At 38.9% G+C, this 60948-nt stretch overlaps 1 protein-coding gene, 1 long non-coding RNA gene and 1 other non-coding gene across 4 annotated transcripts; 2 read left to right on the forward strand and 1 right to left on the reverse strand.

Moving 5' to 3' along the window:
- Positions 1 to 10128: 10128 nt before the first annotated feature.
- USP46 (ubiquitin specific peptidase 46) lies at positions 10129 to 35607 on the reverse strand. Of its 2 annotated transcripts, none has more exons than XM_059817592.1 (9): positions 35532 to 35607; positions 24300 to 24380; positions 23292 to 23505; positions 20809 to 21038; positions 17282 to 17358; positions 12897 to 12980; positions 12404 to 12601; positions 11490 to 11568; positions 10129 to 10656 (listed from the first exon to the last, which is right to left on the reverse strand). In XM_059817592.1, the coding sequence occupies exons 1-9, from the start codon at positions 35565 to 35567 to the stop codon at positions 10555 to 10557; spliced, it is 1101 nt and encodes a 366-aa protein (XP_059673575.1). In that variant the 5' UTR covers positions 35568 to 35607; the 3' UTR covers positions 10129 to 10554. The 2 variants fall into 2 exon arrangements, with proteins under 2 accessions (XP_059673575.1, XP_059673574.1); XM_059817591.1 differs by lacking the exon at positions 35532 to 35607 and adding an exon at positions 34397 to 34477.
- A 9622-nt stretch (positions 35608 to 45229) lies between these two features.
- On the forward strand, positions 45230 to 46578 carry LOC132317121 (uncharacterized). Its single transcript, XR_009484012.1, has 3 exons — positions 45230 to 45695; positions 45772 to 45855; positions 46298 to 46578. It is a non-coding gene; the product is annotated as an uncharacterized LOC132317121 (long non-coding RNA).
- Positions 45510 to 45627, forward strand: LOC132317169 (small nucleolar RNA SNORA26). Its single transcript, XR_009484022.1, has one exon. It is a non-coding gene; the product is annotated as a small nucleolar RNA SNORA26 (small nucleolar RNA).
- Positions 46579 to 60948: the final 14370 nt, after the last annotated feature.

Raw genomic sequence — 60948 nt, forward strand, 5'->3', positions numbered from 1 at the left:
TTTCACAGAGTTTCAAGAGGAAAAATGTTTTGCCTGGGGGATATGGCTCATTTTCATATTGCAGGGATTTTGTGTAAAATACCTTTGGATAGATAAAGTTCACTTGTATACAGAGCATGGTGAATGGAGTGGTTTGTTTTCAGCTCAGTATCTGGAGGCTGGGACTTACCGCACAAGAGCGAGAGCAAGAGATTCAGTGTATTAAGGAAACACATTCACTAGGTACATCTCTTCTACAAGTGTCATGACAACTAAACGGACCTACTAAACAGCGAGTGTTTATTCACTGCTGTTACCACACTGAATGCTGGCAGTGCATGGTCTGTATTCTGCAGTACTGCTTTACGATAAACTGATTGTCCTTCCTCATTCTCTGTAACTGCATTTGGGAACAATAAATGAGTATGAATGTGTAACATTGCCATAAAGTAAAGCTTTTAGATTTCATGCACCACCTTTTCTAAGCCACGGTAAAAATACAGTTTAATATAAATATTGAACATTACTCTGAGACATGTTATTGCAAAAGTGTGGTTAATTCAATTTTGGTTGAAACCACTTTGCAGCATAGTGATGCAATACGCCCAGAAATATCCCCATATATGTCAACAGTAGAATTAGCAACCTGTGCTTAAAAATATTGTAATTGTAAAGGTTAGGGGGAAGAATTCTGCTTTCCTTTTGGGGTTTTTTTGTCCTCAAGGCCAGCTTCTGAAGGGCAACTGAGTGCCGTTCTGGAGTCTTAGCCAACACTGCTCTCTTCCCGAACTACTCATCTTGGAGAATTAAAACAGTCAAAACTTCAATGACCTTGCCTCAGAATACTTTTGTTCATCTGAAAATGGAACTAGAACTATCCAGAATGGCTTTACCTAATATTTCATGCTAGTGTATAATAATTAACAATTACTAGGGGGCATCCATTCCTTGGAAAGTAAAGCGCTGTTACGACAAACTTCCCGAGTAACCTCAGCTGTCCCAGTGCATTCCAGGCAAGACAAGCTGTTTGGGAGATAGCAAGGGATCAGGTTATACTGGAGTGATGTGCTGCAAGACCTGCACTTTGAACTGCATCCAGAAGTGAATAGATCATCAAGGCAGCTGCAGAGGAGCCAGTGAAAATGTTCCTACTAGTTAAACTGGTCTAGCTGAGGGGTGGTCAGGTTTAGCTCAAGTTGTAGTTACTTAAAATATGTAGGGATTTTGGTACGCATTACCCAATTCCTACAATTTTCACCAAATTAGGACTTGGAAAGTTATTAAGATATCTGGTAAACTATTTTGAGGATGAAAAATGCTTCATAAATGACAGTGAGAATTGTATGATTAGTGACTAGATAAAGTGTAAGATTTTGTTTGCGCTCCTGAACCGTGCTTTCAAAGAGCAGAGGTAATCCCACTTGTAGTTTTTCTCCAGTGCTTACAGTGTTCCACACATAAATATGTCTTACAGCTTCACAGAAAACACAGCTCTGCACACCAAAAGTTTTATGAGCATGTTGTAAGAAACTTCATTCCAGTTTCTGTTATTACTAATCCCACTGTAAAACTGCAAACCTGTCTGGAGCTTCTTTACATCTACGCTGAAGTGATTGATGGTAGAATTTGGTCTCCAACAGGTAGTCTCTTGGTTGATGCCTAAGCATTTGTGATGTCTGGTTTGCAACATTGGGTGAAATCTGTATCTTCTGTTTCAATGGTTTTGCTGTTCTGGAACATGACTTGAATATTTTTCCTCATATGTGTGTGAGATGAAATCCAAAGGATAATGTTTCACTCTGGCTTATTCCAAACTTCATTCCAGCATTGACCTCTTTGTTTTACCCTTGCAGTGATTTGGCAAGAAATGTCTATCGGTCTCCACCTCTTGAATTCTGTTTGATCCTGGTATGTCTCTCTGAGCATCCTGGGGCAACCTGCAAATTCCAGGTTGTTGACTCCTCTGCTGTTTCTGTATTTGCAGTGAGATGAAACGCACTGTTAGCACCAGGGGAAGTGTTTGTGGCTGATTAAACCGATACAGGCAAAGAGTATGTTCACTTTGATAATGATGATCACTCTTTTCAGCAATGAATGCCACCAATGGCCTCTTTCACAGCAAGCCCATCCTTCACATCCAAACCCTAACATTGTGCTCAGAGTATGAGACAGCTGCTGTGACAAGGTGGACTGAGATTGCCTCCCCCCAGCCATTTAAGAATATGCAGAAGGGAAAGACAGGGGAAAAAAAGGGAAAAGTAGTTATGGCTCAGAAAGGTCTTGGACTGATTCATTAAAGGAATCTTCTCAGGTTCAGACCACATAAGCAAGCTGAAGCAGGAGAGTACATACAGTTGTTTATCTTTTTTCTAGATCTGCTAATGTGCTTTCCTACGTAAAGCAGTGATTCTGTACCGGAAATAATTCAAAACTTGTGCACTATATATTCTTGGAAAGATGAGCTTGGGGAAAATGTGTATTAAAGCTGCTTAGGTGTGGAGAGGAGAGAGCCATCACTGGTCTGGTGTGCCCTGGGAGAAAGGATCCAGGAAGATCCAGGTCTTCAGAGGGTTGCTGGCCCCACAGCCTGTGCCACAGAAGTCTCCCAGAGACAGCAAGGACACGTGGCTACAATGTCTTTAGATTGAGGAAAGCTTGAAGCTCTTAGGTCACAGTAGAGCAGCCAAATGAGTCATGCAGTGAGGGTGAGTGAACTTTAACAAGGTGATGGAGTAATATTCTACTATCCGATATAAAATTAATAAGTGAAGAGGAACATTTTTCAGAACAGGTAATTGAAATGTTCTGTTACTATATATATATTTTTATATGTCTTGAAAATGGTTGTCCTATTTTTCTTCTTCAAAAATTTTTACTTGGTTTTTAAATTGCATACAGACATTCAAGGAAATTAACATCTCCAGAAACATGGCCTTCCATGTCATATATTTAGTCATGTCTAATAAATGTTGTTTCAAGTCTGCTGAGTGTATTTAAATGAGGAATCTTATAATTTTCTCCTACCGTACCTGAGTTTTCAAATTATATTTTTAGCATTTCTCTGTTTATCTGGTACACAGAACAAAACCCAATGTAATCTAAAATGATCAATCTAACTCATACCAAAAAATAAGGAACAGAGGCATAGGGAAGCATTATGCAGCTTCTGGGAAAATGCAGTTCTGAAGTTGAGAGCAATTCTAGTGGAGCCTACATACAGTGAACCCTGCTCTTAGAAACCTTTTCTTGGTTTCTTTCTATGTACACTATAAATTTTATTTCTTTAAAATGTTTTAAAAGTATGAATTTGTGATTTATTTATTTCAGTCATCTCCTGTGTTTTAAATTTGTGTCTCCATCCTGCAGTTAAAAGCTTATGTTCTAGTAACCTAGGAATAAATTTGAAGGTGCTTCCAGGTTTTTAATTTGAGAGGAAATCTGTACTGTGTGTTTTTCAACCCGGTCCTTTGATAGTCTGATATGCCATAAATCTTATAGCGTGTTAGCTATAAATTTAACATGCAGTTTGACAGCTATGTTTGATTTTAGTTCTCTAAATGATTCTCAAGGAATAACAAGAATCCATTTAGACAAGAGCAAGAAACTCCAGACTTTTATTTACCTCACTTTTGAGAAAGTAAACTCTGCTAAGGAATAACTTCAGGAAAATGAGCAGACTACAGGAACTTTTCAATTCTCTGACAAATTTTAGACCTTATTAGCAAAACTCTTTCCCACTCCGGTAGTCACAGGTAAAATTCCAGGCTAAAGGGCTTGAGATTCTTGTTGCGGCCTGATGCAAAAGGTAGTTCAATTATGGCTGGTCTTTATTCTGTTCAGTTTTAGCTGTTCTCAGTAACATTGGCAAGGTCAGTGATGTGCTTTAACTAGGTACAGCTCGGTCACGCAAATGCACGTATATTCCACCAAGGCGGCTTACGAACTGCATGCAAATTTTGTTCCCTTAAGACACTTCAGAGGCAGTTAGCCCAGGTGGTGAAATATTCTCTGAAGTCACTTAAAATGCAATGACTCCATTAAATGAAATAAAAAGCGAGCATCAGCAGTCTTGACATCTCTAAGAATACAGATATCTGACATTCAGAAGCATGTTGTGTAACAACCAACATCAATGTTCAGCCTTAGTCTGGCTCCAGCTGAATTCAAAGCAAGTTGAATGGAAGCAAGATCAGCTAGGGAGTTTATTTTATGTAAAATATAAACATGTCAACAGGAGAAAATACTGTTTTCTTATGTTACAACCTTAATAACCAATATGAGATTTATCTTACAGTTCTGCAGGTAGTGCAGGGTCTAATTACATGTACATGATTAAAAAAAGCAGGTACTCAGCTGTACACATACACCGTGTATTGTATGCTTTACTAGAAATTCAGTATTCTTGTGTCCCCAATTGTGTGCCTAATAATTTTACTACCTCTTACTCCATTTGAAAAACTAGCACAAAATATTTAAGTAGTTTTATTATGATTGCATCATTTTGACAAGGTAGAGAGGGGCAATATATTTACAAACAGACATTATATTCAAAGCCTCTGAAAAACCAGCCCTTTCCATGCTTCCTCCTCTTTTTCTTCTTCCCCCTACCCTCCACTCATATTCATACAGCATTTGGTGACTTTACTCCTAAAGAGTCATGGATAAGTTATGGAGCTTGTTCTAGGTCGTCTTTAACAAAAGCCACTGAAGCTAGAAAATTATCTGAAGGAAAAGCACTTGAACCTGTAACATGGCTGCCCTGATGTTGCTCTTGCTGTTAGAATGAGAGTTGAGAGAGGACTAGGAAACAATTTAGTATGTGACCACAATCTGTCTTGGGACATTTGCAAATATGAACACCATTGCAAATATAAAGTTGATGTTTAAGCTCAGCCTCTTCAAGGAATGTATACCTAGTAATGAGGTTTTGGGGAGCGGGGAGAGAGGGGTTGCAAATATTCATTATTTATCTACTGTGGCAAGCAAGATGTTTTGACGAACTGCAAGGTGTCTTCGCAAAGGGTTTGCTCCTGCCACTTTGGAACCCCTAGGAGAAGGGTTAGGGTTATCTAGAGGATGGAGCACCAACTTCAGCTGGGTACAAGCTGAAGGTCAGGATGCTGCATGCCAGCCCGGCTCCTCCTAAAGACCTACCGTGCTATCACAGAAAAGTCACTTACTCTTTAATATTCTTACATATAGTGAAGTTGCCACCTGCAATAGCCTTCATCAGAAGCATTAGGGTGTTAAATTGACCACTGCACATACAAATTATTTTACATTGTGCAATAGTCCCAGTCTTGATAACAAAATAAAGCAGAATTATTAAAGAATTATAGCAACTCTGAGACCAATAATAAAGGGAGTTATGTCCCGTTTCATATTAAATCATTCAGGCAAAGCCAGCAAGCAAACATCCTAGGGGGTAAAGAAACATCAGTGTGTATAAAGGTGTGGGCTTAGCCCAGGTGGTCCCATCAGGTGGGCACGTACCTCCTGATAGCTGTTATTTGACCTTGTATGCAAAAAGAGTGTGTTAATCTGAATAAGTTTTGTGGACAGGTTCAAGCAATCTCTTTGAAGTAATGCATGTTAACTGGAAAGAAATTTAAAGGGTGTCTGTCGAGGCTTCCCAAAGGCTATTTAAATATTAAGTGCCATGTTAAATTGAGAAGAAACACCGCAGCAACAGAACTGATGCAACAGGAAAAAGCCCTGGTCTTTTCATTGATAAATGATACAATGTCTGAAAAACTAGGAATAACCCTTGCATTAACAACACAGAAAGTCAGTGACTTTCTGATATGGATACCACAGATGCTGGCCTCTAAGAAACATCCAGTGTCTTTGATAGGTGGTGTGGGTTTTTTTACATCAGTGTTTATCCTGCTTTATTATCTCTTCCCTTTATATGAGCCCAAGTGGAGAGAAGGAACATGCAAAAAGATTGTTCTCCTTGCTAGCACTCACACAAGGGCCCAGAATAAACGTGGCTTTTAAGATTAGTTGTACTTGAGACTTTACAGAGCACAGATAAAATGCCCAAGAGAGCAATACCTGTATCATCAACTGATTGACAGCTAACTCTCTGTTCTGTGAGATGTGGAGCTTGTCAAATTATAGTCATTGACAACTATGCCACAAATTAAAGTGTTACAGTCTTTCTCAGATGGGTTAGCAGGTAGAGTGCAAAAAAGGCTGCGAAATGTGCACTGTGAGTGCAACTCATCAGGTACATACTGCTGTGTGAAGCGGACACATAGTAAATACTGCATTCTTGTTATGTATGAACAGATATGTATGAACAAATTTAGGCTTCCCAAATTTACAACCCAACTAGGACTACAAGCCTAAAAATGGAAATTGGGTTGTAACTAGAGATGTTGGATCACAAGCAAACAGCTGCAAAAGCAAAAAGACAAAGGCAGAATTTCAATCTGATTGGAATTTTACACGGTTGATATTGTTGCTTAAAGTGCATAAAAATTAAAACAGAAAACTAATAATATTAACTACATAAGTTATTATACAAATACAGTAACAGACCAACAAAAGAGAAATAAATTAAAACAAACACTGATAAAAGGTACTAGCAAAGAACAGGTACACAGCCAAAACTTCTTAAAATTTCTAGTACACATTCAGCTGTAAAATACTGCTCACACTTGTCAGCCACAAGCAGCACAAAAGAGACGAAACAAGAAGGGTCTGCTGCTGAGAGGCATCGAATCACTGGCAGCTGCAAGTTGTCAGCTCAGGTCCCAAGTACATGATGCTGTAACAGATGGGTGAATGAAATGTAACGTCTGAAGATAAAAGACAGGTTGTGGTAGCACTTTAGGACCCACCATGTAACATGAATTTCAGTTTCAGCATAGGTCTTTAATATCTTTACTAAAGCTAATGTTAAGGAAACATCTGCTGCTTTATTTTCTTTACTCCAACTGCTAAAGGAGCAAGACTTTTAAGATGTAATCTACTGCTCTGAGGTAGCTGTAAATTATTAAAATAAAAGGGTCAGGAGTAATTTTGGGCCTTAATTTCAACAAGGTGTTCTGCTTCACTAGTATGGTTTCTCCATCATTCCCCTCTTCTGCCTCTCTCTGCTATGTCCCAAAAATAGAAAGTACATAAAATCCTGACAGCCTGTTCTGCGAAACATAAAAGTTGGGGCCTGAGCTCATTCTTTCAGATAACTAACTGATTTATCAGCACTGCAGTGCTTCATTGGGTTCAGTGGAAAAACAACACAGGACAAAAATGTTCTTTTTTTTAAGTAAGAACATAGTAATAAGATTTATAAATGTACAATGCATGTCAGCAAAAGTGTGTGAAACAAGTAGAAAACTTTGGATCTCATTAAGCCTAATATACTCAGAACCTGACACCATAAAAATAGTCATTTTAGGGAAGCACAGAATACTGTTAGAGATCTGTGCTACAATTTTGTTTTCTAGCTGCTGGCTGAAAAGCTTTTATTGTCCTGGATGTTTTTCCATTCTTTCATAAGGGACTGGAAATCTATACATAAGCATAAGAGAAAAAGGATTATGTTTTATTTAATCAACTAAAATACTTTACATAATATGATTGCTCCTGTGAGGATCCCAATCCTGCAAAACCAATGTGAATGTGCTTTATTTGACATAGAAGAGAAGTTCTGCTGCCTAGACTGGCACTATTCATACAGCCGTGAAGGACAGCTTTTGCTGGACTGAAGTCAAGACATTCAGCACACTGTAGACTGGATATAATTTACAGAATTGTGACTGCAATTTTTTTTTTTTAATCAAATGAAAATGCTCCTTAGTTTAGCTGGTGTTAGCATAAAGTGACTATTCCACAATTTTTCAGCATTGATGTCAGACCACTGATGTTGGACTGGTGTGATACCAGTGCTGTGATCTTTTCATGGTCTAGCATGAATTTTAAATGGTTTTTCGTACTTTATGGCAAGGCTTATTCTAGTAATTTTACTCTCAATAACATACTGCAATTATCTATATGTTTTACAACCTAGAGCTGTCTTGCAGCTGGAGAAAACCAAAGATTAGTATCCTGTACTTTAGCATTTAAATACGAATACATATTATTAACATTAAAAAAATCAGTCTTCAGATAAGTCAGTTGAAATATGGAAAACATTTCCTAAAATTGAACTGATTTAAAAATTATTTTTATGAAAAATTACTCTTCATATAAACATGACCCCTAAATATTCAAATGATACCTTAAGAATATCTTTTTTGTTGCTTGTTTTAAAATGGAAGAATTATCTAAGTAGGGTCAGCAGTAAACTGTGAATTACAGACCTTTGGACCAGCACTGGTTACTGCTGATCTAGAAAGTGCCTTCATTCACAACAAGGAAACCTTACCCATTTTAAAAGGCAAGTGATTATTACATTTTTATATGGAAATTCTGAATGCTTATAAATAAATCCATTAAAGAGGTATTTGAAAGTTTAGCTTTTCAGTGGAAAAACTCCTGGGCCTCAGTGAGAGTTGGTCTCCCGTGAGATGTCTGTCTTCTGTGTTAGAGACAGAACATTCCATTCTAACATCAATAAAAGAACTAGAGCTGCACCCCAATTATGCTTGTCTTGAGCCTGCGTACCAGCCTTCATTCGTGTGAGTGATTTCTTATTATTCACCTAAGTAGTCAAAGGTTACATTCTATGTGTGTTTTCTTCTATTGGTGTTACAACATGATAAAATCACAAATAATGTTAGATGAAAAGTCCACTTCTGTTTCTCATTCAATGTAAAGTGCTACATTTCCTTCGTATACACAATGGCCATTGGTAAATCAAACTGAACTTCAGTTGATGTTACAGTAGAAGCTAGTACTTCATTTTCACCATTATTTAACAAAAGGTATTTCACATTCACAGTAGATGATAGCAATGAAGAAAAGTTATTCTCTTTCCTGCAGAAGACTAAAATATAAGATTTAGCTGCACTTCAAAAGCCATTTCTTGAAATGGAGTGTCAGACATAAAGTGGCAGGCAGGCTTCTTAAAGAAAACAGGACCAAAAGCAACATTTCCTGATAAATACTTAACAAGAGTGAATGAAATATAACAGGTAGAAATAAATTTTGAGAGATGAGAATACTTCCTTCTAAATACTAGAACCAACCGTCAGTCCCCCCTAAGGACAACAAGAGTGTTTTGGAATAGGAATTTGGCTACTGAAGTTCAAGAATTGTATAATGGAGTGAAAGTATCACACCAAGCAAGGTAGTTACCCAGTGTTACCACTGCCTCAACCTGCTATCGATCCCTTCTCTTAGCCTATTGATACTTTCTTCTACATTCATTCTTCACCAAATTCCGGTCTGTGAATTCAGCAACTTTATTAGCCAGTGCATGACTAGTGCCAGCCAAATTCACCCAGTAAAATCACAAACTAAGCCTTTTGCACTAAGCCTCTTGATGTTTTTAAAATCAGACACGCCAGAGCCTGATCTGTTTCTGTGATGACCCAAATGCTGTCAAACATGGCCAAAATGTTAGAGATGATATATACATGACAGTGTGTGTAAGCTAATGGTTGTTATGTATTATGTTACATTGCTAAGAAATGGACTCTGTCTTGAGAAATGAAAATGGGACCTACAGATATGCAGAAAATTGCAGGATCAAGCCGTGTCTTATGTATTGTACGAACAATACTTATTTAAATCGACTGTGTAATTTCAGTCCTGATGGATATGTTATACATGAGCAGTGTTGCAATCTCTGCAAACTCAATTACATAAACAACCTATTATATAGTTTTAACAGAAAGATAAGCTCAATCTCTATAAATGTAACTTATCTGTGTCATATGTGCCATCTTACTCCCTTTATTCCAGTGCTCTGTAAGTTCTGAAATCTCACCTCATCTGTACTATCTCATGATAAACAAAGTGACTGGACATACAGAATTACTTATTTCCACTGTAATTTAAATCCCTCTATGTGAATTTTAGGCCTGAGGTTATGCACTGAAAGTTTTTAACAACCCAAAACCTAAATGATTTTGGAAGAATATCTTTTTTGCAGCAGAGAGTAACACGTAAAAAAATCCCCTAGACAATTACAATTCCAATCATCAGGAAACAGATTTTTTTCCTTACACTTAAAATAGGTAAGTATATGTCAGGATGTATTTAAAGGAATGCTTTATAAATCATCACATCCCAAAACCATTTAGAAAGTTTTAAACAATTTTGCCCTAAATGCAGTGAACACTTCCATATAAAATACTACTCCAGCTGGATTGAGTTTAACAGTTGACATCCAAATCTTATTATCTGTAAATGTTAGTCCATATAAATTCCACTAAAATCTGACTGCAATTAACTCTTCGATCAGACTTAAAAACTACAAACAACCCCCCTCCCCAAAACAAAGTTCCGCATGTCAAAAATGGACGGTTATAGTCAATATCACATAGACCATTTAATAGGAGACAGAATGTATCGTTGTTCAACCATACAAGATGTGGTCTGTGTAAAAGTCAGTTAAGGGGGGCCATCACCTTCTTTTGTGTGCAGCATCGTTGTGCGCAATTGTCACAGTTTGCCAAGTCACTCTCTTGACTGATAGAATAAAATATAGCCAGACTCTGAATTTTTTGATATATCAGAGGTCAGACCATAGAATTCTTCAATAGCTTGAGCATCTATTTTCTGCAAAATAAATACAAAATTTTAATGTGCTGTTAAGTAAAAGAAATACCAAACATGGATTAAATGACTGTATAAACACAAAAGACAAATTCAGTTATTTGTTTCAGGGTAGTAATTAGCAAATTCTGTTTGCAATTTAAGCAGTGAAAGGGTAATGTTCAGGGGCTGAGCCCTACTGGTCTCACTCATGGAAGTCAACAGGAATGTTTGTCTCAGTGAACCTAACTGAATTAGGCTTTTTCCAATAACAGAGAGACTCCTTGGAATGCAGTAGTGAGCAATGTTAAAACACATAAATCCATAAATCCATGTTAAAACACACAATCCATAGCTGTGGGCCAGATCCTGCTCTAATTTATATTCAGACAAACCCAGATCGACTACAGAATCCAGACTTTCTCGTAACTTCCCTATTGTTCAAAAATCAAAACTCTACAGCAATGCTAGCTTTACCCAGTCCAATTTTGCCAAGTGATATTGCCAAGGATTGCAACATAGTTCCTGGATATTTTAGGTTTTAATGAATTATCTTGATGTTATTAGATATAGAAAATATTCCAAATTAAACCCTTGAAGTCTGGTATTATAAACATTTGATGTTGCTCTGAAAAAAACCCCAAAAAACTCTGACATTGACAGAGTAAGAACTACAGAATTAATAATTTTGTTTGCAGTTTTACTTCCTCACAGAGTTGAGCTAAATGTCACATTACAATCAAACTGTGGCTTTGCACACTAGTAATCTGTACCCAGATCTGGATCAGAATTTTAACCCCCAATAGAAAAGAGAACATAAACACAAAAATTGTGCTGATGACCTTCAGCATACTGACCTCTACAATGTCATCATCAAACAAGAGCCAAAATCCATGACTTTTCACAATAGTAATATAATGCCCCCGATTTGGTCCACTAGAAAGCAAAACAAAAATACAAACACCAAAATATTAGAAGATACTACTAGGTTCATGTTGATAAGTCACATTTCCATATGCAAGCAGACTGAATTATAACTAAATGTTATGAAGAACATAGTAAACCCGCCCCTGGTGGTACAGTAGACATTTACTCCCTTCACCTTTTTACTGACTTGTTGCAAAGACTTCATCAACTGAAAGCTAAGTGTGTTGTTTTCATCTGTGCCACAACCATTTGTAAATTAATCTATAGAACCCTTAACAATTTGCTTGTGGCATCAACTATCGCAAGTATTTTAAAAATATTATGAACTAAATTTAAGGGAGAAAATTGTATGGTATCAACCATGAATATTTAGTTACATACAGTCTTTGAGAAGAGGGAGAACAACTCATATTCCTAGAGCCCCAAGGATTTTTCTGTTTGCTTCATATTTGACAATACCCCATATGGGAGAAGCTTTATTAAAGCTATCATTTGCATTGCCTTGATGGGAGACTGAGGTGATCTGTTGTAGGGCCTGCATGCTAGCAGCATCTGGCCCTCACAGAGTCCTGGCTCCCAAGCTAAGTGGGCTGATGAGGAAGGAGACAGCCCCATTAATTTAAGCCAATCTTGCGACTTTTGGAGGTCTGCGACATTATTTTTTAAACAAGTACAGATTTACTGTGAGGGAGGGCAACTAAGAGGTTCAGGCCAAGACACAGGCAAGCTGGTGCAGCAGCAGGGTTTATGTCCTCCCTCCCACCCTCCCCACGTTCTCTCGGGCATGCCTCTGCCCCTGGCAAACGTCTGGCAATAGCTCGAGATATACATGAAAGTATCTTACCTTCCACAGTGAACAACAACAGCAACCAAGTCGTACATCCGATCTAAGTTGACAGCATCACCAGATGTGTTGAAGAGACGTAACTCCAGAGGAAATACTACACGATAAGACAGCTTAGTATACCTGTGCAATTGCTCCATATACTTGAATCTCTTGAGGTGTAAGGCAAGAATCATTGGCAGTTTTTTTACTCTCATCCTGTGAAACCATTAGAGTGCATATGATAAAGGCCTGATCAGTTCAAAGCCACTCTGTCTTTCCTTAATGAGTAAGCATTTGCATTATAAAAGCACTTTGTAAGTAACTGTAGTCAACTAGCAGTAGCTTCTAGACTAAGCTATTACAGCTTTGAATCTGTCTGTAGGTTCTCTGGCCCACACAAAGAATACAGTTGTGGTGTATGGCTTCTAAGTATCTAAACACAATAAATATCAAGGAGGAGGTTTGTCAAAGCCCAGGAGGGACATGGTGAAATAGCCTGCTCTTCCCTTACCTTTTCTGTGCCTCTTGTTTACTGCAGCAAGTTTCACAGTAGTATTTCTGTTCACTACATAACGTCTCTGTGTTACTGAAGTCTCTGTAAACAAATACAATTATCAGTTCTTAAAGGATCTTAACAATTTTGCCCCACCTGGGCTGATGAACAGGAACTCTAAAAAGACAGACAGGATGAAATCCTCTCTCCACTGAGTCCAGTTTTCTAAAACGTCTAAAGCAACTGTACTGGGATTTGCAAAGGGACTTAAAGTATCTGGCTGCTATGACAGCCCTGTATTAGGAGCTGAGGCCCTCCATACAATACAGGTGGAGGGTCAGGTATCTCAAAATGGGACTTATATCCTGGTCTCTTACATGTCAAGGGGCTGCTTAGATTTGGGTGTAGTCACTCAATCCATCCAGTCTCTTTTAAAAATTATTTGCAGAATGTAACATCTTCAAGTGCACTTCTGTCATCCCCAAATAGCTCACATTTTATGGTGTTCTTCTGTAAGATAGGTTTGAATCCTCTTACACGGAAGAAATAAATTGTACTCAGTTTTCTGCATCCTCTAACCTCTTGAACTGTCATCCAGAAGTTACTTGATTATACCTTCTTGTTATCTAAAAAAGAAAATGTCAGCTAGTATAGAAGATTTTGTAAATCCTGATCAAGTAAATACGCTTGGAAATGTTTCTGGATTGAGCTTTTAAAGTGAGAGAGGCAGAGGAAGACTGGTTTGGTAGCATCTCTCTGCTCACAGAAAAGATTTGTCGGAAGTCACAGGGCTGGTACGGTCTGGAGCAGAATTTTAGGTACCTAAAAAAACTGAACTGTAAAAAAAATGACAGTAATTTTTTGTCACCTCTAGTGTTACATTGCAGCTGAGCAGGTGTTTTGAGAGCTGTAAATGCAGACATAAGCACCTATCTTCCACTTTAAGCATACAGGTTTTCTTGTGATTTTGGGCCTTAAACAGATATATCTGAAGTACACAACTGTTCTGTTGATTGCACCTACATTGTACCTAATAGACTTCTGAACTCCAGACAAATTCAGACCCATTCAGACCCAACAAACTCCATTCTACCATTGCAGTTCACATGCATGGAGGCTGAAGCCATGCTGTCTGCAAGTTCAGCCTGCTCTCAGAATAGGCAGCACCAGAATCATCTTACAAAGGCAAAGGGAAGATTCTGGATGATTATTTCTTCCTGGCATCATCACCACAGGGGTAGATGGGAGAGCTGAAGACTATGTAGACTGCCAGGGCATAGGCATTAGACGTTATTTACATAAGTTCATAAAAGGGGATGATTTTCCATTTTCAAGTTTTAAGTTCTTTAAGGTTGACAGAGCATGACAGAGAAGCACTTCATATGACTGAATAATATTTAGACTAACTGAAAATGCTTTTACTATGCTTTTTCTTTATATGGTCTTAAACAATTTGATCAGAAAGTGCTGAAATTTAGGACAAAATACATCTCTTGAAAGATAAGTTGCAACAAAACTTTGATCATAAGTATAAATTTTTATCTAAAAGAAAAATAAAGCATGATCACTGGAAAATATTTGTTTCAGTGGTAAACATTGATCTCGAATATCTGATTTCACATTTGAATGTAAAGACAGAATTAACTGAATTCAGCCATTTCCTCTGAAAAACATGGTAACCTTTCAGGGAATTGTAAGTGAAGAGATGAAACTTTAGAGAAGATTAGAGATGGGTTATATGTGTGGGGAACACAATACTGCAAGATTCAGTAGAATGTTCTTGTGTAAGTTTTAGGTCTTCTGTTAAGGAAAGAGTCTGATGTTTATTTTCAAAGCCTAAAGTCTCAATTTAAAAAAAACAAACAAACTAACTTGTGGAATTATTAGTTTCCTTCCCACCTCAAAGTGAAGCAGTGGTAATAATATTTTTCTAACATAAAGAAACATGTACAGAGTGTAGAAATTTGATAGATACCAGTTTGTTCTATGCCAAGCCTCCCATGAAAATGAATTAAACTCAAAGAGTTTCTGAATTCCTTTTAAAATGTATTAGTTATTCTGAAACCAATAATATCTAACATTTTAAATGATTAGTTGACTGTTATGGGAATTACATCTGTTAAAGCCGGAGAAGTATGCAAATACTTGATGAACTGAGGCACATTCCCTTACACGTCCCTTAGCATTTGTTTTTTTGCTCCTTTGTCTTCTACTTCCACCTGACAGACTGTTACCCTATTCCATCAAAGCAGGTGAGGCACAGTCATGGAATTTTGAGGCACTACTAATTCACTTATTCAGCACATATTAATTCCTTTTTCTGTACCAGGAACAAAACTGGTGGAATATTTACAAGCAATAAGTCTTTCCTTGGGGGAAGGGGGATGTGCAGGTGAGAATTAGATGGTTTTGCTGCCCTTTACAACTGCAACTTCAGTAGCTGTTTCATCAATCAAGAATGTTCAGTGTGGCACTTCTAATAGATGTTGAACAGTTAAAAACAACAGATCATTGACTGGAGTTCACGCAAAGTCTGCATGTACAAGAACTATAGGCTTGAGAAACTTTTCTTTATACCTGCAGGGCTAGTTTCAAGACATTTCTAACTCTTTCCTATTCCATTACCAGGCCAAAGTGCATTCTGTTTATATGGTATTTTAACAGGAGAAAGGAAATTTTAAATACACGCGCTCAAGATATACTAATTTATCATTGACCTCATGTGCTTCCACAGTCTGTCTCTCTACAGCCTCTATGCTACAGTGTGAAAGATGCTTTCTATTGTTTATATGCATAAATAATACAGATTTTCTGTTTTAAGAGACGAAAGAATTCTTAGCGGAATAAAAATATCACAGGCAGACTAGTTAAAAGTCAGGATCAAATGGACTGGTAAACTTTATAACTCCTAGTGGAAATAAAAATAATGGATATGTACTATATTTGTTATTAGACTTCTATTGCTTCAGGCCCATTTGTCTACCCTGTGGAGTTAGACTATGCCAGAGGCTTGTATTCTTTGGACCTCTTACGTGCAGAAGGACCTTTTCAATCTGAAAAGCTACAGAAATAACTAAAAAGAACATTCATCTGTAGTGGCAAAGAAATTCATTCTACTTAAATGTTATCTTGGACAGTTCTTTGATTTACTTTTTCAATGCCGCAGCACTTAAAGCTGTAAAGACACAGCAAAGTAGTTGTTAAAAAAAAGGAAACAGCAAAGTTTCCAAAAAGAGTAATAACTTGGCTTTTCCTATTAGCAGAAACCACAAAAGCACTCACACTTCATTTAATAATGCATAACACCATAGAGCAATGAAAGGAAATCCATATTCTAACTGAATATATGTTTTCTAAATAGAGGTAGACATGCTGCTAGCGTAAAAGACAATCAGACGACAGGTGATGACTCTCCTCTGGTTTAATCTGTAAATAGCAACCTGCACCTCCCACCCCAAGAAAGGAAAAACTGGGATTTTGCTTCCCTTTAAAAGATAACAGAAGTTATTTAGTACAGTTGTGGTATCCATAGAGAAATCACTGCTTTCTGTCTCAGGAAATGGTTAGTACCTCATATGCTTTCTCTTTCTGTAACTCTCGGCTTGAGGTGAGATGCCAGGCAACACTTCCTAGGCATTCCAGAATCACTGTTAAATGCAATTTCAAACTTGGTAGCAATTTTGGAGCTTGAAAGAGTAATTTGAACAATTGATAATCACTACCTTAGAGCAGCAACATATTGTCTTAAATCTAGGTATCTGTTTATTGTATCAATGCCAAAACTCTGGATATTTTAAATCTCTCAGCATAATCATCTATGCAAGCGTGAAAATTGTTTTGATCTCTGAAGTATTTGTTTTATAGTTAAAAGTGTACTAGGAGCAGAACTGAAACTTAGAATAAAAGATTTCTCCCCGTAATTTTAGGATGAGACACAGAATAAGAAACTTATATGGCAGAAAAGTAGACTTTTGAAACCTTTTGCCCTCTAGGGACTCTAGCACTCATTCTGCAAAGCACACACTTAACTTTTAGTATGCACAGAAGTCCTAATCAACAAAGGACTTGAGTAGAAGCTTAAAGATAAGCACACTTGAATCCCTTTGAAGCCAATTATTATTCTGCAGCAATTCTTCCAGATGACAAGGTAATCAATTATTTTCCCCAAGACATTATTTTTTTCTCTTTCAAACACATACATTGAAAGTGAAAGTGAGTAGAACAAAATATGTTATTGTATATTTTTTGTCATTAGAGGAAACATCCAGTTTACAGTCTTTTTCTCCTGCTTAGGAAAAGCTCAAAACTCAATGTTATTCTACTTTTCCTTTCTGTACCTACTAGACTTGGAAAATTTAGCGAAGTCAGACAGAACTATCTGCCGAAGAGATGCATTCATTTACCTTAGACAGTGTGTAATTGATGTGTTCTGCTCCACATCAACAGAAAGGTCAAGAAAATCTTCATCTTTGCTACTAACCTGTTGCAAAAAATATACATGTAAAACAGAGACTTAGTAAAATGCCATACATCTAAATGTTGTTTATATCTATGTGCAAATGCTAAAGATAGAGCAATTTCTGCAGAAATAAATTACACAAAAATAATTCATTTCAATTCTTTTAATTTTTTTTTCTAGTTCAGCATAACTATATTTATTAGTAACTCTACCAGTCCAGCTTTCATATAATTTACCTTCTGTCTGCTGCACTTATCCAAGCCCACCAATCAGTGATCGCAGTCTACTGTTCATCATCCCCTATATTAGCTGTGACTGGTGCATTACATATGTTCCCTTATTATGCAACACAGCCTAGTTTCTTATTTTACTGGAATTTTATTTACCTTTTGTATAATATATTACACTATATAATCATAGTTTATGCCCTACATGATTATTTCCACTATTAAGGATGCAATGAAGATATTTTCCAAATAAGCATCTGTTAAGAAATGTCATATTTAACCATGTTATATTTTCTCTCCAGTGAGCATTCAAAAGGCTGGGTTTACATTTCTGGCTGACACAGCTGCATTTTCCCATTGAATATTGTTCCTGGTCAATAATTTTGATTAAAAAATGAAAAGATTAAAGGTAAAAATAGCAAAGGGATAATATTTTGCAGAATCATTTTGATTTTGCCAACTTTTTTTAGAAGGAACAAGAGGAGAAAAATTCTAATAAAGAATTTTTATTTAAAAAGAGTAACCCCAAACATTTTCAGAATGACAGATATTGATTTTTGCTTTGAAAATGATTTTTCACTTAGAGTGTTTAATCTTGAAGATGCAGTAATGTAAAAAAAAATAAATCATCCAAACAGATAATTGTTGTAACACTTCAACTGAGTCAAAAAGACTGCAGAATTACTTACTGCACATGAATTTAGTCATATTCATAACAACCAATTCTGTTTATAAAATGCTGCATGAACACTCTATATTTTGCCTCCTATGACTGCATTTCCTTAGAATAACTAAATCAGATGATAGGATAGTGAAGTTCAAATAAAGAACTTCAGAGAGGGGTTGAATCCATTGTTCTGATGCAAGTCCCTCATGCTCACATTTCTGCAATTTTATGGATGTGGAAGTTATATACCACTTTCAGCTCATCTTTGCATTATGTCAGGGATCCTATAAATATGGTGAATGCAGCCCATATCAGTCCTGAATGCAGAGGAACACTTTTAGCAGGATGCATTTTGGAATTTTGGTATTATCAAAGATGTACAGAGGTGTAACGCGCACCCAATTAAAATGAACAGTGGTTCTTCAAACAAAAATCCTCCCTGAGACAAGATTTAGCCCACAGGGAACACAAAACCACAAAACTGGCAGCAATCAACTGCAGTATAAACATACAGCTAGAATTTGAAGGATAGAGCAACAAAGCTTCAGAGAACATTTTGTCTCTATGGCTGGACCTAGAGTTCTGTCAGACACACTGCATATCAAGAAAGAGGTTAAATACTTGGAAAAGTCTTTGGCAAGTATAGTGTTTCATCCAAATATCACAAAGAAGCTAGGAATTTTTTTATTGATTTCAGCACATCACATATTTACTGAAAGGGAAAGATGAGCTAGTTGGAGCTAGAATAATACAGACCAAAACTAAAGGTAGCTGGAAACCCAGATTCAAACTGCACTCTTTGTAAGTGAGAATAAGAACTGCTGGAATCTTAATGATTCTTTATGCACTACATATGAATATTTTAGCAAAGGAACGTCTTTTCATCCATTTTACTATTTCCCAAAAATTTCAAGATACAATAATAAACAAGAAAAACAAACTGGAAAAGTATCCTGAGTAGTATTTCTGCAGTCACAGGAAGCTACAGACAAGCCTTCCTACAGCAGCAATACCTAGCGCTATTTTTTCCATAAAGCTTCGTCACTTGAATTATAAGTAGGGTATTGTGCAGTTTCACTGTTACCCAAGCACACATTCTGACTTCAGTACAGTTTGTCTGAGTAAACATTGGATATTAATTTAGAATTAGGCCACAACCGTTTAAAGAAACTTGTCAGTTAAAAAATAATTCTACCCTTTCACTTATTTTAACTTGCTATTATTACTTGGGGTTTTATAATTGAAATAGATTAAAGAATTAATTTTCAATATCTCTTTCATATTTTCACTTATACAAGCTTGTTCCAAACTTGGTCCAACCCCTTTTTCCACGTTGACTATCACTGTATCTCTTTCTCCCTCCTCTCCGACCCTCATAATTCCTTGGAGTACAGAGCTATTTTTTATGATTAGAAATATCAGAATATGTTCTTTTACACATCTTGTAGGACCTGGGTAGGGTTCATCTCACCTAACTTCAGCTGTCTAAGGTTAGATATTTAACCTCAGCTTGCTGTCTGAAGATACCTTCTTTGGGCACCTTCTCCCATCTTAATTCAGATAATCTGAAGTTGCATTTTCTTTAGAGGAAGTCCTTGGTAGCAGTACTGGTCTGAGTTAAAAACACATAATTCATAGGCCAGATCAGTTTGCTGGCCCAGTTCACAACATTGCTGCACCAACAACTGCAACAGCTCGGTAACACCATGGAGTCAGGACAAGCTGTATGGAGCAGAATACCTGATACTGCTAGAAACTTTCTGTTTCATGAAACAGCCTAAAGACAGATGGAGAGAGTTTCCTACAGGAGCTCTTTTGCAATCTCGGTCATCTACAGAAGGAGCTGAGAAAACTAGTTCATCCTTGACACCTACTTTTTACAAAGCAAAGGTTAGGTGAGGTTAATTCCCAACGTTTTGGAAAGTCAGGGTCACTGTTGTCCCCAAAACAGTTTTTTTTTCCCTGACTGTGTTACTCTTTCACATAGCAACCTCACAGAGAGAATTTTTTTTAATTATTATTTCTTTTTCCTTTAAGTAGGAGCATGTGATTGAAAACCACAGAAATCAATAGGAGACTCGCAATCAGGTTTCCTAACTAAAACTAATTTTTACTCATACTTCAAACATAAGAAACTTCAAACTGACAGCATCCTCTAGAAATTGTTAGGGAGATAAAAGAAAACATACGGTTTGTTAATAACAAACCTTTGTATGCCAGTCACATTCTTAGGATTGAATTAACACAAATTCATCTTAACATTTCACTTATTCATGGAATAATGATGTGAATATCTTCTCCCAAAGTTACAGTAATAAGGAAGTGTACTGATTAGCTAGCAAGGATTTTAACTGTAGAGAGATGTAGTAGGACAGCAAGACTTGGCATAGGTTAGCCAAGTAATGCTTAGAAAAATACATTTTTAGAAAAGAATATACTCACTTCAAGTAGTAAAGTCTACAGGAATATCCACAATTCTCAGATGTCTGAAAAGATTCATATATTTATATATATAAAATGTATCTATCTATTAATGGGCAACAACAACAACAACAAAAAATCTATCCCAATGCTTACCGTTTCACAGTTCAAACATCTAGTTTCGTTAGTCAATGTTCCCTGAAAAATCTCATGCACCCAGGTGAGTTCTTGTTTACTGTTCTCTTCAGCTTCATTCATGTTGCCATTTTTCAGTTTCCCATTTTGCTTTTCCTGTTTCTTCTCCTCCTGCAAAATGTCTGCGATGGTGTTGAGCAGGTAATTTAAGAACTCATGTGCATCCTGCTGCATGTAGTTGTCAAAGAGATCTGTGAAGAAGAGAGTCAAGATTTCTAAAGCTGAGTATATTCTTTTCTTCAAGAAAGCAAACTAAATCCATTATTTCTTTCCAAATACATGTACTGGCCTTTGCTCTGCACAATATTTAGAATCATGCCAAAGAAGAGCAGTTTTGCAGTCATGCTGATTTCAGCGAAGCTACTTTGGGGGAAGGCTTCATCTCACCTAACTTTAGATGTCTGAAAGGTTATGCTCTTCTTTGGAGTTGGTTGTGTAGGCTCCCACTACAGTCAATGAAGAAAGCAAGAGGGTGACTCATCCTAAATTAATTCCTTACACTAGATGCCTAACTTTAGGCTGCACTGACTCCCACCCATATATTACAGGTCCCTGAGACACTTAGGAACATCACAGAGTTTGGACAGTAAGACACATGGCTGAGGAAACTGAAGACACTGGATGCTGACACATACTAGTGTACTGTGTCTGGCTGAGGTGGAGTTACCTTTCCTCATAACAGCCCATACAGTGCTGTGCTTTGTACGTGTGGCTAGAACAGCGTTGATATCGCACCAATGTTTTGGCTATTGCTGAGCAGTGCTCACACAGCATCAAGGCTGTCTCTCCAACCCCCCCACCCCTCCCCACCAAAGACTGGTAGGCTGGGGGTAAGCAAGAGGCTGGGAGGGGACATAGCTGGGACAGCTGACCCAAACTGACCGAAGGGATATTCCATGCTGTGTGACTTCGTGTTCAGCAATAAAAGCTAAGAGTAAGGAGGAGGGGGGCATTCATTATTAAGATGTTTGTCTTCCAAAGCAACTCCTATGCATGCCAAGGCCCTGCTTCCCAGAGCGTGGCTGGAAATCGCCTGCTGATGGGAGGTGGAGAATAAATCTCCTTTGGTTTTGCTTTGCTTCCGCACGCAGCCTTTGCTTTTTTTTATTAAACTGCCTTTATCTCAATGAACAAGTTTTTTTCATCTTATTTTCTCCCCCTGTCCTGCTGAGGAGGAGAGTGAGAGACAGGCTTGGTGGGTACCTGACAGGCAGCCAAGGTTAACCCACCACAAATAGTAATAGTAACACCATCTAACAAAGCTCATTTTTCACACACAAGTCTGATGACCAGACTCTTGTCCTCTTCAATAAGAAATGCTTGCAGGAGGAGGAGAGAATATCTCAGTGGTGATTTAGTACAGACTTCTCCACTGAAGGTGGGCTTAATTTGCCCATGATGTTGAAGAAAAAAGAATCTGTGTCCCCAAGAAATGTGTATTTTTATCCCCCTGCTCCTGAAAAAGCTCATGTGGGTTTCCTCAGAAAATATTGCACAGATCCTTGGGCTTTGCAATGTCTAACCTGGACACATAAGCAGGTTAATACACGCCAAGTCTGGCCCTAATTTAAAAAAGCTGAAAACCTAAGATCCAGTCCCTAAAAGTGATCCCAAACACCATGGGGGCATTTATCACTAGATGACTCAGTACTGACTTTGTTACACTTTCAAATGCCTGCTCTGGAATGAACAGTTTGCCCATTTATATGCTGTCACCAGGAAGCAATTTCTTCCAGGTGTTTGACTTGTACTTTGCCTCTTCATTCAAAGCACCCCTGTTTCTAAGCATACCACCCACATTGACATGAATCCAGGCCAAAATGGAGCCATGTGGCAGGCTTCCTTATTTCAAGATGTTCCTCATATCCCTTAGACAGAACTACTACAAGATTAGGCGTATGCTGTTGCCAACCCAACACTCAAAAAAGGGTCTGATGCTTCACAAAGTAAGACTGTGCCTACCACTTCTAAGAGCAAGAGCAGCAGCTGACGTTTAGTCCACTGAACACCCCCACATACATACAGTTACCTATCCTCCAGGGTGTTTTGGACTAGTGGTGCCTGTAGCACTCCTAGGTCACACAGTTTCTATACTGCCAACTGCCCTCTGCCATACTACACAAAAAAATAATCAAAAAACTGCAGCAGAGTGTCACCCTATTCCCAGCCCTAGCTCACTGTACGGTGTGGTCTGTCCTACCATGTTGTGAAAACATCATTAATTCATGCACCTCTGGGAACTTACGAAACCTGGTATGGTTATTTCAAGCATAATATCGCATACACAGATACTAAAATATTAATATCTACCCCCCAAAAAGTACTAAAAGCAATTTACAACTCTAACCTGAACATCTGATTTATATGACCACATTGCCCAATATTTATTTATACTTTCCTGATCAATGTATGAATGTCTAAGAGAATTCCAGTTTTCCACTTACCGTTCTCTTTTCTTAACCTTGATATGAACTTCTTTGGTGGAATAACTCCAACTTTCTTCTTCTGAGTAGCAATACTGTGGAAAAGATCTGCCAGGCAAGTCAAGAGATTTTCCTTCTTTTTCTGTTGGGCCTTGTATGATAACACATTTTCTCGAAACGGCCGGCAAAAATACAATGCCTGCAGCACGGAGTTACAGTAGCAGGTGTTCCCAAACTGCCATGTAAAATTAAAAACAATCTTAATCCCTGTGCATCATAATAAAACTAGTTGCTTCATTCAGCTTCTGGTTTCTGTGCCCCTGTCACGTACCAGCCATTTTGCCATGCAGCTGCTGTAGGAATATATCTCCACACCCACCCCTGACACTTCACAGAAAAAAACTATAGTGTTCTAAATTAACTAGGATACAAAGTAAAAGTTTCCACTTGCAAGAGATATATTTATTGCAGTGGATCTCGTTAAACTTGTTTCCATATATTAATATACTCTTGTTGGGCTCTATTTTACTGCTCAGGAGCAGAATGACTAATGTTTTCAATGGAAAGAATCACTATATCTGTTTTATTTATATGGGAATAAACAAGTGATTAAACACCCTTCTCACTCATTCTCTCCTTAGTCAGATAAAAGAGCTCCTCCTAAGAGAGTCCCCAATGCAGACTACTGTACCTCAGCTTGTACATACTTCCATCACTTCCTCCCTCACATTTCATAGCTAAAATAGACTTTTAACTCTATTGAAGTGTAAGTTCTAATCCCTGGAAACATTCATAGAACAGTAAACTGTTTTCTCTGGGGGCGTATGAAACTATCTTCAAACATCTGATACAGTTTTGCAACCCACTTTGCCTATAATTGGAACATGAGCAGCACTTTTTCAAAAAAAGACAATCCTACCTTACAACAGGATTGGGGAAGGGAAAAAACAAAAAAAGAAGAAACCAAAGTTCAAGTAACATCAAAGCCATAGTTCTGTATATGGTTTGCCCACTGAAAACGATACTTACATTGACCAATCCAAAGTAGTGTTCATTGATTGGAAACTGCTCTGGGCCAATGTCTTTTTCCAGAGCAGAGGCATTGGTGCCCTATAAAAAAAGAGGGAAGAAATTATTTAGAATATTAAGATTCTAAAATAAATTTATGGACAGCAGCAAGACAGAAACTCATTTTTTCCTTTCAGCTACAATTAGCCAAGCTAACTGTCTTACTAGTGGGCAAGCATGGCAGTCACATGAGCCACTAAAAGTATTTGCAGTTCTAGGTAGAGGAGCTGGCCTGGCCTGGACACCCTAGTAACAGCTGATTAGAAGTGAACAGATCACAACAGTGATTCTCCCCACAACCACCTCCCCCTTATTTTTTACTGTGTACGTGAACAGCTGGATTGCATTACCCTCTTGCCTCATAAAGATACTTACTGATCTTAAGCAAAACCCTTAAGGTTACGTTGGATGAACCAGTTCCTAGACGTAAGGCAGGTTTCCTAAGCAGTACTGAAACTCCTCTGAATCCCTTCTAATTCGTCAGCAGCCTTTAACAATACTTGGGCCCCAAACTGGCACCCAGTTCTAGTAGCAACATCACAAAGGTTAAAAGCAAGTGTAATATATCTGCCATCTTGTCCTATCTAACATGAAAGGGTGCATAAGCCCAAGCACTGTTAGATCTCTTAGTCACTGCCTTGGTGTGGCAAGTTATGTTCAGCTGTATCTTCACTCCAACAGCAAAGTTGCTTTCACAACTATTGGTCTATGAAGTACAACCACTAATTTTGTATGTTACCCGTAGTTTTGCTATATTAAAATGGCCATTTTTAAAAAAGCTTAGCTTACCAAGCAAGCAAGCTAGATTGCTGCCGAAGCAAATGTCATCACTCCTATCCACTCTATAAGCATACAGATCCCTGTAGGACCTCACAAAAAATGCTGTATTTGGACAATACATTTATTCAAGACCTATCAGTTAGCCAATTTTTAATCTGCACGATAATTGCTTTACTGACATATAACTTTACACCTCTGGTGTTCAAATCAGGTACCCCAACATAAGAATGAAATGGGTGTTTTTCAAGTTTTGCAGGAAGTATTTTCCACACTGAAAAAAATTCTCCCTCTGGAATTTGTGGAAAATAATATCTCTAAAAAGTAATCTCCTACTCTTTCATAAACTACAGGTTAGTGTATGCTGTTAGACAAGTAGAATGCAAGTGCTCTGCTAACTAGTTGCTCCTACATTACTCATTTGCCTTTCCTCCAGGGCCAGGGTTTCTTACTTCAGAGGATGCCAGATGGTTTGACAAATCCTTTCTAGCATTTAAATTCTCTTGTAAATATTGTGAGAAAGAGCAAGAATCGGGATTTACCAAACAAAATTATCACTGAAAACCAAACAAATCGGTGATGTGCACTAACTTATCTTCATCTAAAAACTATACATTGCATGGAAATTTCCAAAGTACATGCTGTTGAAACAACATATGCTTAGTAACAGCTTGTCATAGAGCTTTACCTCTCCAAAACCAGGCCCTGGCTGTTGAAAATGTAAGATTAAGCACTGTGTGCTGGTTTCCCAATAAAACGGAGAGGCTAAATTCAATCTTTGCGTAAGCTGACATAACTCCCATGGACTTCATTAGGAGTTGTGCCTTCTTATATCAAGGGCAATTTCAGACTGATTTATTTTAAGGTCTCCAAAAAGATACTGTTAAAGTCACAGAAAAAGAAGAGTAGGAAAACAGGTAAGAAGCACAGAGACCTAATACTTCAAAGCAGGATGTATTTCTTACATGGAGAAAAAAAATGTAGACAGACTATTTAGTAAACTCAAACCATGCCCTTTACATATATACTACATGTTTTGCATAGGAAGTCTCCTCAAGAAGCAGTTGATATGATGGCAGAAGAAATGATTGGAAATTTTTCCAACCAAAGTATAGCAGAAACTGTACACCCAAGCCAGGTTTAAACTGGAAAAAATATGTTATTAGAGATGTGTTAAAGATGATCCAGAACTCAGTTTAAACCAACCATATCAAATATAGAAAACATGTTAGGCTACTGAGGTTAATCTACAGCAAAAATCAACTATTGCTATTTAACATTGTTTTAAGCATGGTTGCACTTGTTCCCACTCCCAGAAAGTCATTTTGGTCACTTCTGCAGTGAAAACCTGCTCAAACATTTTTAATGCAATCTATTCTCTATGGTTTTATAAATGGTCCTGTGCTTCAGCTAGGAGAAATATCCTACCACAGCTGAATCTACTGTAGTTTCATAAAAACCAGCAAGAGTGGCAGTGCAGCCACAGAGCCTGAAATGAGGGGAGACCACATATGTCAATGAACTGGGATCTGGGACTATTAAATGAATTCATATCAGTGTATAGAGACAATAAAGGAGACTGTCTCCTTGTTAAAATAATACAGTAATGAAGAAAATGCAACAAAATTACTGTGGTGGACAGACCTTATGAGGGTGAGAACTAGGTCAACGTGGAAACTCCTTCTATGTATTCTGTAGTGTTGGTGAACCTTGATTTCTCTGAAGTTTTACCACTTAATTCCACAATCAGCATTCAGCCCTTATAAAATGGCAAAGACATACAGTTGGAGACATAGCCAAGCATGGGTCAATTCAGGCTAAGCCAAGATTTCTACAACAGCATTGCTCCAAAAACATTCTGGCCGTATGACCTATATTTTTTCCTCTTGTTATTTTGCTCTAGGCTTTCCAATGGATAAGTCTGCCAGTTTTCTTTTCAGCTGAAATTTCTGATAACGTTGCTAAGAGTTTAATTTGTGCTTTGCATCACATGAAACAGATTAAGTAAAAAACCCTCCTGTTCCTTTGCACTTTAACATGTAAACAAAATAACAGTGCAGGGTGGAAAAAAAAGACATCAGATTAGATCATTAAATCACATGTAGCAAAATAACCTAAATACAATTATTGTATAGAGGATAAGAAATGGAATAGTGCAAACAGAAGACAGCAAATCAGACCAGACTTTCTAGTGTTATAGAGCTATAAAAAATGGCACTAACTTTCTAGAAATATGCATGTGCTTAATTTAAAGTAAATGAGTGCAGTAAAGAAATTACAAGATTTCATAATCCACCTATGGAAAACCTGTTAAATAGGTATCACCAAATAAATAGAAACACAGTATGAATAATCATCAAACAATAAAATACAAAATAAAAAATATCAAGAAATATCTTGTTCACAAGAAAATCTAAAAAATATAAGAAAACCCAGAAATTTAACAAATATATAAAGAACAAGAGATTAATGAAGAAAGATGGCTGGTCCATGATGAAGGGCTTCAGTTCACATACAGCTGTGAACTAGATTTTTTTCTTAGTATTCAGGGAAAGTGAGAGCAATGTGCTAGAAATAGAGTTGTTTCCTGAAGGGAGAAACTGAAGACTTAAGACAAACTAAGGGTGACGTCTGGGCTGGTAGAAGAGAAATTAGAATAAAAATAGAAATGGCTCCAGGGCCAGGCAGCCTGAGTTTCAGGATTTTGGAAGGCACAGCATATGGGAGGGAAGGGAAAAAGAAGATAAAGAAAGATGTGGAAGGCCCCCAGGCCAACAAATGGCAGTGATGGATAACTCAAAAGAGAGGAAGCAACTGTAGATAAAATCCAAACTTAGCTCCCAGAAACAACACAAAGAAAACAAGAATAAGAGAAGAGCAAACAATATCACACCATGCAGTATATATGCAACTGCTTTCAATGAACACATCACCTGTCCTTGGTGTTGGGCTTTGACTATCCTCAGGGACAACCTCAACTTTGAGTGGTATGGTGAGTAATTGGAATAGCTGAACTAGCCTTCTTCCAAACTCATAGATATTAAATGTCAAACCTGAAATGTTTCTATAATTTTTAAAGCGTAAGTCCCACAAGATAGTTAAATTTAACCAGATTAGCTTTTTTTTTTCCTTTCTGCAAAGAAATGTTTTATTGTTCCTCCAGCAGAGCTATTTTAGGTCTTTGTTGCTGCAAGATAAAAGAGAAGATGCTATGAAAAACATAGGGGGGGTCATAGTAAACAGTAAAAGGATATTGACTGACCGAAAAACCACTATGTACTCATATTTTTGAAGGAAAGGTGATTTAAGACAATGTATCTAAATAAATTATTTTTGTGCATTTTTTCCAAAGAGTTTTCTGATCATTAAAGGAAATTATAAGAGCTCAAAAGGAGATGTCCAACTTGTTTTTTGCTGGATGCACTAAGCTATCTCTAATCACAGATCTAAGTATTACATATACCATAAATAACAGCTCTTTACTGTGTGGTTACCAAGAAATGGATAAAAATTGAGAGGCCTGAAATCCCGAACCACTTGAAATCTTGGACAAAGTGTTTCAGGCACTCAGTCTTATATAGCTTAAAAAAACTGGTTTTCTCAAAGCACAAAGCAACCAAGTACTGGAAGTGAGGTTCTGGTGAAGCATTACAAGTTCAGCATCTAAATCCATAAGTAATCTTTTAAAAATATTGACCTTTAAAGTTTCCACAGTTAGACAACCTTTACCAAACTGCAACTTGGTATTCTCTCATGAGTCTGTCTCCATTGCCAGCTTAATTGTTCTTGGATTAGTGGCACTCAGGCTTTTGCTGGAACAAGTAGCAAAAACATTTTTTTTTTGGCCAGTTTCCTTCTTCAGAACGCATAACCTCACGATGGCCTCACAAGTGAAAAAGAGACTGAGGTTTTCTTGAAGACTATAATTTCTTCAATACCATTTTTGTCTGGGCCACCCAGACTGCATACATGGTGCCTCAGAGCATTCTAAAGGCAAGGCACCTTCTAGACTTCATAACAGCTGTATCAGCTGGAGTACTCTTTGATAACCTGGCGACAGAAGAAAGAGTATCTTCATTAAATCTCAATATAACATAAGCTATGAGGGCTGCAGTTATGTTGCAGGACAGGTTTAGAATTCAAAATTATTTTTGACAGTCAATTTTTGACAATGTTTCTCTTTTAGAGAAATACTCTAAAAACTGTTGAAATTCAACTGAGACAAGTGCAAGATTCTGCACATGAAGAGAAGAATCACCTGTACATGTACAGAATGGGTAGTAGTGCTTAAAAAAACAAAAAAAGTCTAGAGACCATAGTGTAATATAAGATGAATATGCAGTGCTATTTTAAAAAAAAACACAACAACAACAACAACAAATGTTGACAACATAATGAAATTCTTTAAGACAGGACTCTACAAAGTTCTTAAAGTAACTTTCCTGTTTAACTTCTCACTGGTAAGACTTCAGACAGGACCTTACGTCCAGGTTTGGGTGCTAGGTTTCAAGAAAGATGAAGATAACTGGAGAGAATCTGAAAGAAGGCAGTCAAAATGAAAAACTCAACTCTAGAGAAAAATGACCTGTAAAAAAAGGGGTTAAACAGAGTTCTGTTGCATAAGACAGAAAAGGCTAAGGCAGGGCATGACAATATTTTCAAGTATATAGTTTGTTATAGAAGGGAACTTGTGTCTTCTCAATCTCAGGGGTGGACAGGATGAGAAGTACCAAGCTCAAATTACAGTAATGTAGATTCAGGTAAGACGTTAGGAAACATTCTAGTCATAAGGACATTGAAGCATTGGGACAGACTGCCTAGAGAGATGATGTAGTCACCATCACTGGAAATCGTCAAGTTTGACAGACATACATCAGAAATAACACAGTTTTGTCAAATGGAATTCCAGCGGACAGTTGGAGACTTTATTGTCCTAGGACAGTTTAGATGCAACTACTATTAAGTCATTAATTGTGAAATCAAATAAAATAACCACAACACACAATATCCAGTAATGTCCGGCTTGAAACCGTCAGCACAGCAGCCTTCTCTGCAAAGGCTGAGCATATCCAAGAACATCCTTATAATGGAGCCCTGACGGTGGAGATGAAAGCTCATTTCTTCCCCAGAAGTACTGATATACTGTGGTGTTAAGAGTACATAATGTACATAAATGTATATAAGTGTATCTACCAAACAGCCAGCCAAGGACAGTTTCTTGAGGCTAAAGGAAGGTCAGCAGAATGTATTATGATGTTTCTCACTTTGCATATCCTCCTCTATCCAATAAAAAATATCTTTTGTGGACTTCTGTTTATCTTTTGATGGAATGGACACTTTCTGCTTGTCAGTCCGGTACACATTTGTCAGCCATACTCTCAAGTTTCTCATTACTTCAGAAAGGTATTACAATAATTAGACTTCACATTCTCTGTATTTTTCATATTTTTATTTCTATATCTTCTATATGTCATACTGAAATTGCGCACTCTTGAGACTATGCTTCTACAATTGCATTGCTTGAACTGCCTGTAGCTAATCTTTTCAGATGTAAAAATCTATTTTCCTTCATCAATCTAAATATGCCTTCAGATAGCTGTTTTACTGTCTTGGCATGTATTATTCTGCCTCAATCTCTGTTTATGAGAAGTTTTAAAAGCCATGAAGGAATCTACACTGCAGGTTGTCCAAATGAATAAATCCAGCTGAAAGTCATTGCGATCAATTCTGTAATCCAATAACACTCTTATTGTGCGAAGCAGAATTTGACTATTTTTACAGCATTACAATTTTAATTTTTTTATATCAAGTGTTTTCCAAATCTATGTTTGTCTCTTAAGTCCTCATTCTGCCAATGCCCTATATTCAAACAAATCCTGCAATGAGTCTCTAAAATCATGACATTAAAACCAACCAAACAAACAAAAAATCCAACAGTTATTCTTATTTTCTTCCTGAATGTAGAGACTCTAAGGTTTTTATGTTTTTCTCTACAACTAGTTTTTTGGGATGGTTAGAAACTTTTTTTTTGTTTGTAAAAATGAAAGCTTAAATTCACAGGTATTCACATAATTCCTGGTGAATTATGTGAATGTTTTCCTGAAGAAAAACACCAATTGTTAGGAAACTCACAGAGATTATGAGAAGAATGGGTAACATGAAAGTCCAATTAATAAAAACCAATATTAATCTGAGGAACTGCAACATTTTTTCCAAAGGATATCTATACAACAACTACCAGGAGCAACTGTGAGGTGTCTCAGATGATACCTTGTATCAGAAGCAATCCGAATGTATTCAGAATGTCCCATTTATTAAATTGACAGAGCACTCTGAAGTGCAGATCAGATTATTTGAAGTACTATTACAAAATTATGAAAGGGGTAATTAATACCTGTTCTCAGCAGAATACTAAAAGGTATTTAGGAGAAATATGGTCCACAGAGCTTGATAGCCATCTCTGTAAAAATATATGTCAATACATTCTGAGATGGTTAGATGTCCTTCACTGCACATAACAGTAATATCCCCAGGCCACAGCTGCAGCATGAGCTTAACTCAGAACTCAAGGCTGTACCAAAAGCTCATCAACAGAGAAACATAATGCAGAGGATTTCAGTAAGCAACAATCTTAAAATGCCAGCATGCCTATCTACCTTTGAACCAGCATTTTGTACTTGAGTCATCGGCTCGTCTCACAGAAACAATACAAACGAGGATTACAGCATCCTAGGGGCTAAAAGCATATCCCTAGTTTGTGTCTGCAGTCTACAAAGGTTACATGGCACCAGGTGTTGGCGTTCCCTCAAACAGGGTTTCTTCAGTGTATCTTGTGCTTCTTCGCATCTACCATACCTGTCCTACAAAAAAACCTGATGATTGCCTATTGTATACCTCTTTCTGTGGTGAACCTGGTGTGCAGACAGAGTGGAGGAACTTTCCCAGTGTCTGAAAGGCAGGTAAGAGGCACATCTTGGGGACTAGACCTCCCTTTTCAGTGAGGGTGGCCACTGTGCCCACTTAAGAGTCCCACTGATTCCTTCAGGCACAGTTGCCTTCATCCCCTCTGCCCCAGCAGAACAAGTTTTAGCTCTCTGGTCTCATTAACCAGTGAATCAGTGAATAATAACTAGTACTACTGTTATAAGTAAGGGGACAAAACTGGTAAAGGACGATAGAGGAATTTTGTTTAATTCTAGAAGTTGTGCATTTGAATATTTACTGCAAATAAATGTGCCAAGTGGAAAGTTTGCACCTACATTTTTTCTTACTGGTTAGCTCCTACTGTGTCTGCCTCAGCATGTGAGGACTTAACCAGTGAATATATAGTACTAGATCTCTCTTACAAGTAAGTTAAATACTGCCCCTGGCTTCCTTGCTTCACTACACTTGTTTTGATCCTTCCTGGAAAAGACCGAATCTCTATCATCTTAGGAGACCAAAACTACAACCTGACATACTAGACCTCAGGCAGTCAATTAAAAAGCAAACATATATCCTAAAATGCTGAGTAGCCAGGTTCCCTTGAGCTCAGTTCATTCAGCTAAATTTCATCTGGTTTTCCCCTTCAAGACATGAAAGTACTTGGACAAACAAACACAAAAAACTTTGTCAAGAAAGGACTACCATTGAAAACATAATCTATGTTGCATTCAGAGGGGGACAAGTATTTCAGGACCAATTCCTCCCTCTGACTCTCTCCCGCTGCCTCTCCCCCCCAAGAAAATCAACCAGGCATTCATCCTTTTTTTGCAAGTGAAGAAAAAAATCTCTGTGAACATTTTCAAGTGGAACAGGAATGGAAAAAGATAAAGAAGAATGGAAATTTTTTTTCATTACTGTGTTCAATCAGGATAAAAAACTTAGAAACATACTATTAGGCAGCATTATATACCAAAATATATTATATTACCTGAGAATTATGCAGCTATTTCTTAGTCCACAAATTGTAAGTAGTTCAGTTCTTCAAGCACTATGTTATAGTGCAGGAACAAGGTCTGGGAATTAACATTTTTGTCTGGTAGATTTCTACAGATGCCCTAAATCAAACTAGCACTGCAAATACTCAGGTTTTATACAGGTAAAAGGTTTTCTTATATACCTCTAACCTTCCAAAGTCCCATTCTTATGGAGGGTCATCATAACTCCTCCTACAGACCATTTAGTTCAAGTCCACCACCTCATCTAAGCGGACACGTATTTGGAGGAGCCATAATGAAGTGTTGCCAATACTTTCAAGAATTTATGTTTATCTTACAGCCTCAAATTCCTGCAGCTTCCTGAAAATCTCAGCTTTTTTTCCTAAAGGAACTTCCAGTCTCTGTGGGTTATCCAGAAAAGACTAAATGTGAGCAGCACAACACAACATCTCTAAAAGTTAAGTACACAGACCCCAAGGAATATGTAGCTTTAAAACTTCATTATCATTAAAACAATTTCACCCTCTGGTACCATGAACTAGAATTGCCTTGAACTATGAGCCCTTGTATGCCTTTTCTGCCTGAGGCTCTAGTTCTTCCCTTCAGTCTCTCCATTTCTTGGATGCTACTTTGCAGGATATACTGGCAGCAACAGCCAAGCAGCACACTGTTAGAACAACCTCATCAGTTTTGCTGTGAATCTGTTCAGTCTTTGGGAGAAGCGTACTGTATACAAGGGCATCTGTCTGAAGCACATGAAAGAAATCATGGAGTTCCTAGTACTTTATGCCAATGCCAAATCTTACAACCACCTAAGAGTCTCCAGCTCCCCTTCATGCGGTGCTCTCTTATGTGGTCTGCAGGGCATCACACCCACCATTCATCAACAATAAAAACCGGAGCCTGCCTCAGAAGGAAGGTAAGTGTGTCCAGGTTTTCTCCTCAGTCCTGTACTGTTTCCTAAACCTTTCTTTGCAGTATCCCTGCCCACTGGCCCACAGGACTGGAAATTGTTAAGAACAACGAAAAGTTTAGAAAACTACTTACTGTTGGTGAAGAAAGGTGACCACCCAGATTATTTTACCCCAAGTCTGGATTTTGTATTAAGTTCTTTTAACCCCAAATCCAACCCTCCCTCTCTGCATTTCAGAGCAGGTGTTTCAAAGGGAGGACTGAGGCTTAAGTCAAGAACTATGCATGGGATGCCCTGGGAATCTGGTTGGAAAAAAAAGAGTAAGACCACTTAGGTGGAAACGTGGACATGTGGAAGGGGAGCAGGCTCGCAATCCGCATGCCCTCCCCCAGACCACTGCTGCGGACCCCTCAGGAGCCAGGCCTCTGGGGCTGTGCCTGTTGCCTTACCCTAGAGGTAGGCTCCATTCTCCAGGGCAGATGAATGGTATGTGTGGCATCACCAGCACAAGGCATGCTGGGGCACCACATGGAGGGAAGCTGGCAACTGCGTGTAGCTGCTCTTGAAGAACCTGGAAATAAGGGGGAAAAATACAGACTAAAACAACAAAATGTGCAGAAATAGGCTTCTCTTCTGTTTGCATTGGGGTGCTTAGCACACACCCATTTCTTTGGCAAGTTTATTGCTGCCTCACTTATTATTAACAAACCTTTGACAGACAAAGTTTGAGCTCTCCCTTCCCCCACCAAGAAGTTTCAAAAACCTAAACCCAATCACCTGCTCCAAGTTTGTTAGGATTTAGATTAGACCCAAGCACAATGCAGAAAGTGTCCTTTCAACTGTTCCTGAGGGGGAAAGTGGCAAAGTCTGAATATAACAAGCCAAAATATTAATGTTTCCTTATTCCCTCCTAATTGCCTAGTCTGATTTAGAGAAAGTGAAGTGATTCAAGAGTACTTAACAAACAGCAGTCCTCTGAGCGGCATGCAGTGCAAGCTAAACCCTGATGTTAGCTCTAAAGCCAAGACTTCCTGGGGCAGGTACGTAGCATCGGGATCCAAAAGCATATTATCAGGCATCTAAACATCCTCATTTTCTGTGTAACCTGGGGAGCTCCCGGAACCCATGAGACCACATGGTACCTGCCTGAAAGGGTTAAATGGGGTCACTGACTTAATGTGGATTCAGAGCCCGACTCTGGGGTCCTTTCGCAGGATTATTAGGAGAGGAGGAAGGGCAGGAGGAGGAAGGGTGGGCTGCGGCTCCGTCTGCAACGCGAATCGGCCGGGGCCAGCCCCGCTCCGGAGGGCCCTGCACCGGCCCAGCATCTCCGTCCCTCCGCGGGCTGCTCCAGGAAAACTCCTCGGGCCATCGCCACTCTCCGGCGGCCAGCTCCACCCCAGGCACGTCCCGGCGCAGCCTGCCCGGCTCCCCCGCCGCCGGGGGCAGGGATGCGGTCGCTTCCTTTGCCTGGCGCCCCTGCGGGAAGCCCCCCCAGGCGCCCCTCCGCCGGCCCCAGCAGGGCCTGCCCCCGGAGGGGCTGCTGTGCCGCCCCCGCCGGCGCGCCCGCCCGCCAGCACTCACCATATTACAGATGGAGGCGATGTTTCTGACAGTCATTAGTCTAAAGGTTGCAGCGATCCCGCACCGCCATCTTTATAAGGTGAAAACAGCCCCGCTCATGGTGGGAAGAGCGCAGGGAGGGAGAGGGGGCGGTGGCGGCGGCTTCTGCTCCTGCTCCTGCTCCTGCTCCGGGGCTGGATAAAAGCAAGAGGAGGGGACTGCACAGGCACCCTTTGCGCCCGCAGAGCAGCGAGAAGGACGGACCTTCCTGCCCTCCCTCCTCTGGGCGAGTGACCGGGAGCTTTAGCAGCGCGGGGAGAGCAGCCGCATCTCCGCTCCTTCCGCCTCTGACTCTTGCACGGTCCGCAGGGCCCCGGGCTCCCGCTGGAGCGCTCAGCCGTGCCTCTGCACCAGCCGGCACCGCGCTAATCTCTCCCTTCCTCCCCCTCCTCCTCCTCCTCTCCTGGCTGCTGCCGCCGTTGCCGCTCGCCGCTCCATTGCAGCGCCGCGCCCGCTGATCTGCTCTGACAGCGCCGGGGAAGGGAAGGTCAGAGGCAGTGACCGGCGCGGGGGCACCCCCGGCGGGCCCGGCCGGGGCGGCTGCCGCCGCAGCCCATGCGCTGCGGGGAGGAGAGGGCGCGGGGGGGGGCTGCCCCTGCCACCTCCTCCCGGCCCGCGGCCCCTCCGGCGGCAGGCAGCGGCGTGGGACGGGCGCTCCGAAGGGAGCGGAGGTGTCTTACTCACCAGGCCTGGAACGGCCACAGGGCTGCAAAACTCATGTTTCAAAGCGTACGAAATAATATGGGCAGGCAGTGGGGTGAAGGACAGGAAGGCAGAGTCCAGGCAGGACGACATGGATGTGTGGCAGTGACGGCAGCACTGTACTTTGGGACGTGCTCGCTCCACCTAATTTGGGGTACAGGGGAGCCCAGGCACTTGCAAACCCCAGAACAGTAGGCTGGAACGTAACTTACTGCCCACAGTAGGTGCTTTGCTTTGCCATTCATGCAGACGACATTTACCTTCGCAAATGCTGTTTTGGGACCATGTCCACACCACGCATCCTAGCGCCAAAGTGCTCATTCACAAGTTTAGAACTCGTGGCATTTATACAACACCATTAATGCAATAATCTCAGTTCCTCTTCAAACACAGGTCAGTCAAGGCCCATGCCTTTCTCCAAGGTAGAGCAGGATGAATGTATTAAATTTACACACATGATAATAGGCACAAGGTTGTTAAATAGCTAACTTGAGGCCACACAGCAAATCTCTGAGAGAAGCAACAACGGAGTTCCACTAGGGCAATGCCTCATCTTAGAATTCCCCTTTTCCTCAGCAGATGTTGCTTTTTTCAGCAGAAGCTTAAGGCCTGTTTGTTGTTCCTTTGTTATGCTGAGGAAATCATTTAAATGAAGACAGAGAACTGCTAAGAATTCTGCTGGCACCTCTGCTCCTAACAGCACCTTGGAAGTATGGCACGCTTGTGCTTGGCTACGCTTTTTACTTCATGATGCTAGAATATAATAATTTCAGTCTATTGAGCCTGGTCCCACAGGCTTTATTTACAGGAAACATTCTGAAGTCAGCATTTTTTTTTATTTCAAGAGAAGTTCTATGATTATTAATAAAAATCTGGCATCAGCAGTAGCATCTAAAGATAAATTCTTACCCTGAGAATACTGTTAGGTAAGTGGCCTCAATCCAGCTCATTGCGGACAAGTGCCTGCTTTATAAAAACAATATCAAATTAGGCATTAGTTGGTATCCTGTTGACAGTTTCAGCAAAGAAACTCAAAATGGAGTTGTCACAGAGACAGAACTTTCTTTCCTCGGTAAGCTGGATTAGTTATATTAAATCATTGCAGACATTTGAAATACAGGATGGAGAAAGATTTTTGGACATTTATGGACTGAAGTCATCAAGGCTACTAAACTGCTTCACAAATCCACAAATCGCTACGTAAAAGAGCCTTCAAATAATGTAACACTGAGAAAAAAATAATCCTTGGTGTAATTCTATTAAGTTCACGGTCTTACATTATGTGTGAATTTGATCCCAAGTGTTTAATTTGCTTAAACTCTGAGGACTGGATTATACGTAATATCACAGAGTTTCTCAACATAACCAAGGGAAATGGGAGTTAAGCAGAGGTGTCATTTCAGGACTAGCCACCCCCAGCCTTAGTTCTGAAGCAATCAAGGCCCAACTGATCTCCAGTGCATTTCTAAGTAGCCTATAGAGACTGACGGTACTGCACTAGAGCAGTTTTTTAAACTCAGATTCCTTTTATTCCAGAAGCCTAACTGTGTACTCTTCACTGCAGGCCATTTATTCCAATTTACTGTAGAGAATCGTACTTGCTCTCAGTGAAAAGTTATGAAGCAAATGAATGGGTTTGAAAGGCAATTAAAAATTTAAACAAACAAAACATGGTAACTAATAGAGCCATTTACCTCACACATATTTTAATGTCAAGGACATTATTCCCGTAATAGGAACCCCAGAGAAATCGTACAAAGTAGGAAGACAAAAAAGTAAGAAAGAGGTAAGGTATTTTCATACTTTTGCTTTCTCACTGATGTCAATTACTTGACTTCAGGGTAAGGTTTCAGGTGGTTTCTGTTTGTTAAACTTTTTAACACAAAATTAAATTGCTATTAGTTAAGCATTTGTTGGTGGTTCAAGGAAATTACTACTGTTGAAAATAAGCCTATTTGGAAATATGCACATACATACATACACATAATTCTGTGAAGAATTCAGTGTTGTAATCCTTAACTTTAAAAAAAATACTTTAAGTGTGGACACATTTCATGTGTTATGTCTGAGGATTCATAATAAAAATAGGAAATAATATCCAAGTGTTTATGTACCAGTTTAACAGTAGTCTAACACTATTTTTTTTTTTTTTTTTGCTATTCAGTCACATATCAAACCAGGAAAGAGGAAAGAAACTTTCACACTTGAAATGGGCTGGTAACTGTTTTGGTTTTCTTCTGGTGTTGTAATTTTCAGGACTAGAAGATTTATTTCAGTAGCTTTTTGAAGATAAAAAAGTGCTAAGAAAAGCAACAAGTGCTAGTTACAGACATTATAGGAACTGTATAAATATAGAACAGTGAACAATTGTTTCCACTCTAAAGCATTGGTCTATCTCTTAATAACAAACAACTAACCCTGTGTTTCTTCTGAGTGTTAGACAAAGAGAAGGAAAACAAAGGACTATTTATAACCTGAGTGCTTATATAATTTCTGTTGAAAGGTCAAAAAATGCCGCCTGCATTTAATTTTAGATCAGTCTTGGTCTCATCTGGTTATACACTTGAACATTTTTATTTCACTACATAAAATAAGAACCTATTGTAAATATCCTCTTTGGCTAGCAGAGGCTTGGACTTTCATAACATTTTCCATCAGACGTTCTCAGAGTACTTTGCAAACATTCACTCAGACTTGTCAGATTATTGGGTGGTAAGTTAGTGTTAGCTCCTTTTACAAAGCAAGAAAACAGGCAGCAGAAATGTAGCAACTTGTCCAAAGTTACACAGGAAAGTTAGTAGCAAAGCTGGGACTAGGATGTCTGCTCACTCTGTGCTACAAAGAAGATACTGCATTTCTTCTCCAGAAATCTTGGAAAATTCCACAGAGGATTCATTTATGTTTTTCTTGTAATAAAATCTGGTCCAGAAATGGGTAATCATCAGTCAGTTTTGCTGAACAAGTGTTTGGAACAGAATCAAATTCAGGATACATTTCCAGGCAATTAAAAGGGCATTTTAATGGAAAAGGCATTTAAAATAATACTCAGGTTTTCTGGAAGGTGGGAGAATACATAATAAGAATTAAAAGAGAATTCAGATATCCAAAATACTTTCAGTGCTGACAACATATGTTTAGAAATTTACGAATTTTTTTTATGTTTTGTATCTTACATGAAATTATGTTCTACAAAAAATATCAATGTCTTTAACAGAATGGCAAATATGTAGACACAAGCATGAGGACTAAGGTTTTTCCATGAAGTTTGGCCCCCACTGCAGAACAGATTGGGAGCTTTAGTACAATGCCAAATGCCAACTTGCAGTCCACGGACTGAGGCTGTAGTGCATGGCTCATAGCAGGTCTGCAGAAGCTGCTTTATTTACACCCAAAATTCTAATGGTAAGAGTGAGTTGTAGTCCATGAAAGATTCATGGCAATCCACAGAAAGTGTGGGGAGTCTCCTGGGAGGGCCTTAGTCTACAAAAAAAACCAACGCCCAACTTTGGAATCACTATTCTTTTTTCAGACTGCCAGCTTCAAAGCAACCCCTACCCAACATTTTCAAATTATCTGAGAAGTTATTTCTCTTGATTTAAAATACAATAAAACTTTATCTTTAGAATCCTAACAAGTCATACTGTCACCTACCAAATATGAAGCACAGAAAATAAAGCTTTGCGTTAAATTCATCCCTGAATCTTGCCTATCTTTGCTAATGTAAACATTCTGCTAGTTGGCAGAGAGGGAATATCATCTCTTTCTTTTTCTTAGAAACTGCTATTTTACAGAAGAAAACAAAACACATTTACAGCATCTGACTTAATTTTTTTTTGCCAGACATCACATTTAAAAGCCTAAAGACAGCAGAATAAGATAGGTGCAAATACACTGATGTCAAATACACCAAAAGCTGACTGAGTAGATAAAAGGGGCTAATAGTTCTACAGTGATAACCATTAAACAGTCTATTCTATGAAGAGGCTGTTTAGGCCTTTACAGTCAGTTTGATGCTCGATAATGACCTAGAGGTATGATTACCTCATAATCTTACTCTTGCCTTTTTCCTTCTGCTTAATTGTGTTTCAAAAAAATTGTATTATGAGCTTTGAACAGTGACAGTAAAAGAACTTCTGTATATTGCTTCATCAGTTTACCTAATATATTAATCTTCCCTGATACTCACTACTCAACTGAAAATATTCCCACATTTCCACAAGGTAGAAGCTTAAATAATGGCCTCTTTATCAGGTACTTTATTCAGCAAGGAAGTTCATGAGCAAACTTTACTGGCATTTTTCTTAACTATACAAAATGTGCTTTCATTGGAAGGATACTATTTAAATTCTAATCATACATACTGGCTAGAAAGAGATAAGCAAAATTTTTAGCCATGAAAGTAATTTATCAAACCAGAAGAGACTCACTGAGCAAAAATAACAGAAAACTTAAGTTTCTAACAGAAATGTATTGCTATTTCTGCCTCTGGAAAGGAAATAACAATTCTGGCTTGCCCTCCTCTTCTTCTCCCACGATTTTATTTATTATTTTTCTTCTATTCTACAGGCTTTAATTTTAACTAATACACACTCTGAGGATAAAACACAAAGGATATTTTGACAGCAGACAGGCTGTAAGTGGCATTTAGTCTATTTTCAGCATGAATTTAAAATAGCCTTTTCATTTTATGTAAGTTGTGGCATAAATTAATCAAATTACTTTTTTATTACATTAGCATCTCAAAGTTTTAATCAAGGAAAAAAAAAAAAAAAAAAGCTGCTACATCGTAAGGTCCCAAACCTGCCAATTATTTAATGCAGATGCATACTGTCATCCATCTGCAAAGACTGATGATCACATCAAGATTTTACTTGCTTGGTTTTCCTTCATATCAGTATGGAGAAAGACAGTGAAATTGAAATGAAACATTACTGAAAATTGTGCATTGTGGTGAATCCAACATGATGTTTTTAAACAAATGTTTTTCAAAAGTCTTTCAGCTGAGAGAGGTATCAGACCACTGACTTCGACATTAAATTCATGCATCCCACAAAGAGAGACTTGGCTGATTAAAGCACCACTCTTCAAGATTTGAACAATTGAGTTCAGATCACCACAGACTCCTTAAAAAGCTCAACACTTAATCCACAAAATAACTAAGGCACCCAGCTGTCACTTAGCTGACTTCAAAATGCAGACCTTCAGATATTCTTCTCTGTGACTACCTAAAGTGGAAGTGCCTTAATGTACAGACCTAACAACATCTACTGGCATGGTTGACCAGGTGCCTGACAGTTTTTCCTGGGCATGTGTAGAAACTGCTATCCTCTCACACTGAAAAGAAGCCAAGGCTCTTCTTCACCATGAGGTAACCAGCGTGGAACAAAGGTAGCACGTTAAGTATCTGATTCTTAAGTGTGGTTCTTGTAAAAACTGTCCATAGCGCCCCCCCCCCCCCCCCTAAATATTTTCATGTTTACTAGTCAAGCTCCCATGATAACTCAAGTTCCTGCAAATTCTGCTCATGACCAGACCTGCATCTCTCCTGGTTAGTGATTTGTGATCCATCTCAAAATTAAGCCGAACTTAGATCCACCAGTAGTGTGGTCTTTCCCACAAGTCCCCAAGATACCCAGGCTTGTAGGTACACTCAGTGTCCAGTTGAGAAGTTTGCTCAGATAAAAGTTAGAGGCAGCCCATTCCCTCCAACAAAACATAGAAAGGGCAGGTCTGCCTGCAGTCTTGTGGGTAGTAACTCAACAATTACAGCACTTGCCCAGGAAACAGGAGAACTGTTCCTGCACGTAAAGAGGCTCAAACCCACATCTGACACTTGCTAGGACAAGTAATTTATTCTATAGGGAAGGTTTGGGAAGGGACAGACAGGGCAGGTGGCCTCTGCATTCGTCCTCTTGAAGTTGTGCCACTATCAGACAAGAAAGTAAGTTTCATGGAGCCAGAGAGAAAACAAAGAATGCAAAGGTTGTATGGGGAAGTCAGAAGAAAGCTTGCGCAGGGGAAGAAAAAGGACTAGGATTTTATCTGAATGATTAAAAGCTCATCTGGGATGTGTACTGATCACTGGTTTGCTGTGCTAACAGAGGTGCCAGATTACATTCTGTACTGGTAAAGAAGAAACTGTGCTTGATATATATCCCACTGGCACAGGCAGTAAAAATGTAAAGGTTGGATACCACTTCATCTTTTTGGCTACATTACAAGAAAGGACTGATCTGACTTATATGTCTAACTGTAGAAAATGCTTGTGGCAGAGAACTCCACTTGAAATAACCTGAAGCTTCGTGCCTCACAGATTCATATCCAGAGAGTAACTTAGCTAGAGCCCTGAGAAGGCATTTGAATCCTGATGTACTCGCAATAAACATACTAGCAGGGGATTACAACTGCAACAATGTTTTAAGCAAGTATCAAGAATTAGACAGAAGAGGTAACTAGAAGCTATGAGAAACAATTTCTAGTCCTATCCCTTCATTGCAACTATGTGATTGTTTGCTTCCCGCTGCATCAGATTGGTTTAGATCTGCTGAGGCTAATTTAAATGCAGGGTTCAGAAAACTCTGGGGGGGTAGCTGGCCAACCTGTTTTTTCCACACATTTACAGGTGCTGCTGTGCTGGTAGCAACTCAGTATGAGACAGGACATACAGTTTCTCACTGACACAGGAAGCTCTGAATTATCAGCAATATATCCACCTCCTTGTGAAGCAGGGACTTCCATTGAATTCAGAACTCCCCGGGAACCAAGATGTTAGGGTTCCTACCTATTAGCTTTGCTGGGCAAGATTCAAAGTCTGTGCTACAAATTATTAGTTCCCAGTTTATGCTAATCTGCTTGTACTCACCCTAAAAACCTCTTAGTATCTCCAGTTAGGCAGCACGTCTTAGCTGAGGTAGAACAACAGCTGTGTTTTGCATCCACGTTGTGTGCTAACTCGCAGGACGACAGGCCTGGTTCCACCGTGCCACGCTGTGAACTGCAGCCCAGGCGTGCTCTAGAGCGAGCTGCATGTGCTGTAACGTCAGCGAGGGTATTAGCGCAGGCTTGAGGCTTACTTCACTATCCTTACAGACAGATCCTAAGCCTCCTAAAGCAGGGCTCAGGCGGGAGTTTAGACAGAGATCAGCAGTATTTAGTTCCTCAGAACTGCTACACAGCTGCTACTTCACACCAAAGACGCTTTTGTTTCTTTAAGTTAAAGACCTCCGGGCCCCTAGAGTTCGGCCTGGACAGAGTTCAACAATTATGTCCCAACGAAGACAAGAGCTCCGTCATGACCCAGGCCGCGGGAACGCGACCCGGCCCTGACTGAGGGCCGCAGGGAGCACGACCGAGCAACGGGGCGCTTCTCACTGAGGCAGAGGGCCGTCCCCTCATCCCCGACCGCAGCGGCCGGGGGGGCACTGCCCGTCCCCCTGTTCCAGGGGCAGCCCCACGCCGCTTCCCCGCGGGGGAGCGCGGGAGGGGAGGCGCAGCACGGCGGCCTCTCCGCAGCAGTCTCTCGGAGCTCCGGTGCACGGGTCAACCGCCACAGGCCCCGCACACGCCCTCTACCGCCCCCGCCCCTCCCTCCTCGGGAGGGGTCACGTGCGCCAGCTGTACCAATAGACGACGACACCCTTCCCGCTGGCTTCCCCTGCCCCCGCCCCCTCCAACGGCGGCGGGCGCCGCGCGGGGTCTCGCGGGAGCGGCGGGATGGTATTTAAGGCCCCGGGAGGCGCCGCTCTCCCTCTTTTCCTGCCGCCCGTCGCTGTGGTAAGGCGGCTGTAGCAGCTCCCACAAGGAGCCCTGGGCTTTTAATGGATGGCGTGTGGGGTTGAGGGAGGGATGGGGTGGGACCTACTCGGGTCTTCCCTTCACATCTTGCCCTCTCGGAGCCTGGCGGTGGTCCGAGGAGTCAACACAGGGGGATAGAGCACCTTTCCCTCACAGAAACCCAGTGCGGAGCCGTTCCCTCCGCCCTGCATCCTGTCGTGAGGCACAAGCGGTCCCACTCCCTTCCTCCCCCCCCTCCCCGGCCCCCCTCGCTGCTTTGGGATGACTTCTCTCTCCTTCCGCAGTGTGTGGCGTGGGCCGCACGCACCCTCACGGCGGCCGCCCGGCGGGGAGGAAGGTGGCAGAAAGTGCCCCAAGGTACCGGCAAATGCCCCCGAAGGCTTTGTCCGCTGGCCTGCCGGGCTCGGCTGCTCCCGGCGTGGGCAGGAGGCAAAGCACAGTAGGCCTCACCAGTGGGAAGTGCGGGGGATCTGGAGTCCTGCCTTTGAACGCCTGTAGGTAAGGGGGCACACTGACTTCATCGCATGTCTCACAGCCTAGGGCTGGTTAATAAGGCTTTTGGCTTCAGAAACGGAGGGCTTTGAATCCTGAGACTGTACCACTTAGACAAACGTATACCTGAGGGTACTGGTCTGCATCACCGTGAGAGAAAGTACTTGTGTACATCTGTACCCTTCTGTTCTTTTCTAAATTACAGGTGTTGTGCTGCAAAGACCTTAAATCTGATTCAGTGTAGTGGTTTCTTTTTTTACAGGCTGCATCAAGAAAACTACAGTTATAACCTGCAGTGTTTAGGGTACTGAATGCTGGTAGGCACTTAAGTTCGAATGGACTTAACTTTTCAAACAAAGAAAAGTCACTGACTGCATAGGCTTTCAGCCCACTCTTCTAGTATGTTAATAAACTTTCCATTGTTTCTGATTATCAGTATATTTTAAAAGATGTTAAAAAGGTGTTCTTTGTGGTTTAAACGGGCTCATTAAAAAAATCTTTTAAACAGCTTGAACCATTTACTCCAAGTCTAGAGTAATATAAAATATAAAAATAACATTTTGCTCTAGGACTTGATTTGATAAGGAACTTTACTTAAATGACTGCAACTTTGTAGGATTATTATATAATATATAAATATATAATATGATTTAATACTTTTTGTCCTTTTTTGTGCTCTTTAGGGGTCCCACTTAGCAACTTAATGTTTGAAATATTCTGACATGGATTATCACACCTAAATTAGAAGCAATGCTGAGGACTTCTTAGGAACGAATAACACCTTCTGCTAGAAGGTAAGTGTGCTCTAGCATAATGACAACTGCAGATTGTTTTAAATCTTACTTTTTGATAATTCACAAATTTTAAGTAAATTGTAGTAAATGGTAAGTTCAGATCTTCTCAGTTAATAAGGAAAAAAATTGGTGCTATAACCGACGCCCCTTTTATGCTTTGCCCTCTTAAGTCTGGCAGTGTCTTAAGTGGCCAACACAGAGGGGTATAAAAGTTCTCTCTCAAACCCAGAGGTGAGGTTGAAACTCTTCTTTGGATCATGCTGAGAGGAACACATTCATGAAACTACTGAACTTCGGGAAGTTACCAAATCAACTCTATTGCATTCAAAATAGCTTTTTGAAGGTAGGTTTTGAACTGTCATCTGATTATCATGTTATCTGAGTCTTAATATCAGTTTCATGTAAATCTTATTTTCCAGGTTTCTCGAGTGTGTTGATGCTTCATGAAGCAATGTGAAATATATGGAGTGAAAAGAGTTCCTTGTAAATTGAGTGGTTTCCAGGTATGTAGTGTAAAAAGGATTAGCAGATATTAGTGGTTGGATTGTCTTCTCTATCTAAAGAAGTTTAAATTGTTCCCTACCTGAAAACTAAAAGGAAGAAAAAAAAGAAAACCATTAGTTTGGTCTAGTGGAAATCTGTGTGGAAATTGGTTAAATCTATATAAAGTTCTAACAAATCTAAATTGGAAAAAATCTGAGGAAAGCTTATAGTCACAATAGTTGTTGAAACAGTTTAATCTGGCTGGTCTTCTAGAATGGAATCCATACTAATGATATGGAAAAGGAAAATCCTGTCCTGTGCAAGTGAAGAAATTTGTATTGAGAAATGGCTCTGACTTAAGGGTTGGTGTCATGTAGCATGTTCATACAGCTCAACCTTAGGCCAGTTACCTCTCTTGTGTGTGCGACACTGACTGCAAATTAAATAAAACTTCTTTTACAGGGAGTGAACGAGCATGTGCAAGGGGTTGGAACTTACATTAAACATCTGCTTATGATTCGATGAGGGGCTGATTTATGAATTCGTACTAGATGACTCCAGTTGTCACCTGTAATGTATTTTCGTGAGAAATTGAGAGAAGCAACAGCTAAAACTACACATCTTCAATGATCATGTTTATACAGGAACCTCATCGTTTGAAACCAAGGTTTCTCAACAAAAGCTGCTGTAATTTATTTCTCTCTGTGGATTACTTGAAATAAAACATGAGAATGCTACCAGAAGTTTGTGTGTTCTGAAGTTTTCTCATCTAGGCACTTCCTGTATGAAGGCTTTGTTTCATGAATGTGAATACTTTTATATTGTCATGCAGAAACATTCTGTTGCCATGTGCAAATTTAATCTTTAATTTACAAATCAATTGAAAATGTCCCTCTTAATCTTTTATTTTGAATGTCTAGTCATGATTTTCTGAAGTTTTTTAGAATGCAGAAACACTTTAAGATCAACTAGCCAACTTCTAAGTTATTTCATTAGGCTGTATGTGTTATTTTCATGTTCTCCAACTAGTTAAAAGATTGTTTCAAATGTTAAAGAACAAGTACTATTACATCCTTAGCAAGAATCCCATTAGCTGCCTATTTCAAATAAACAAAAATGAAAATATTGCAATATTCTGTGTTAAAAAACAACCAGTGTGAAGATCTTGAAGAACAAGATCAATATTGTTGAGCAACTGAAAGCTTATATGTGCTTTTCAGTTGCTTATGTCTAAGTAAATGTTAAAAACTTATTCCTCAATAGTAGGTCTTAACATGAAGTGATTTACATGTGTCTTATTAATAGCCAATGCTTCCTTGGAATGCACAAACACAAATATAAAATACAGTTAGAAGTAACTCCCCACAGCCTACACAGGAAAGTGAGTTAGTGTGGGTTTAGGACCAAACTTTGTCTTAATGTATACTTGGTCAGATTTAACCTCCATCTACCCAGGAGGTGTTTCCAGTTGTTATCTTTGCTTAAAAATCTGCTAAATGGGGTGAGTAGTGATATATTATATTTGTAGCCTGCTTTTTGTAGGCTTACCTAAGTGTTTCTTTTCCTCTGGACTTGTGAAAGCTAAAACTAAATAGGTAGGGCATACAAAAGTACTTTCTCTATATTAAACCTGTCTGACAACTGTCTGGTTCCTGTTATGAGAAACAATCATTTTCCTACAAGCCTTCTCAGTTATTTTATAATCTCTGTCCTCTGCAGTCATGCTGAAGGATTAAGTTTTAGTCTATTCAGTCTTGCCTTTGTGACTGGTTTCATATCTGATCCATGCTGCCCTGTAGAGGTTTTCTTAATCTTGCTTCTAGGTTCAACACTAGTTGGTGGTACTCAGCATAGATAATTTCTAAATGCTGTCTCCTGTTTTCCTTAACTAGTAAGCTTGTTTCCATTTGCTAGCTTGGGCTGATGTTTTCAGTGAGCTTTCTTCCAGAACTTTCCAAAGGGGAGTAGAAGCTATCTTAGAATTAGGGTTGGAGGTTTCCTTCCCAGATTCATTAGTCGTGCAATAAATGGCATTAAATTCCATCTGTTTTTCTGTCCACAAGGATCTTGTAAGAATCAAGATCTTTTGGAGTCTGCAGTCATCGTTAGCTTTGAGTATTCTGCTTTTTTCACATCAATTGATGCTGAAAACAGACCTTTGAAATCTTTTCACTTATGAAAACAAGCTATTTGTTCCTCTCCTTTCTGAATTAATGGCCTAGGAGTACACTAAAGGTCCCTTCTATTTCATGGTAACTATCATGCCCTTAAAGGACCTATCTGAAGACTTTTCAAAAATAAAGTGTTCCTTTGAGTCATCCTTTGTGCATAGGTGCTGACTCCTTCAGAGACTTGTTCATTTAGTTTTTTGAGGCATCACTACTCTACAACTTCATGCTCTGCAGTTGGTGATAAAAAGTACTGTTAAATCCTAATGACTTGGTCCTGATTCACAAATTTGTTCTAAAATGTTTCAGGCAGGTCCTCATTCATTCACCCCTAGTTTTTAAAAGCCTTGGGAAAGTAGTCTCTGTCACAGACAAATCATTCATTTGGCCTTTGTGATGCAGCCTTCAAATTCTCAAAGGCTCCTTTCATACTTATTAATTTCTTGGGCTTTTGCAGACTGCCTGCTTCTGATCAATTTGAAGAGATTTTAATACTCTCTTATCATATTGGTCCTTAAGCATTTCTGCTGCTTCAGTATGGTGCAGATTTAAACTGGGTTATTAATTTTTACTTTTCTTTGTTTTGGCATGACTTGCAGTTATGGAAAGATACAAATTGACTCTGGAGCACATTCACAGTTTAAAAGTGCTATCATTTTTGTGTGTTTTGACTTGCCCATAACACTGATTAAAACTTGTCTTTTAAGCAACATTCTATCTGTTTAGCTTTACTGCACCCTTTTTAACTGGTACTTTCAAGTAGTTTCATTGCTTATTGCTTTCCTCCTTTTTTCCCTTTCTTAAAGGGAGAAATTTGCCTTAAATTTCAAGAAGTTCAATATAAAAATGCTTTTTTCCATTGCTGACAGCTGAAGTTTTGTTTCCTATCAGTCTTTCTGTTGCAGAAGTGTTTCACATTAGTGGCTTACACACTTATACTGTATGCTGGCAGTATGTTACATAAGTTTCCCAACAAAATTGTGGTGTTAGTCAAGTCCTAATTCGCTGTAGCTATTAATGAAATCGCTAAGTGATGATGGTGCATGTAAAGTCCATTCTGCTGTTCTGTCCTTCTGACACATCTGGTCAGAAGGGCTGATGAAGAGAGACGGTCTCCATTCTAAACATGATCTACTATTCTGGTTTCACACAGCATAAATGGATTCAGTTTACTGGTTTTAGTACATCCGGAGAGAGAGCAAGAATGAAAAAAGTAGACTTGAGACTCTACGGTGAATACTTAACGTTTCACCTACCTTGTTCTTCAGGTAACTAGGCAATCTTAAGGCACTATTCTTTAAAAATGCAAAGAGCTTTTTCAGTAGAACTGGTTTAATACAGAATCAAAGTAGAGTTTGTATTTTAAACTAAATACTAAATTTTGTATTTTAAACTAAAGAAGTATCAAATTATTTCATGTGTTTTTAAGGCTTACGACTTTTTACGTTTGACTGTATTTGATATCACTCAGTTGGGGCAATTACTCTATGCTGAAGGCTCATTTTGAAGAAACTGGTTGGAAAGATAAGTCACTTGAGAGTACTCTGTTCTATGACTTCTCATGAGTAGTTATAATAAGAAATCTCATGAATTAACTTTGACTTGTTTCTATTCTATCTTCAGGTTTTTTTGGAATATAAATATGTCAGTTAAGGCATCATTCACCTAATTAATTTTATGACATAACATGTTAAAGTAGTGAAGCAAAACAAAGGGATTAGTGTTAGTCTAGGAATACGAAGTAAGCCTAAATCTGATAACTTTATTGTTGTGAATTAGCTCATTCACCCTGACTACCACCCTGTGGGACTGTATACTTGCGGCTGTGCAGCTCACTAAGAGAGAGCTGGTTTGTATGAATGCTGTCCTCTAAATGAAGTTATAACATTGCAATTTTCCCTTTTATTACTCACTGGAAAAGTGAAGTCTGATGGACAAAAAATAGCCATGTTTGCCGGAGAATAGTCAAGGGCTAACTAGTTGGCTTACACCATCACAGGTTTTTATTAACTAGTTTTGTTACAGGCTGAATGACATTAAGCCAGATTCTGTCATTTTAGAAATTTTTATATGTAAGGTTTGCACAACAGGGATTATATGAGAGGTTGGGGGGAAATAAAGATGGAGGAAAGCTATAATATAGCTTTTAATCTGTACATTTCTGTTTATTCTGGCTATTGATTGCAAATTTAGGAATGCTGCTTTGGCTTTTCATTGACTAAATCTGCAAGAATGTTAAATTTGTTCAGCAAGACTGAAGACTGTCAGAAAGAAGGGGGAATATTTTCGTATCTATGTATTTATTCCCTGTTCTAGCAGACAGTGGAAAAGCATGATATTTCCTACTTCACTTCCTTTTAGTAAGTTGTTACAACTGTTGAGACTCAATGATCAAAAGAAATGCAGATAAAAAAGCTGAAGAATGAAAGGTACTTCAGGATTAACATGTGCTAAGCCCTGGACTGTTTTCTGTACACAGGGCTACAAGCAACAACATTGTTTTGTGTTCTATGCAAGGGTCTGGCAAGACACAAAAATGCTTATTCTTATTTTTATTACTATTTTATTATTATTGTAATCCATTTTTTTGGGTTGGGAACAGTTTTTGGGGGACCATCTTGAAAGTCTGGTACTCCCCAAGAGTTTTAGTTCTGAGAAGCTTGGCAATATCAGAATTTGTGTGACTACTTCTACTTAATAACACAGATTTGTGATCTCCAGGGTTTGTACTGCTTTGTTTTTAAGAATCTAAAGTTTGGATGCAGGTATTAATTAATGTTCAAGTTAGGTTTATGACTCTCTGTGGCCTTATGTTCATAAATCATACTTACTGATCTTCAGTGGGAAGCTTGGAGGCAATACTCAAGTAATAACGGCTACTTGTTGTCCTACCTATTTTTTTGAGTTGACAGTTAGTTGCCTGTACCTTCCTTATTTTTCCTCATGCTTTCCCATAATGTTACAGGTGTTCAAGATTCGTGAGTTCACGCAGAGCAAAATAGGAGTAGGGGGAGAATATAGACTGAATGCACTTGTACCTAAGAAACAATGAGTGTGCATCCCATGTGTTCTGGTTTGGATCAATGCAGGCAGACATTTCTTAAAAAACAGCAGTTTATAAGATGGAAAAATCCTCTTTTTATGGTCATTAGATATCATATCTATATAGAACATGTTTTCTTAAAACTTTCTACATTTGGTTTCAGATGCAACTCACATTGGATTTTTCCACACGTCAATACTTTTGCTTATCTAAATAAAGGTGAAAGCTGCATGACCTTCACTGACATTCATTGCTGCAAAGAGGGCCTTTTCTGTTCAGTGGACTTTGATGTAAAGATCAGAGATTTCCTCCCATGCTTTGATATTTAAGTTCTACAGCTTTGACTCAATGCATAAATACTGAACACTGTAATACTGAAAACATTCATACTCTTTCAGATTAAAAAAGTATAGAAACTGACAACAATGACTTGCCACCTTCAGATTGTATTGTATGTGTTTACTGTAAGACACAAAGTTAATTTAATTCACCACACATTCTAATAAATCTATTTTAACTTAAATATACTGTATTAAAATCATGAGCAGGAGTAATTGGAAATAGGCAGAGTCCTAAGAAGAGCAGTGTGCACAAAACCAGGGGATGAAAAAATGCTGGGAGTTTCTGCTTTTAGCACTGCCTGGGTTTGGAGGCAGTAGGTCATGCAAATCCCTAGTTTGTCTAATGTGGTAGCAGGTGAGGTCGTTTTATTTCCTTCTCAGTGGTATATTGCACACCAAAGCAGAGGTGGTATGTGGCCTATGATTCAGAGTGTTTTTCGAGTTTCTCTTGATAAGTGAAGGGATTAAGTGAAGGTAATTTGTATAAAGGAATTTGGCTTAGGTTTTATCAGTGCTCCTGCCATTGAGTCATGTTACAGATGATGTAGGAAAATGAAATCCCAGCTTCTGTTTGGCTATATCATGATGTGTGCCTCAAAAATAGAAAATCATCTCATGCAGTTTGGAAAGTGAAAGAATATAAATAGCAGCTCTATAGAAAAAATTCTCTGCAAGCTACTTGAAACGATTGCTAACTGTAATGTTCTCAGGATTCTAGTAATGGATCCTATCAGGTTCATCACTGCAATTTTTTTCCTCTGAAGTGTAAACATAAAATACATATGACATACTTTATTGGTAAAGTAACCAGAAGAGAATAAACCCAAGTAAAGCATACAGAAGGATGCAGTCTGTTTCCAGAAATAATGTATTCTCTCCCACATACCCAGACTCAAGCTACTGATTTCAGGTCTAGTATGGCACAAGCTTCTCAGAGTTGCTGGTATGCTGTGACATACCATGATTTTTTTTCCAGATACCAATGGGTTGTCTCAAAGCCTGTTTTAGACCTTGCTGCTGCTGTTTCAATTTGCAGATAGATTATGGCCTCTCTGTCCTCTGTTGTGTGGTATAAAAGGAAAAAAAAAAAGAAGGAAAAAGATAAAAAGAAATAAGTAGAAAATAGGGGGAAAAAAAAGAAAACAAAAATGTCTCTGCTGCTCTATATGAAATCTGGGATTTTCATTGAGACATACTCCTGCTATCAAGAAAAGCTGGAAAGAGAAAAAAGGTATAATGATAGAACTCATATACGTGCCATAAAAATGTTTTAACTCTGTGAGGTGTTTATGTAGTAACAGTAATGTGAAAATTATTAAAAAGCAACCCCAAGAACTATAAGATGACATTAAGTCCCTCCCAGATTCAAGCTATAGCTGCTTCTTGTACTGCGTTATGAGTATGTTTATTGGAACTGCATGTCAGCTGCACTCCTTTCAGTTGTCCACTACTCCTCATTCGTGTATTGTTGATGGCAGGGCATGAATCATTTTTGGCCTTAACGCAAGAAGATGCTGCCAGGTCAGTATTTTCGTACCATTTTGTTGTAGGGAGAGCACCCCAGACTTGGGTACCTTAACTGTAGGTCATTTCCTCTTCACAGTGTTGCAGATGTAGTAGCAATGCGGTCTGATTCCCACCTGTGTGGTGTAAAGGCTGAGAAGTCCCGTTGATCTGAGCTAGGTCCTATCTGCCCTCTTGGTCTAAGCTGGGAAATGATGGTTCCATCTGCTGTGACTCCTCTCCAGCATTGTTTTACCACATGTGTTAGTTAAAGGAAACTAATTATACAAATAAGTAACAGGGTGACTTTTTTTTACTGTTACTGGGGTGCTGTACCTCTGGTTTTTCTTCCAAACTTATGTTTTCTTGCTGTGTCTGTTTTGATTCACAGTAAGTATTTCATCTGTTGTCACCTGACTGGATACAAGACTTTGCGGTGTGTCAATTTACTGTGAGTCAAAGCAAAAGGAAGATCTCAAGGTACTTCTATAGGTTGGTCCTATTAAGCTCTACACAAAGTTCCTCAGATTGCCACGTTCTTCCCAGGCTCCTCAGGCTGCAATCTTCCTCTGCAGTAGCCATGATTTTCACTCCTCGTGGGATTTCCTCCCTTCAACCAATTTATGAACACTCAATAAATTTATTACAGTATTCCAGTTTTGTTGTTACCATTTCTCAGAAATGCTAAAAAAACCATTTTAAACTGACAGAATATGGAGAAGCAACTGCTTTTAATAAATGCTATGGGATATGGGTGCGTGATTTGAAAGAATTGCAAAATTATACAGGCTAAACAAAACACACACAAGATATGGAAAAATATTAGCTCTGCCTTGTAGCTATTTGTGTAACTCTGATTAATACTTACAATTTCAGACAGCATTAAGCTGATACTTAAAAATTACAAAATTTTTTATTTTTCTTTCTCGCATGCCTACAGGCAGCATATTTTAGAGGTGCGGAGGAAGAGGAAAAATTACTGCCCTTGTCATAATTCCATAATGAAGTTAGCACCACCTGGCTTATCCATTATATACTGTGTAGTCAACAATTTTTATAAACTGTTTCCTTGAACTATTTCATTACTTTCTTTGGAAATTTCTAGGAAAAAGAAAGTGTGCCAAGAATTCATCATAAATCATTGAGAACTTGAGTATCTGTATTTATGCCATTAGAGAGGGGCTGATGGTTTTCCTTTTTGACTAGAGTTATGACTATTAACTAAATGCAGCTTCAGCTATTGGATGAGTGCTCTTTCTCCATGTTTGGCTATGAAATAAAAATGTAAAGAAAAAACAGTGAATATATTATATACCCTCTTAAACATCCCATCTATCTAAAACTGCTTCACAATGCTATGAGTTACAGTGCTGCTGTCACTTCAGGAACTGTAAGCAGATATAGCATTTGTTATGTAGTTAGCAACAGCTCCCATGTAACCCTTGGACAGAACTTGATTTATGAGGAAGAAAATATAGATAGAGTACTACCATTTTGAATGGGGGTTTTTTTTGAAAATTTTTGCATTTTTTTATAAAGCGGAGATGTCATTTCATGTAAACTGTAGCGTGATAGAAGAACTGCTCTCTCAGCTCTCTCTGGCTTGAGACCTATCAATTAGAATTTGAAAAGGCTTCTCAAATCTAGGTAGCTTTAAAACTTCCAAAAATGAGGTATGCAAACTTCGTTGGAGATCACTAGGATCTGTAAATCAGTATGGTGGATGACAAGCATGCTAGCATGAATGTAGGGCAGGTCTTCAGACAGTTTCACTGGAGTTCAATGAAACTGTGCTTGTTTACTCCAGCAGAGAGTCAGGTTCCCCGCTCCTCTCTACAAACCTAGGTTATCTTTCTGAGGTTGCTATTCATAACCTAATGTCTAAAATGATTTGAGGTCCTGTCCTCAGTCTTGCCTCTTTGTTATCTCAGTAGCTCACCTCACTATTCCTGCTCTGTGCTATGCCACCAGGTGCCCTGGCACAGTCTGAAGGTTTGGGGTTATATAAAGTTGGGTTATTTATACCATTTCTCACTAATCCTCATGCTATTAACCTGAACTCATCTTTGACCTTGTTCAGCAGGGTGTCACAAGTTTCTAGCTTGACTCGTACAGTTTCTCATGTACTACTTTTGGTTTTCACTTCAAGAATAATAATCTTTATTCTTCCACATACGTGATCTGTCCTTCCACTGTGGCTTCTGCAGTTTAATTGTGAATTATTCCTGTTTCACCACTTTTTGTTTTTATTCAGAGTAATTGTATTATATTGAGTCTGCCTTAAGAAGGTTATTTAATATCTTCCCAAAATTTTGTGTATGTTTCTGTGGTGACAGAGAGACAAAGTACTTTGCAATTTGCAATCAGAATCTTTAAAGTAGTTATAGACTGTGATTTAAGTGCCTTTGTTTTTATTCTATTAGACTTTTACATAGTTTATATGTGTTTTTATTGCCTTGAGATTTGAGTACAAGTTGGACTGCTTGAGAGGGTCTTGCATAAAATTCAGTAGTGCAAAATACTGTTGCCATTTTCTTGTGGAAAAATAAATTAGAGGTGAATATTTCATGTATTGAAAAGGGGGTGGAGAGGAATTGGTTTTCCTTCCAAGTAAATTATTTTCAGTTGTCAGATTTCAAAGCTCCAAGTAAGAATATCATATGGATCATCTGTTTGCTTATATTCCCAGCTGCCTCTCAGATCCACTCTGGCAGTATTTCTCATGATAGATTCTATAAATTGCATGTTTTGAAGTAATTTTAAAAAAGGATTTTTAGGGTAGGGTTTTTGAGAAGTATTCAGAACTGGATTCTTTCCAGTCTTTCTGAGATTAGAGTTTTACTGTTGATGTCAATAGAGCAAAATTTGGCCGGTGCTGAATAGTTTGAAAATCCCACTGCTGGTTACTAAAAGCAAAATCATTGGTATTCCTTAATCTTTTCAGGTGTCAGGGTGTGTTTTGTTCAGCCAAGTAATTCGGATTGGCCACACTGAAACTGTTGATAATGTAATTCCATACTTATATCATGGAGCCAAGAGGAAAAATTAATTTATTATCCTGTAGGCATTGAATGAAATATAAACCACACAGATATAGTGGCAGACTTTCAAGAAGCCTTAGTTCGTGTCCTCTGCATCATCAAAAAGAGGCATTGCATGATACAAGCAGTCTTGCAAGTATGAACTATTTTAGTAGGCAGGAGCTTGATTTGAAGAAATTGTTTTTGTTACTCACGATGCAGTTCTTTTGAGAACCTAAGCTAGTCTGTGTAATATTTAACTCCCTGCTTGAACTTTGTTTCCTAAAATACAGCTCTAGAAATAGAGTCACTATTTACAGTTCATACTCATAGTCTGTAACATACTACAGGGCAAATCTGTAAATCAAAGCTATCATCGAGGTAAAGAACTTTAGGAAAAGATGAGTTTCATATGGAGAACAGTGTGGAAGACTTGATCTGGAATACAAGGTCAATCTCAGATTTTTGTGTGCATGCTTTAGTGTCATTGTGGTAGTACCAGAGGTGTAAAAGAAAATCCTATTTAAACAATATGTAGTTAATTGTAATTAAAAAGTAGATAGAACGTAGAGTTAAAATAATGAAACAAATCTGCTTACAAAATGATAGCTTGAGGGAGCGCCATGAGATGACTGAAAATGAGAAGGAAAATAGCCATCACATACAGGGATGTTGCAATTCCAATTTTACTTTGAAACTGGAAAGCTACTGCAGATTTGATTTAAATTAAAATTTTTGTCATGGACTGAAAAGAAGTCTAGATATGGTTGTGTGAATGCTTCTGAAGAATGAAAGCAGAAAGTGAAGATGCAGTGGTTTGTGTTTCACACATTGTTCAGAAACTCTGAGAGCTGGGTTTCATTGCTTTGGTTTGGGATAGTTCAATAATCACCGCAAACTGAATGCTACCTATTGTGGGAAGTCCGTTCCTTCAGTCCCCTAAAAACATTAGCTGGGGATAAAAAAATCAAAGCCCCATGCTAGAGAGATGTTAAATATTGTTTGTGACAACATAAGCTCAGTAGTCTGTTCCACCAACGAAGTATTGATGTATGATGAATTACAAAATCAAAGTCAACACTAGAATTAGTTGGTGATCAAAACTTACCCAGAGTTGATATAAAATTGTCAAGAACAGAACAAAATATAGAACAAAATGTAGACATTTTGTGAAACTCAGTATGTCTAGTCCACATCAAACCTAAACTAGTCTTTCTTCTTGTTCAATAGTTCACTTATCAAAACCAGAAGCATTTCATACACCTCTCACATTTCTGATCTATAATTTAGCAAGAGGTGGGATATTCAATACAAGTCAGTGGTTATTAATGTCTGCAGATGGATAGTTTAGGAGTCTGAAATATACTTTGTTCACAATTGTAATCTACTAAAAAGATGTCTAAAACACAAGCCGTATGATTAATTATATTACTTAACAACTCGGTAATGTTTTTCTAAAAGCTCACTTATCTTTTTAACCTTGGATAATTTTTCCCTCAATAGATTGTATGCAGGCAGCTTGTCCGGAAGAGGAATTGTTCATCTAGGTAATTGCTGCTAATTCAGCGAAAAAAACCAAGGGTAATACCGCCTTTGCTTGTTAGAAAAGCAGTGCTCAAATTTGGCAAGAACGTCTTTGAGTTTTCAAATGCAGTTGGTTTTACTGACTGCATGGTTTCGGTCCTCGTCTAACTAGAAACAGAACCAGCTGAGATCACAGACTGTGGCTCTTTGCTCCTTGTTCAACTATAGCTCTGCTGAAAGCAGTGCTGGGGGTTTACCACATTTGCTTGCTGCTTTTGATTCCGAGCTGTTTGGAGCAGATCTGCTTATGTAAACATGCATACAGAAACGACCTGCACCAGGGATGGGTGGTTACCCGAGATTAATCAGAACAAAGACAGAGGACTCATCAGGAACGTAGATCCCAGCAGGCCCAGCTTCTGTGGGGCATTATGTCTTCAGGAAAGAGTTAGGAAGTGAGGAGGAAGGTAATGGAAATGGATGAGGCCTCATTACAATTTGTATACCTGTGAAAATATGCTCTCAGACATTTGTAGGGCAAGAGAAAGATACGGTTCTCTCACTCAGAAGTCCATTTTCTGTTCTCTCCCTGGAGCTGCAAATCTACAAATGAGCCTAAAGGGATGTGATCAGTGCAGTGTAAAAAAGTACACTGTAATTTATATAGAATCAGTCCTTGTTGTGGTAGCAGAGAAGAACATGGTAAATAAGCCTACAGGGAACACCATAAAATTGCATTTAGACTTCTTGCAGTATGAAAAGTAACCTGCTTAGACCCAATTTTGTGGAGGAGTTTGTGCCATGGAGTCTGGATATATCCTAAGGGACCTGGTTCTCTATAGTGCTGGGCATCCAGCAGCAGTGCAGGACATGTAGCATTAATGATTTTATAACAATAATAATTTTGATCTTCTGCAACTGTTTTAAATAGCTGGAATTATGTGTAAAGCAACAGGAGCAAATATGTCTCCTTATAGTCATACTTCTATAAATAATGGATTTTACTGTATTAGAGAAAATTAGTTCCTTCTTGTGTTATCCATTACCTCATTGTACCCACTGTACAACAGCCAAACACCTTGGCTACCCAAGGACAAAAGTGGGTATTGTATCATCAACTAAGGGGAAAAAACCCAAATTACTCTAAATTATTATACTCTAAATTATTATAAACTTTCTTTTTGAAACCCAGGCTAATTTTTTCAGTTTTGAAAAACTGAAAATCTCAAACTTACGCAAAGCAAGGGGACAAGGGAAGAAAATTATCCAGAGGGTTGCACCAATATCTCCATGAGGCCATGTAGGATCCAAACCCACTGTAAAAAACAACTAAGACTTCATAATCAGTACTGAAATAATGTGGAGCTGGTAAGATGGGAGTGGAAAAAAGACTAGTGGCTTTCTCTGCCTTCATTTTGTAACTCAAAAAACCTGACAGCTGAGACATTTGCTAACTAGTTGCTAGTAATAACCATATCAATCTCATTTTAGAATTACTGCAGATTTACGGCGGAGCCTGGCGATTCTTACATTACGGAGACAGGCAGCCCATCCACTGTTTTGTACTCGTCTAATCTCTCAGCATACTTGGGGAAAAGCATACAGGTACGTTTTGTTCTCAGAATGATTTTTAAAGAGGTTTTGAAAACTTTAGGCTATAATCTTTCATTACTGGTATGCAAGACTGTACTGGCCTTACTCTCTTACTTACTCTTTTCTATGTATACAACATGTAGCAAGGAAATGGAAAGAACACCACTGAGCTTTCCTTCTTGTTCCAGCATGAGAACAGGGAACGTAATGCCACTGTACTGTAACACTTAAGATGATTTTCAGCTGATATTGAAACACTGAGAGACAAAAACAACTGAATGTAAGGTGTCAAAAAATCATATCTTCAAGGCTTTTTGTTACTAGAAAATAGGTTAATTCGTTCTATTTTTAAGGTTGCTTGTGACCTTTCCAGTAATGATATTATTGGCTTGGCGATATTCAAATTACAATTCTATTTAAAAAATAACACCTGGGTACATTTGCTGTTAGAATGCCTAGATGGAGGACAAAAATCTTACTGAATGCTTAATTGAATGAAAGACGTCTGGTCCACATTTGTGTTCCTGGTGATCAATTGTTCTGGCTTAGCAGCTCCACCAGCTGCATACAAATTCAGGGTATCACAGCCCCTTTTCAATAAGCATGACAATTCAGTTAAGCTGCCTAAACTTCTTGTACCTTTTCCACGTTCGTAATTTAAATTGGCAGTGCTTGTGAATGGTATCAGGTCAGTGCTAGAGAAAAGAACCATTCCTTTTGTTCCCAGAACTAGTACAGCATGAGCTTTCTCATCTGGCGGCACAGGATGACTGGGACGAAGAGGAGGGGAAAGTTCCCATCCTTGATCTAATGCAAGAGCCACAGAGAACAACTGATGTTATAACTCAGCACTAGACTTAACAGAGGAGTTGCTGCTGAATCCTATGGATACCAGTTCATGCTGGTAATATCTCAATTTTTTGCTGTGAGGACAGTGCAGAGTAAGAAAACCCCTTCTACCACAGACCAAAGATCAATACACAGTGTTCACCTTGCTTGATTATATGTCGGTAATTCTTGACCTTGTGCTCCCTAGAGGAGGCAGTAACACCACATGTACCTTGCTGTACTCATGTGCCTTTTTATGAACCAAGCAATCTAATTGATATATTTATTAAAAATATGGAAAGTAATATATCCCACAGTACATCTGGAGTACCTTATTCAACTGTTAAAGAGTAATTCCTTTATACTTGAATCATTTTCACCTTAATAATGTAATCAAGATCAGAGTGGCCAAACAAGTTATGTTCTGAAGTTCTTGCTATTAGAGCAACCAAATTCCATAAATCTATTATCAAGGTTTCTTTGTCTCACTTACCTAGAGACATTTCAGTCTTACAAATTATCACATTGCAAACCCTTGCTACCTTGCCATTCAACAAAATGCCTTATTCTGTGAGTGAAAAAAACGCCAAACCTATTTCTGCTTCTCATATGCCAACTAGAAAAGCTCTGTCCCAAAAGTGCCCCAAACAGTTAGGTGGCCCTAGTGCCCAGGAAGTGTGCGAAGTGCGTGTTTGGTGGCCGGCGTGATGGTTTCAGCACACTGGATGTGCTGTTCCATTGAGGCTCCTGAAAGCTTCTGGTTGTAGTGCTGAATACAGTGTACTTGGATAAAAATCACATTGAGCACCAGTTTGAAGAGGGAGTGGTTTTGGCAACTGCTGCTGAGATAATTAGTCTAATTCTAATTCTAAACGGTGGTTTGTCCCAGTAAGGAAACAGGCTTCCTGCACATCCTCATGTGAAAACAGCTCTTCATGCAGCTCCTCCTTAGCTGGCAAGTAACGCCCTGTGCCTCCCTCTTCCCCTTCCCAGAGCTATCTGTGGGGGTGTCTCCCCCAGTCATGGCCTTTTAACATGGTACTTCACCTTCATCATCATCTTCTCCAGCAAGGCTCCAGCAGAGAAGGGAAGG

The sequence above is a fragment of the Gavia stellata genome, chromosome 5, assembly GCF_030936135.1.
Source record: "Gavia stellata isolate bGavSte3 chromosome 5, bGavSte3.hap2, whole genome shotgun sequence".
Classification (NCBI taxonomy): Eukaryota; Metazoa; Chordata; class Aves; order Gaviiformes; family Gaviidae; genus Gavia; species Gavia stellata.

Coding starts and splice junctions, on each gene's coding strand:
- USP46 (XM_059817591.1), bottom strand. CDS start 34,477: ATGTGGTGCCCCAGCATGCCTTGTGCTGGTGATGCCACACATACCATT. Junction 17,359..20,808: donor GATGTTTGAACTGTGAAACG/GTAAGCATTGGG, acceptor TTTTTGCAACAG/GTTAGTAGCAAAGATGAAGA. Junction 11,569..12,403: donor GTTGTTGTTCACTGTGGAAG/GTAAGATACTTT, acceptor TTTGCTTTCTAG/TGGACCAAATCGGGGGCATT.